This window comes from Camelina sativa, chromosome 15 (genome assembly GCF_000633955.1).
Source record: "Camelina sativa cultivar DH55 chromosome 15, Cs, whole genome shotgun sequence".
Taxonomy (NCBI): Eukaryota; Viridiplantae; Streptophyta; class Magnoliopsida; order Brassicales; family Brassicaceae; genus Camelina; species Camelina sativa.
Genome location: NC_025699.1, coordinates 15,145,404 through 15,206,596, shown reverse-complemented (window position 1 = coordinate 15,206,596; position 61,193 = coordinate 15,145,404). Strand labels below are relative to the sequence as shown.

General features: G+C 32.6%; 6 protein-coding genes and 1 pseudogene across 9 annotated transcripts; 2 read left to right on the top strand and 5 right to left on the bottom strand.

Annotated features, from left to right (window-relative positions):
• On the top strand, positions 8,177 to 15,614 carry LOC104746841 (phosphate transporter PHO1). The gene is made up of 15 exons (XM_010468376.1): positions 8,177 to 8,570; positions 9,662 to 9,754; positions 10,121 to 10,340; positions 10,946 to 11,303; positions 11,397 to 11,445; positions 11,544 to 11,615; positions 11,702 to 11,831; positions 11,952 to 12,072; positions 12,218 to 12,467; positions 12,572 to 12,676; positions 14,313 to 14,357; positions 14,441 to 14,593; positions 14,685 to 14,963; positions 15,033 to 15,169; positions 15,263 to 15,614. The coding sequence occupies exons 1-15, from the start codon at positions 8,322 to 8,324 to the stop codon at positions 15,351 to 15,353; spliced, it is 2,352 nt and encodes a 783-aa protein (XP_010466678.1). The 5' UTR covers positions 8,177 to 8,321; the 3' UTR covers positions 15,354 to 15,614.
• LOC104746840 (long-chain-alcohol oxidase FAO3) lies at positions 15,753 to 19,189 on the bottom strand. 2 transcript variants are annotated; one of them, XM_010468375.2, is made up of 3 exons: positions 18,863 to 19,189; positions 18,355 to 18,627; positions 15,753 to 17,618 (listed from the first exon to the last, which is right to left on the bottom strand). In XM_010468375.2, the coding sequence occupies exons 1-3, from the start codon at positions 19,070 to 19,072 to the stop codon at positions 15,861 to 15,863; spliced, it is 2,241 nt and encodes a 746-aa protein (XP_010466677.1). In that variant the 5' UTR covers positions 19,073 to 19,189; the 3' UTR covers positions 15,753 to 15,860. The 2 variants fall into 2 exon arrangements, with proteins under 2 accessions (XP_010466677.1, XP_019092651.1); XM_019237106.1 differs by having other exon boundaries at positions 18,355 to 18,642; positions 18,985 to 19,116.
• Positions 24,409 to 25,494, bottom strand: LOC104748482. The gene has a single exon (XM_010470118.1). The coding sequence runs from the start codon at positions 25,492 to 25,494 to the stop codon at positions 24,409 to 24,411; it is 1,086 nt and encodes a 361-aa protein (XP_010468420.1).
• LOC104746839 (probable plastid-lipid-associated protein 6, chloroplastic) lies at positions 27,315 to 29,092 on the top strand. The gene is made up of 4 exons (XM_010468374.2): positions 27,315 to 27,733; positions 27,828 to 28,064; positions 28,481 to 28,607; positions 28,705 to 29,092. Exons 1-4 carry the CDS (start codon positions 27,470 to 27,472, stop codon positions 28,917 to 28,919), a joined length of 843 nt encoding a protein of 280 aa, XP_010466676.1. The 5' UTR covers positions 27,315 to 27,469; the 3' UTR covers positions 28,920 to 29,092.
• LOC104746838 (60S ribosomal protein L36a) lies at positions 29,211 to 30,230 on the bottom strand. Its single transcript, XM_010468373.1, has 4 exons — positions 30,139 to 30,230; positions 29,754 to 29,933; positions 29,509 to 29,583; positions 29,211 to 29,414 (listed from the first exon to the last, which is right to left on the bottom strand). The coding sequence occupies exons 1-4, from the start codon at positions 30,139 to 30,141 to the stop codon at positions 29,355 to 29,357; spliced, it is 318 nt and encodes a 105-aa protein (XP_010466675.1). The 5' UTR covers positions 30,142 to 30,230; the 3' UTR covers positions 29,211 to 29,354.
• LOC104746837 (CRIB domain-containing protein RIC5-like) lies at positions 30,567 to 47,146 on the bottom strand. 3 transcript variants are annotated; one of them, XM_010468370.1, is made up of 5 exons: positions 32,008 to 32,140; positions 31,833 to 31,912; positions 31,611 to 31,689; positions 31,424 to 31,524; positions 30,567 to 31,324 (listed from the first exon to the last, which is right to left on the bottom strand). In XM_010468370.1, the coding sequence occupies exons 3-5, from the start codon at positions 31,666 to 31,668 to the stop codon at positions 30,866 to 30,868; spliced, it is 618 nt and encodes a 205-aa protein (XP_010466672.1). In that variant the 5' UTR covers positions 31,669 to 31,689; positions 31,833 to 31,912; positions 32,008 to 32,140; the 3' UTR covers positions 30,567 to 30,865. The 3 variants fall into 3 exon arrangements, with proteins under 3 accessions (XP_010466672.1, XP_010466673.1, XP_019092500.1); XM_010468371.1 differs by having other exon boundaries at positions 31,833 to 31,905; XM_019236955.1 differs by lacking the exons at positions 31,833 to 31,912; positions 32,008 to 32,140 and adding an exon at positions 47,088 to 47,146.
• LOC104748481 lies at positions 36,919 to 46,829 on the bottom strand (annotated as a pseudogene).

Genomic DNA, 61,193 nt, shown 5'->3' with positions numbered 1-61,193 from the left:
TTTTTTTTTTTTTTTTTTTTTTTTTTGCGCACCAATGCATCAGTGTTAACAATACAAAATATACATATTGTTAGAATATGTTAGCATGTATATATTTTTTTCAAAAGATTTTCATATTATATGGATATATTACATTTTCATCAAATACTAATAATGAATAGATACTGTATAAACAAAGATGTAAATAGTAAATACATACGTAGACGGGATGAAAAGCTCGTTAATAGCCACCCAGTCGTTGACATGATCTTTGTTTTTCTTTTCTTTGACCTCCTAGAATTAGTGCCTATATAATTGTATATTATTGTTTTAGATATCCCTTAATATAGTATATTAATAAATCTCGTACGGAATTGAAACTGCTAAATCTATATGTAGCCCACTTGTACAAAATTGTAGACGACTAAAATTGTAGGCATCTGATTTATTAATATAAGCTAGGAAGTGCAACGAATCGTGTCAGCTCTTCGTGGAAGTTTGGTTGTCTGCCAGAGTTCAAAAAAAGGGGAAAAGATAGGTTGAGAATTATTATTATTTTTTCAATTTTTTCATCCATTTTTGAATGTTAAATATATTATTCAACAGAAAGATTATCAACATTAAAAAGGAAAAAAAAAAACTCAAGCATAAACTGAAACAAAGTTTTTTTCTTTTTCTTTTATATCTGATATATTTGATAAATATATCAATAGGTTGGAGTATAGAACCTCATTATAATTGATCATCACATGTTTATACCTATTATATATTAATTTTTTGGAATATTTTGAGCAGTAAAATATATAGTGGGACAAGGATAGTGGTGGGATATGCAAATACTGATGAGTTTTAATACCAAATAAATACACTTTGGCATCAGAACAGAGAGACGAGAAATAGTTGGAAACTTGGAATACTTGTCTGCTACTTTTGAGTCTGACAATAGTAATAGTATGTATGCCTTTTTCTTTCGTATCTTTCTCGAGAGTACAACTTAGAAGAATATATTGCAAGTGTATGTATGAACGAACACATTTGGTGGCCAAGTATGTGGTTTACCGTTACTCATTTTGTTTTCTTCTGGGAAATCACATCCTATATATATTTCATAAGATTGATGTTGTTTTAACTTATTTTCTCCTGTTATTATTAATATTTTGTAAAAGGTGTTGCAAGTAGATAAATTTCGATCATTCGAAGATGAAAAACAATGTGTTGAATTGGTGTATTATGATAAATGCTATAAATATATAACGTTTCTGAACTTGTTGAACTTTTACGGTTGTAAATTAGCTTCAATATATTATACTCTACGTATTTGAATCGAAGCTAAGATGCAAGATTCTCAACAGTACCTACAAATCCACTAGGAATATTGGTGATTCAGAGTTAGGATAAAAAAACATCAAGTGGACGAAAATCAAACAACAAATATATATAAATGAAAAATTAATTAAAAAAAAAAAATTATGGAGTGGACTGTTCCAACGTCATTTTAATCACATTAATGCGATTTTGATATTATAAGAAGAATAAAGGGAAAGAGCACAAAAACCCTTTTTTCTTTATGTTTTCCCCAAAAGGGATTATTAATTTTCTATCACCAAATTCTCACTAGATGCATTATTTCACAGTGTCACTCGTTCGATACTGTGGAGTACAACTAAACCACAATACCTCAATTTCTTTAATTTCTTTATTAGTACTTGGCCATGGTTTTGCCTAAATTATATTATATGTGAACGTACCCTTTAGTTATACGATATCTCTCTATATATATAACGCACATCAGCAATATGATATGTGTTTACTGATTATAAATTTATAAATACTGGGGGATTCGAGATTCCAAAAGCACAGTGGATCTGATCGTAAACAAAGAGAGAAGCTCATATTCTAAGAGCATCAAAAGGAATCACCACTTTTGTAATATATCCAAATCATATGTTGAGATTCAAAGTTAATATACAATTCATGTAGTTCATCACATGCAAGCGCATCGATCCAGAATAAAAGTCAGTACAAGCAGTACCTAGTGTAAAGGTCAACGAGTGAGTTAACTGGTATTAGAATTTCTAGGAACGTACGTGGTTAAATTCCATGTTTTAGATACAATTACTAGTTACCTAACTAGACGGTAGTGAATATCACAGTTGGGACGATAAAAACTTAATTTATATCATTCATTAAATGTGATATATGGAATATTTAAGAAATACAAAGAGTACTTTTTAAGTGGATATATGTAGAGACAAAAATAGTACTCCCTCCGTTTTAAAATATAAGATGTTTTAGCCAAAGCACGCATAATAAGACATGTTTACTTTTAAAAAGTTTAACTAATCATAAACAAGACCGCATAAAATAAATAATAGAAAATATAAAATTAGTCTAAAATTGCCTAGAAAATTGAAAACATCTTATATTATGAAACAAACAAAAACCTCTAAAACATCCTATATTATAAAACGGAGGGAGTAATGTCTAACTAAATTCCTTGGATGTTTAAAATATGATCTTCCAGTGTTTTCAGAACTGATCATGTAGAGAGCACAAAAAGTAGAGGAGATATATGAATCATGTGGCACAGCATTAACGGCCCTTGAGAACATAATTAATTTAAAAACTTATCAATACGCCTAATTAATCTACTAATTATGTCATTAATTATTTAATCCACGTTGATCCCAAATTTTCATATAACGATATGATCATAATGCTTCCGTGGCTGCTTTGTTCCTAAGTGATTGAGTGGATTTCATACTTTGTTTTGATCACACGACTTCTCTTTCATTCTTTTAAAAGCTATTTGCAATAATATAAGTTTTAGACCCTAATTAGTGATTCTAAATCAGTAGTATTAAGATATTACGTAAATATCTTTTATACGATGTGGCTGTTGTTTGCATATCTTCTGTCAAGTTTCCACATGATCTTTACCCAAAAATAATGCGACACGTACGAGAATTTTTTACGTGAAATAAAGTATAGTAGTGCGGTTTAGTTGAATTCGTGGTTAGTTGAATCAATAGGTAGGAACTTCCATTGGCAAATCTTGTGACATTTATATGCGTTAAAGTTACCAGTCCCATCACACAGGTTGGACTGAAGTATATAATTCGGGTGCTTCAACAAAAATTCCAACTTAGTTTCAAAAAGAGAAAAATAGAGAAAAACAAATATTCCCAATTAAAAGTAGAAAATTGCGTATATCAGACAGGAAAATAGTATTTAATCATCTACCTAAATCTTACTTTGAGAAATCATAACATACACTTGAACCTTTTTCCATCTAAGAACAATAAAAAACTTCAATAGTTTAAAGGAAAACTGCATTAGGTAATTCATAATTGAAAACATAACCCTTAAGAGGAAACATACTAGTAGTTTTGTAGTTACGTGCATGAGCCAAACCAGAGAGATTTTTTGTCCTCCAAGTACTTCAAATCTGGTTTATCAATAGTCCGAATAAGGCTTGAAGTCAAACTAAAATTTCTTTTCATACATAAACTACCAAGTACGAACATTAAAAGAATATTTACGACTAAAACCTACAAAAATATACTATGTACAAAGAGTGGTTACAAGTTAAAAAACAAAAAAAAAAAACTTTAATTGAGACGGAAAGCAATAACTCATAAGTCATAACTATGCTTACTCTATGTCTCTATGATATGTTTGAAAGAAGAGACATAGTGATGAGCATAGACTTTCTCATATCTATCATATTTCTTTGGTATTACTTATAAATTTATGATTTTTCATTAGTGAAATTCGAGGTGAAAATTTTAGTAATTCAAAATACATGCATAAAAATGAAAACTTATCTTTTAAGCAAAAAAAAACAATAGTTTATAATTAAAACCAGAAACTAAACAAATTAGCATTCATTTTTTGAGAGAACTAAAATCTACAGCAAAAGTTTAAAGAAAAAAAAAACACTCTAAAAACTTTAAACATGTATAGCCTATGTTAGTGATGGATTAATTTTCACAAATTTCCATACATTTGGTATGTGAGCATGAATTTGAGTATTATGCATAATAGTAATTTTAGTGACAAAAATGTCGTTGTTTGTATTATAACTAGGACCACTACCTTAAATAAAAAAAACTTAAGTTTACACATGTTTTTATTTTTTGTTGTTAATTAAGTTCTTTAAAATTGTTGAAATATATATTAGTGTTCAGAAGAATGGAAATAAATTCTCACACAGTAATAAATTATTAGCTAAACAAATCATATAATTTGATCATCAGTTGATGTAATGGTTAAACTGCTGGTTACCGAAAACGTAAAAATAAATCACAGCATTAGAAGAGATATATATATTTGGTTTGGACATATATATGAACTTATTAAAAAAATCTTTTAAATTTATCCATATATATAATGTATATACTTTTATCATCCTTATATTTCTAGTTCCTTTATTTGTAAATGATGGGAAACCGTAGAAATTGGGCAAGCTGTGGCTCATGGAAGATGAGCAACCAATTTACACTACTTGGATATGCAATAATGAGAGGAGAATTTATGCGCCTCTGACGCTATGTATATATTTCAGATTATGAATATACCATCTCATTCATATATCAAAAGCGAAAATATGTACATATATATATATATAATTGTTCTATTAAAATTATGTTCGAATCATATGAATATGATCCATAGTGGGAATAATATCATTTCATAATTGTCACAATACTTTACAGTTTACACTATTATCTCCCAACAATCAGTTTTATTAATTATATAAATAAATTAATGTTCAAACTTATAAAATGAGTTATCAACTCATACCGCTGTTTCAAGAAATCAATGTAACCTGTGGTTTGGCGCTAGTCGCTATTTCTTCGTCACAAATGTCTTTCCTAAAAACAAGATTTAGTGTATATTATTAGAAAAAGACTGCCAATATGGTACGATTAAAGAAAGAAAACACAGAAAACAAAGTAGAAATTTGATCGACATAACTAGAAAACAATTCTTTAATTTTACTTTTCAAAAATTAGAAGAGGATAAGACTTATGAGTTTGATAGTGGGTTGGAAGATGTGAGAAAATAGATATAGAATTGATCAAAAACCTTACGAAGTGGTATCAAAACCAAACACAAATGATGGGAGAATAAAGTAGTGTAGGATGGATCACATCCTCAAGATTACAATCTTGGTTTGTAGTAAGAACATTGCATTCTGTAAACGGATCATCGTATAATAACCCAAACATTATACAGTGAAATGGTGGATGTTGAATGAATTACAATAATTGATTTCACAATTTGTATAACTAAAATGTATTTACCATGCGAAAACGTATTATTTGTATTACCAAATAATTAGAAAAGCAAATTTAATATGATTTGTGTGACAAAATAAGCGGGAAAAACAAAACATGTGATACCATACAAAACTGATCCAAAATTCTCGACTATCACAAATGAATAGGAGGGCATCTAATTGCTTGATTTTATAAACATTTTCATTAACATTGGGGTTTTGGATCAACGGGTCAAGGCCATTTGATGCCATCTATGGAATATTCTCTTCAGTTGATACCATATACAAAGTAAGATGCCGTGTGTTTTTGGGAAAAGAAAACAAAAGAAACTCTCTTTTTTTCGTAATTTATATTTGGCATTAGCACTAAAGTGGTGATGTACGCATGATCGGAAACAATTGCCATCGTAAGCGAAACTCCAAAGGCCATCATTAATTTCTTTTGTAATCGCTTCTTGTAATTATAACCTTTTTGTTCTCATTTAAATCGGAGTATGCTAATAGTACTGTGTGTTAGTAGTAGTTATATTTATTAATCCACTCAACTATTATGATGTTCTCTGGTTTCAACTTTCATAGGATCACCTAATGATGAATCTTTGTGGTTGAATACGTTTAGCTTTATTATGACATTAGTTATAGTTTATTATGACATTAGTTATAGTTTCATTCTCATAAATTACTTACGAAACTAACAATTTTTCTATATCTCACTGCATACCAGTTGATTAAAAATTTTCTACTTGTGTTTTTACTTTGAAAATTAGATAAAGTTTACTAAGTAAAGAGAAAAAGAATGCAAACTTTCAAAATGGGTTGTTTTCAACTTGCATCTTTAGTCGTTTAGAAACAAACCAACTAGAGTTAGCTTTCAAATGCACCATTTGCAGCAAACAAATAAGCCAGTCACAACCCTCTTAATCTACTGTTCTATACTTACTGTTCTGTTAAATGGGCTTTTAAGAGCTGGCCATCCATGAACCAAATTCAATCAAAATTAACTAGATTATAACCATATGTAACATCCATATATAGTACCAAAAAGTTTGAGGGACTCTAGTCTAACACCAAAAAAGAACCACAGTTCATATAAAGATAAATCTTCGAAAACGCCGCATATGCTTCTCATTACTCACATATTTTATCCATGCATGATATCAAATACTAACAAGACTTTTGTGCGTGGTTTTCTAATCAAAAAAAAAAAAAAGTACACATGATAAGTTAGGATATTTTCCTAAACATCTTTGTTTTGTTTTCCCAATTCTTATTAACTTTTTTTTCATTTTCATTTTTTTCTTCTTCTAAAATTTTGATAAATTTTATGTCCAAGTAAACTTCGTTTTCTTTGTCCAAGATGTCCTTTGCACTAAACTTTTTTCTCTTTTGACGTGGTTGTTTACAAAATCATGTTTAACCAACTTTACCACTTAATTCTTTCTTAATTAACTCGTAGGTCCATGACCGTACCCTTCTTATTTCCGACTCCAACATTATTCTTGTCTTTAAAATTCATATGCATCAAAATGCTCATGAAATTCTCAGCATTATGTTTAACGTAGATAATTATTGGGAAACAAAAATGATTTGCTAAACATTTGAAAATAAAAATCAGTCACCAGTTTGATACATCTGATGATGACTATGGTCTCGATAGTTTTTTTGGTGTCGATATTTTTATTTTTGTGTTTCTTTTTGTGTTTGCATATATTTTTGTATGTTCTAATAATGTTTAAGTACAAAGAAATCCACAACTTTTAGTACTTTAATCAATATAAGAAAAATAAAATACAACAGCCAATACAAACATAAACTTTTGGTATTTAATCCATTTGTGTGTTGCTTTTGTGTTTAAAAACTTAAAGAATATTTGATAAGAAGTGAAGATAATTTTTTTTAGTAAATGGGAAAAATTATTCAATATTGAAACGCAGACCAAAGTGCTAAAATTTACGTTTAAATAAGAGAAATTTCTTTATGGTTTAGAATTTGGGATTGAATGCACTCAGAAAAATTATTAACAGTTATTTAATCGAAACTTATAGTATTACTCTTGAAACATATATACTGTACTGTATGTAAGTTTCGATAGTGATAAAATGTACATCATCTTTCTTTTTTTTTTTTTTTTGAACGAAATAAAATGTACATCATCTAAGTGATATATTAAAAATTTTTGGCATAGGAATTAATAAAAAACATAAATTTTGTAATCTTATGTTGTCTTTTCTATATGAAGTTAAAATTTTAGAACAAAAATGTTGAATTAATAACAAAAGAAACTTTACGAAATACAAATACTTAGAAAATAACTTAATTTAAAATTTCCATAATATCATTTAAAATGATATGGAGGAAGTATGCCTTAATATGAATCTGGTCTCTCGATTAGCATAACAAAGCTATCAAGAAGTTGTTTATTGTATCACGATTCATATTATTAAAATAAGTATACATAATACACGTAATATTACATCATGGATCATAATTATACGTATAATGGATAAAGTACTACTATTTTTGGAAAAAGAATGTATGCAAGATAAATTAAAATATTATCCTTGTTGAATGCAATAGAAGTGTGTTTGTGTGTGGGATTCGTGACGAGTTGCACTACTCACACCAATACTAACGAGTGCGTTATATTCAAATCTATATATGTGAGTGTAATTAAGCTTCGCATAATGGCCAAGCAAATTTAATATAAAAAAACAAAAGTTTCCATTTCCCATTTTTATTAACTTTACTTTTACAAATCGCATCAAAAAGTTAAATCTCCTCGTAGCTGCAAACCATGTGTGTTAAAAATATTTTATTTCCATTAAATTAAATAGTCAGTGACCATAAAAAAAAAATATATAGAAACTAAAAATTCACCTTCTCTACACGTCTTTCTCTCTATATATACAAACTTTCTTCTTTCCCTCTTAATGCCTCTCTTAACATTAAACACCTCTCTCTCTTTCTCTCCTCCTTCTCCTTCCTCACATTATAATTTCTTCCCAAGTCAATATTAACATTTATCTAATCAAAACGGAAGAAACTATATGCGAAGAAGATGGTGAAGTTCTCCAAGGAGCTAGAGGCACAACTCATACCAGAGTGGAAAGAGGCCTTTGTTAACTATTGTTTACTAAAGAAACAAATCAAGAAAATCAAAATCTCTCGTAAACCAAAACCGGCTTCTCATTACCCCATTGCTCATCACTCCGATTTTGGTCGATCAATTTTGGACCCGGTTCGTAAATTGGCCCGGACGTTATCGGATAAACTTTTTTCCAACTCAGAAAAACCAGAGATCCTCCAGGTAATTCAATCAGTTAGCTACTTTTATTTTTATCTTAATTAAGACAACATGCTTGATTCTTTTGTCGGTTTGAATGATTAGTTTTTTAAGTTCCGTGTAAACTTTTTGTAACCTTTGCTAATCAAACTAGATTACAAGTCTAAACGCATTTACCCGCAGTTTGAACATTGATACCATTAGGGACTAAAATATTATAATTGGTGAGACCGTATGTTTTGAGTTTGTCGGATAAACTGTGTGTGTTTACTCTCAACTATTTAGCTTTGAAAAATTTGGAATATAAATTTTAAGGAGAACGTTTATGTAATGATTTAGTTATTATCTTGTTTGGTCCTATGATTGTTTCGATGGAGTTTCGTGTCTGCTTACGTCTTTGTAATTGCTTACGCGTCAGAATTACCGGTTATTTCTGCTTTGTCTACATGAGAAATTTGCCTTTTTAATTTTTTTTTCTATTTTATTTGATTTTCACATTTTTATTATAGAGATATGTAAATATTACATATTTGGTAGAGTTTTGATATGTTAAGTCTTGTGGACCAAGTTAGAAATTTTTTAGTGTGTATCGAATATGTAATATTTACATATCTTCGTATCTCTGTTCAGGAAAACAATCATTTATGCATATGATTTAGACCTTATAACTTTAGCTTACCTAAGTAACCTACCGGTTTCCTAATTTAAGAAAAATCCTATAACTTCACTATCCCTAAAATCTGCAATATTTTTAATTTTTCAGAAAACAAATTAATGCTTACTTATTAGACTGTATTTCTCTCATGTTAGAGGTTGATATCGCTAATTCCAAAAAAAAAGGTTTGTATTTCTTCATAGTCTCACGAAAGCCAAAGATGCGGAAACGGTTGTGAAGATTGTGATATCTCACGAAACCATCGTGACGGGGGAAAATATATATAAAGACATAACAAACTCACAAGTCACCACCCCTAATTCAATGACACGTCTGAGAAAATATCAAAATAAAATAAATATGATGTTTACATGGTTTGTTGAATTAAATGAATTTTGTTGACAAAATAAAAAATCAAACTAAAATTAATATCATGTTTTTGTTTTCGTGAAATTAACAGGTAAGGAGAAGACGAAATAGCTCAGAAACTGGAGATGATGTTGAGGAGATTTACCAAACTGAACTTGTTCAGCTGTTCTCTGAAGAAGACGAGGTATAAAGCTTAACCTTAAATATTTGATCTATTATTCTGATTCTATATTTAGCCATAATGCCATATTAATACACTTTTTCCTATTAAAAAAACTTGAATAAGAATTATGGTGCATTTATCTTTGCGACTTTATTTAATGTATATCATCATCAGTATTAATACTACGGATTTGTTTTTTTCTTACTATTGAAAAGCAGACAATTAAATAAGATATAGTAGTGTTTTTATTGCTAGCCTAAATTGCACACAACACCCACTTCCTAAATCCTAATGAAGATGGTCAAATTAAAACTACTTTTTCTCTTCCACTAGAGGCATAAACGTTTGAACTAAGTATTTGGATGCTTTTGTTATTGTTTCTTTCAGGTTAAAGTGTTTTTCGCAAGACTAGATGAAGAACTAAACAAAGTGAATCAGTTCCACAAGGCCAAAGAAACAGAGTTTTTGGGAAGAGGAGAGATTCTCAAGAAACAGTTGGAGATTCTTGCAGAACTCAAACAGATCTTAAGTGATCGGAAGAAGAGAAACTTGTCTGGATCACATCGCTCCTTCTCATCTTCTGCTCGAAACTCTGATTTCTCAGCAGGTCAGTCTCCTTTCTTATTAATGCTTTTAATACAAGTTAGGTCTGATTGAGGGTAGTTTAATAAATTCCACAAGTTGACATAGACTCTTTAAAAAGCTAGCCATTAATATATCTGAGATATGACGTGGTCTGCACCCATTAGAAAACCACAAAAGTGCATGTCCTAAAGGCCGTTTACGTAGTGCGGCTAGTAAAAAGGAAAGTAGGTTATTTAATCTTTTATAACTCTATTTACAATTAATAATTCAAGTAATTCACAATAGAATTATAGAAATTTTACTACTGAAATGACAATTTGTTAAGCTTACGAATCTATTGCACGTGGATGCAAAACTCGAAGCTGCAAATATTTGAAAGAGAGAATTTTAGAGTTTAGAGATTTTATATGTCGACATATATATTCAATGGCCGACAAGAACATGAGAACACAAATCGAATTCTACTAACAAACAAAAAAAATGTTTGTGAGTAAGAAAATAAAAATGGGCCGACAATAGATGACAAGGTCGACACATTTTTTTTTATTTTTTCTCTTAGATCTTGTGTCTTTTGTTATTAGTAACAAAATATATAATTTTGTTTTGATTTATTTTCTTATTGTTTAGGGTCTCCTGGAGAACTAAGTGAGACACAAAGTGAAGCGTCAAGAACTGATGAAATAATAGATGCACTTGAGAGGAACGGTGTGAGTTTCATAAACTCTGCAACGAGGAGCAAAACAAAAGGAGGCAAACCAAAAATGTCTCTTCGAGTCGACATCCCCGACGCCGTGGCTGGAGCCGAAGGTGGCGGTGCAAGATCCATAGCCACTGCCACTTCTGTCCTGTGGGAAGAGCTCGTCAACAACCCAAGAAGCGGCGGAGGAGATTTCATCAACCGGAAAAAGATTCAATGCGCCGAGAAGATGATACGAAGTGCCTTTGTTGAGCTCTACAGAGGTCTTGGCTTGTTAAAGACTTACAGGTAGATTCATTGACCGACTCAATATCATAATATTTTTATTTGGTAATGATTTCGATGTTTTATAATTCTTGGTTTTGCTTTTTATTTTGGCAGCTCGTTGAATATGATAGCTTTTACAAAAATAATGAAGAAATTTGATAAGGTAAAGGGGCTTGTAGATGTTACTTTCGGTTATAAACCAATGACAAAAAGATAATTTATAGTGGTTAAATGATGAATCTTTTAAATATGGACCAACAGGTTTCTGGTCAGCAAGCATCATCAACTTATCTCAAAGTCGTAAAGAGATCGCAATTTATCAGCTCTGATAAGGTAATACTTAAATCTTATAATTAGTTAAATAAAAGGAGGTCTAATGCTATGTATTGAAAGACTAATTGATTTATTAAAAAACGAAGGTGGTAAGACTGATGGACGAAGTGGAGTCCGTATTCACAAAGCACTTCGCCAACAATGACAGGAAAAAGGCCATGAAATTCTTGAAACCCCACCAGACTAAAGATTCTCACATGGTCACTTTCTTTGTTGGTACTTACTTTTTTATTTTCTCTATCTCTACTACTACTTTACTTCTTTTATTTTCAAGAAAAAAAAAAACAATTCACCAAGAGTTTAAACAAATTAAAATTGTTTTTTTTTGTTCGGCAGGATTGTTTACGGGTTGCTTCATCTCATTGTTTAGTATTTACATAATACTTGCACATCTTTCTGGAATCTTCACCTCTGGTGCCCAAGTCTCTTATATGGAGACTGTCTATCCTGTTTTCAGGTAATTAACGAATATATTCATTATTTGCAACATAAATATAAAAAAAACCAATGAGTAATCAATTCAACACAAAGAGAACATATTCTTTTTTTTTGTTATTTATTCTGATAATTTGTATATATTTTCGTTGTTTTACAAAATGCAGTGTTTTTGCGTTGCTGAGTCTACACATGTTCATGTACGGATGCAATCTGTTCATGTGGAAGAATACGAGGATAAACTATACGTTCATCTTCGAGTTTGCACCAAACACAGCGTTGCGTTACCGGGACGCGTTTCTGATGGGAACCACATTCATGACCTCGGTCGTGGCCGCTATGGTCATCCACCTCATACTCCGCGCCGCCGGTTTCTCAGCCAGTCAAGTTGATACCATCCCTGGCATACTTCTCCTGGTAAATCTTAATTACTTATAAGTTTGATTAGTCATATGGAACGTTTTAACGGCAATCGCAGTTTCAAAACGCTAATTTCTCTTTTTTTGGTGTGCATGCGACAGATCTTCATTTGTGTCTTGATTTGCCCTTTTGACACATTTTATCGTCCAACAAGATTCTGCTTCATTCGCATCTTGCGGAACATTGTTTGCTCACCTTTCTACAAGGTAAACCAATATGTTTATATATTTNTATTTTCTCTATCTCTACTACTACTTTACTTCTTTTATTTTCAAGAAAAAAAAAAACAATTCACCAAGAGTTTAAACAAATTAAAATTGTTTTTTTTTGTTCGGCAGGATTGTTTACGGGTTGCTTCATCTCATTGTTTAGTATTTACATAATACTTGCACATCTTTCTGGAATCTTCACCTCTGGTGCCCAAGTCTCTTATATGGAGACTGTCTATCCTGTTTTCAGGTAATTAACGAATATATTCATTATTTGCAACATAAATATAAAAAAAACCAATGAGTAATCAATTCAACACAAAGAGAACATATTCTTTTTTTTTGTTATTTATTCTGATAATTTGTATATATTTTCGTTGTTTTACAAAATGCAGTGTTTTTGCGTTGCTGAGTCTACACATGTTCATGTACGGATGCAATCTGTTCATGTGGAAGAATACGAGGATAAACTATACGTTCATCTTCGAGTTTGCACCAAACACAGCGTTGCGTTACCGGGACGCGTTTCTGATGGGAACCACATTCATGACCTCGGTCGTGGCCGCTATGGTCATCCACCTCATACTCCGCGCCGCCGGTTTCTCAGCCAGTCAAGTTGATACCATCCCTGGCATACTTCTCCTGGTAAATCTTAATTACTTATAAGTTTGATTAGTCATATGGAACGTTTTAACGGCAATCGCAGTTTCAAAACGCTAATTTCTCTTTTTTTGGTGTGCATGCGACAGATCTTCATTTGTGTCTTGATTTGCCCTTTTGACACATTTTATCGTCCAACAAGATTCTGCTTCATTCGCATCTTGCGGAACATTGTTTGCTCACCTTTCTACAAGGTAAACCAATATGTTTATATATTTTAGTTACTTTCAGCACAAGCAATCTGCAGAAACGTGGTTTTAAGTTTTATTGGTTTTGTACGGAATAGGTTTTGATGGTTGATTTCTTCATGGCCGATCAACNAAACCAATGAGTAATCAATTCAACACAAAGAGAACATATTCTTTTTTTTTGTTATTTATTCTGATAATTTGTATATATTTTCGTTGTTTTACAAAATGCAGTGTTTTTGCGTTGCTGAGTCTACACATGTTCATGTACGGATGCAATCTGTTCATGTGGAAGAATACGAGGATAAACTATACGTTCATCTTCGAGTTTGCACCAAACACAGCGTTGCGTTACCGGGACGCGTTTCTGATGGGAACCACATTCATGACCTCGGTCGTGGCCGCTATGGTCATCCACCTCATACTCCGCGCCGCCGGTTTCTCAGCCAGTCAAGTTGATACCATCCCTGGCATACTTCTCCTGGTAAATCTTAATTACTTATAAGTTTGATTAGTCATATGGAACGTTTTAACGGCAATCGCAGTTTCAAAACGCTAATTTCTCTTTTTTTGGTGTGCATGCGACAGATCTTCATTTGTGTCTTGATTTGCCCTTTTGACACATTTTATCGTCCAACAAGATTCTGCTTCATTCGCATCTTGCGGAACATTGTTTGCTCACCTTTCTACAAGGTAAACCAATATGTTTATATATTTTAGTTACTTTCAGCACAAGCAATCTGCAGAAACGTGGTTTTAAGTTTTATTGGTTTTGTACGGAATAGGTTTTGATGGTTGATTTCTTCATGGCCGATCAACTTACTAGCCAGGTAAATTGACTGATTCAACATCCATAGATTTTTACGACATCGAATTTAGTCGATAACTAAATTATTAATCGTGTTCTATTCAGATTCCATTGCTGAGACATCTTGAGTCAACTGGGTGCTACTTCATGGCTCAAAGCTTCAAAACACACGAATACAATACCTGCAAAAACGGAAGAATCTACAGAGAACTTGCTTACTTAATTTCTTTCTCACCTTACTTCTGGCGTGCCATGCAAGTAAGTTTGCTTAGGACTTTTTGCGCTCTGTTTTTTTTAATCAAGTCCCTTAAAACCTCTTAACTAACATACTATGAGCATTAATTTACAGTGTATAAGGAGATGGTGGGACGAATCAAACAGTGATCATCTAATAAACATGGGAAAATACGTGTCAGCGATGGTTGCAGCCGGAGTTCGCATAACCTACGCGAGAGAAAGCACAACCTTGTGGTTAACCATGGTGCTTGCGAGCTCTGTTGTGGCCACCATTTATCAGTTATACTGGGACTTTGTCAAGGATTGGGGTCTTCTAAACCCTAAATCCAAAAATCCATGGCTAAGGGACAATTTGGTTCTCCGGAACAAGAACTTCTACTACCTCTCCATTGTAAGTCTATCACATAGTCATAACGTGTTTCGCATGTTAAGATCTTCTACTAAATGCTGAGTTGTTCAGGCGTTGAATTTGGTGTTGCGAGTTGCTTGGATCGAGACTATAATGAGATTCAGGGTCAGCCCTGTCCAGTCTCATTTGCTAGATTTCTTATTGGCTTCCCTTGAAGTCATTCGTCGAGGACACTGGAACTTTTACAGGTAAAAAAAGTTCACCTATGTCTAGAGATTACTCTGTTAAACTTGATTATGGATGCTAATTAAATATGAATCTTTTCTTTTTTGTAATTACAGAGTGGAGAATGAGCATTTGAACAATGTTGGCCAGTTTAGGGCAGTGAAGACCGTACCATTACCGTTCCGTGACATGGACTCAGACGGTTAAACAAAGATAAGGGTTTTATACTTTGGAGGGTTTAAGTCTTGAACCAAGTTCCAAGGATATGAAGGAAGCATTTCGGATTTTGCATCGATGTAACCATATCGAGGAATAACCTTTGGGAAACTCTCGAAATTGCCTAACCAATTTATCCTTTAAAATATGAAACATGGGGCTAATGAATTCTAGAACTGTTAAACCCTCCAAAGTGTAAAACGAACATCACAATTTAACTTCCTAGTTTATATATTGATTTCTGTAAATTTTGATTTGAGTTTTATTTTCAATAAGTCTTCTTTTTCTAATAAAGAATGTCACTATCTGCTCAAATTATATATTTAACTTTCTTCTCGTTTATTTCTTAGTCTAATTAGCCCGGTTTTATTTATAGGACGAGTCTTTAACTATGAAATATCATATTGGTCACACATAATTTGATTTTGATTAATAGGAATAACTTTACAACTTAGATAAACACGAAATTTTATGCAAGGATATAGAAACCACTAAGCTTTAGTGAGATATGCCAGTGGTCATAGACTTAGCGATTCGTGTGGAGATACAATAAGCGGTAGACATGACTGTGATCATAGGATTAACACCAACAGCACTAGGCAACGCACTTGCATCGCACACAAACAACCTCTCAGCTTCCCAACTCTCTCCATTCAAATCTATTGCACCTTCTTTTTCATTTTCTCCGATCCTACAGCTTCCCATCTGATGAGCTGAGCAATAAATGTTCCATTTCTCAGTCATCCCCTTTGGCCCTTCCTCTGAACTCACCGAGTCCAAGAACTCTTCGATCGAATTCTCATCAACACCTTTGCATTTTAGTATCTTCCCATCGCTTCTGTGAGTTCCCACTTCCTCTGCTCCAGCTGCAATTAGTATCCTCAACGACTGTCTAAGCCCGGCTATGATATTACCTTTATCGGTTTTGTCGACGACGTACCTTATCCTTCCTTCGGTTTTCACTTCCCCTGATCCGCGATCTCTAACTATGGTTATGAGACTCGCGGTTCTTGAGTATCTAGCCATTCTCGTCTTCATGTCAAGCCCTGAGGTCCAAGGAAATAGCACCGAGAATGAACCTGGTCCTAATGACGCTGTCTCTATGATGGCTCTAACTTCTGAATCTTCTGAAAACACTTTGCTCACTGATGTTATGATCCCGCCTTCGTAGGACTTGCCCTTGAAACTGAGACTAGAAGATTTCTTCTCCGGGAAGTAACCCCACGACATTAGAGTAGGGTGTAGGTGAAGGTTTCTACCGATGTTTCGGTTTCTCAACCCGCTCGAGATCATCAAAGGAGGTGTTAAAAGAGAACCCCCTGCCGAAACCGTAACTTTAGCTTCGATTATAAGCTTCTTTGCTATGTTTCCGTTTAAAGACTTCGCCATAACTCCCAAACACTTCATTTGCTTGCCTCCTACGTTACTACCCTTCTTTTCGAGTATGAATCTCTCCGCTTTACATCCCGTTAGAACCACTGCGCCGTGACTCACCGCGTCAACAAGCCAAGTCTGGTCGCTTCCTTTCTTGTCTCCTTGTCTACATCCATACCCGCAAGATCCGCAATAATGACCCTCTGAGGAGTTACGCGGCACGTTTTCGACATTAACCCCAATATTTTCGCAACCTTTTCTCAAAATCTGATTCTGAAAACTCTCCATTTCACATTTCTCCGTGACACCCATCCTTTTCCACACGACGTCCATAGCCGAAACATATTCTTTAGTACCGTAAAAAGGTATCTTTTGATCCTCTGACCATTCTTGAAGAACCGACTTCGGCGTTTTGATACACGCAGACCAGTTCACAGCAGACCCACCACCTACCGTAGCTCCAGCCAAAACCATAAGGTTCCCATCAACAGTTGGGAGAATCCCTCCATTTTCGTATAGTTTGTCCATGCCAGGACCTTCGTAAGGACGATAATCGGACGGCGTATAGTAACTTCCTTTTTCAAGAACAACCACTTTCAAACCAGATTTTGCTAGAACAGAAGCAGCCACGCCTCCTCCTGAACCAGATCCGATCACCACAGCGTCACATTTGATTCTGATGGTATCCTGGTCCATATCGTGGTCAGCTTCAAGGCCTTTTCGAGCAAGTGATTCGAGGAGAGTCTGCTCTGTTTCATTCATAGTCTCCACTATACCTTTCTCAAGAGGTCTTGCTTTATAGGTTTCAGATGGTTTGTTTTCGTCAAGATTCACGTGGTAGCCTATTGCTTCCCATGCCGGGTTTTCACCTTTTGGACTCACCTACAATAAAAATAAGCAACAGATAAATCAAGAAATTCTTGAAGATTTATATTAGTAGCTCTGTTTTTACGTAAAATCATACTGAAATATAAAGGCTTTTAATCCGAATTTTTTGTTTTGGTATAAGATTTTCATTTTTTTTTTTGTTATGCCTTTAGTATACGATATTAAGTAGCTTTGATACACTTAAGATCTAGGTTTTTTCATATTTGTGGGACCAATTGTTTATGTAAAGTAAATTAGTAACTTTTGTAACCAAAATAACAGTGAAATTAGTAGTTACATACGCTAAAGTAAATATCGTATATATAAATTAATAATTGTTTGGTACGGTTTTAGGTTTAAGCTTTTCTAATTTGTGGATATTTGGAATATTAATAATAACCTAAATAAAACAAATTATATAGTATGAGTGTTGGTTTAAAACGATTTAAACTTGGATGATTTTACTTAAAACATATCATTAATTTTAACAGAAAATACGTGTTTCAGTTCTTTTGGCTCTATTTGATTTCACTTTTTGTATTTTGTATTTTTGTTAAACTTTGGATGTATAGTAAATATTTAAATCTTAACCATAAGATTCAGTTTCCGATTACTTGGATATATTTTAGACTAGTTTATCCGGATTGAACAACATAATCTATCTATGTGGTTGAGACAAAGTCTTGGACTTGGTGTAACAAAAAAAACAAAAAACAAAAAACAGAAAACAGAGAGGATTTGAGATATATACCCGAGAGAAGAAACAGAAGAGGAAGATAACTTTGATGTAGACAAAACCAGCTCTAATAGGAGTTAAAATCCAATTTCTGAATTGTTTCTGAATTACTCTTTCCCTCTTCTCCAATGACAGCTCACTGAACTTCTCAACAAAAGGCCATCTCGTGACCAAACACTCGGTTCCACAAATGAGCAAGGTCCCAAGCCGAGAAGCAAGCAAGAACAATATAAGCCTAGTAACAAGACAAGCTTCCATCGTCGCTCGTTTTGTGAGCAGCTCCATACTCTGCATCCATTAATAACAACAACAAGTCTTTCACTTTTTTACTCAAAACCTAGGGTTCTATTTTTAATAACTCAATATTTTTTGACATTTTAGGGTTTATGGAGAACCACAAACAAATCATTAGGTCACACGTTCTTGATTTATGTTTAAAAAAAACAAAAAAAAAGTTGGAGCACTTGAAAAAAAAAACAGAGGATTGAGTCGGTGAACACTGAACAGAGAAAGTGTGTTGTACCTGGCAAAGGATAGGAGTTTGTGATGCAGATGTTGAGTAAAACGACCGGAGAGCCTCTTTCCGGTGGTTATTATCACCTGCGCCGGAGAGTTCTTCTTGCGGTGGCGCCACTGGAGGAAAGACAGCTTCACAAAAGCTAGCTAAGGTTTCCATCTCTGCCGCCGTGATGTCCCGGAGACTAAATTTTCCGGCGATTCTTTGCTTACCCATATCACACAATTCGCTCAAATTTGACAAAACAAAACAGAACAAAACTGGAAGGTTCTTAAAGTGTTTTCGAAGCGCAATCTTCGTTATGATACATATGGATGGACACAAGCTTACAGCTGTCTGCAATATATAGAAATAGTTAAATAAACCAAAATTGCTAAAGAACCCTCAAAACTTATTTAATTCTTTTTTGATGATTATAGTTTTTCTATTTGCCGTTTTAGAAAGTAGATGTACCTATTTGTCGTGATAGTCGTAATGATGATAATAGACAATTTTAATTGTTGTATATGAAAAGCGTTTTAGAAGTTATGATGATAATTGACAATTTAATTGTATATGTAAACAATTGGACCAAATATTGAGGATTTTTTGGAAACGATGCAAATAATCAACCCACGTTGTTGTTTCTTTCGATTTCTAACTTAAATGCCAAATTCCATTAGGTATCATACGATGTAGATAGAGTGTATATCTTTCAGGGACCGTATGTCAAATTCTCTGAAATAGTTGTTAATACACTAAACAATTGCAAAATATAGGGACTAGTATGCAATTGGTAGGCACTAGTATGGGTGAAGTCTATTTCAGTTTTTCTAGATTGGAACATGTGAAAATAACGGGCAACTATACGAAACGATTAGTAATTAATGATTAATTAATGATTGGAAAAAGTAACAAAAGTTTAGCAAAGTTCTCATAGTTAATAGAAATCACGTGCGATGCTCTTATTTGTTTATTTTTGTTTTTTTGTTTGTTTGTTTGTTTGACTACTACGATGCTCTAGAGACCACAATTTGAAACTTGTGATATCAAACTTGTGAGTTAAATGCAAGAGCCCCCATTACGGTTTTTAGCTTCCTTGTTGGTATACGTGTACTCGATTTCTTCTCACAAATTCGAATTATTATATGTAGACTTAAATACGAATCTACTGGCTTTCCTATTCGGCATACGTGTATAACTTTATAAAATACACGTAACCCTAAAAACAAATAATACTTTACAACGTCGCCGATCCTTTACAAAATACATATACATTAAATAGAGTGGTAGTTTGGCGGTTTGGGCAAGAAACTAGTTTTACTTCGTTCTAAGTTTCAGATATATAATATACGATGTGTTATAGTATTATCGCCTAGGCGCGGATCCATGAATTATGATACATAATGTATCGATTATTAAAACACAATTTCGATGAATTATTTATTAAAAAGGCGTACTTGGATGAGTTGTATTTTGCAGCAAATTTATGGGAATCAGTGGAAGCCAATTTGCCTTCAAGTCAGCATTTGCATGTCATGCAACAGTCAAGAGTGGTCATGCAGTTCCCATCTAACCAGGTGTCATCGAAGCATCCGATAACAAGTCAGACAAAAAAAAACTCTATCTATATTATAATTAGTTTTAGTGTAACCTAAGCTAACCTAAGCTAAGTGTTCTCTATCTACGATGAAGCCCTGCAACTCTGGTTCTCCACAAGACCTTACGCTCCTTCTTCCACTTCTACTTAAGTTATGAACACTTATAGGATATTACAAATTTTTTTAGCTATTATTTTCAAAAGATGAAGCATTCATTGTAAAAACGTTTTTTGGTTGAATACAATTTTACATTCATTCAAAAAAAAAAAAATATATGATTCTTTACTAATATAGTATGTTCTGATCCCAAATGGTTTGGTTAGAAGATTTCCTCTGCCTAGGTTATCGGTAAATATTGCATAATTGTTTGGTAATAAAGACATGTTCCGCTTTAACTTTTACAAATAAAAGTACAAAAACTGTTACCGTGGTGCATGAGCCAAGAGTGTACTAAGTTTAAATAAGGTTTTGTCTGATGAAAATATTCGACAGTTCACAAAAGTTTGATATTGATATATAAGTTAATTTTTTTGGCACTTATTTAAAACTTCTCTCAACTCATGTTTGATTTTACTTATTTAACCTTTTCAATAATTTTGTTTAATAAAATTCAACATCTTACCCTACTATTTTATATTTCCATATTTTTTTCTTTTATGATTTATAGTTACATATTTAATAATAATTATCGATTAAAACTTAGAGTAAACTAGAGCTAAATAATTGTTTATATTTTCTATAATATTTATAATTGATTTTTTTTTTGCAAGTAAAAAAAATAAGTTTAAACACACAAAAAGAATTGGTCAAGAATAATAGAAAATTATAATCAACAATGATGTTTTTTTCTATTTCCAAATGAAACGATACTAGTCTCTATTTATAGATTTTTTAAAATAATGAATTTTGTTCTTTTTTTATTTTATAAAAAATACATTAATATACAATAATTAAGATCAAATAATTAGGATGAGATAAAAATTAATAAAAGTATCATCAACCAATCAAAATAAAAGCAAGTTTTTCTACACAGAAAAAAACAATTTTCACTTGCGTACAACAGACTCACTGTCTTCTCCTCTCATAACTCGTTATATGCAATGCATGTCCCATTTTCTTCAGATTCAACCAGTACATGTGTTTTTTACAAAATTCAATAATCTCATTGCATCGATTAAACAGTTAAAATTTTTATTCAGCTACCTTATTATACATATTTAGGTGATATCGGCGCCAGGCGCAAAAATAAGATTTATTAATTGCTTAATTTTTTCGATATGGATGATGAATATAACATAAACAATATTATAGTAATAGATTTGAAAATATTTACATTATTGTAGTTTTCTGACTAAAATATTTCAAATCAAAAAAAAATTATTATTAACGGACCCCAACATTCCATAATTAATGTACACTTTCGAATTAGTTTTTTTTTCTTTTTTCAACCAAACATTAATTAAAAAGAATTCCAAAATTTGTATGTCAAACAGGAGAAAAAAAATTTACAAAAGAAATTACAAATCTGTTATTATTTATTATTCGACCAAATATTTTTAATGGGCTCTAAAAGCTTTACATTTTAGTTGTTGGCAAAATAAATCTTTAAAACACTCCCAAGTCTCAACATGACGTGTTTTGCGAAAACAACACTCCCATATTACATTTTCAAGCGGAGGCATCAGCAAAAAAAGTCTTCTTATAAAACATGCACGATGACTTGTAAAAAATGGTATTTCTCTTGTATAGGGGTCGGATTATGTGTTTTTGGGTTGTTGATTTTGCATTATTATGTGTAGTAATTACGAATTAGTATAGCTTAGTGCTTAAAAGTCAAAAATGTGGTTGGGCACAATTAAAGATGTGTTACAGGTTATTATTAATTAATTAAGTAATAATGTAAAGCAAACTAGCGTTTTATTCCAATTTCAAGATAGCCCACTTGTTATTAGACCTTTTTCCGTTAATCATGTTACTTTCACAAAAGCATTTCGTTTGGTTAAATAGACAATACGTGGATACTTAGTACTGGTAACTTAGAAAACGACTGATTTTTTTGTGTTAAGAAGATGTGTTTTTCACATGTTCTACTTGCAAAGGAATAATAAATGTGATCGTGCCAATTGATTATACTGTTTAACTATATATGTGTTCAGATTAATTGATTAAAATATATATTTTATAGTTTTTTTAAAAACTATTGCTGAAATTTTTCTTGTTCATTAGTATTCTTCCGTTTTAATATAAATGATGTTTTAGGTAAAGTTGTTTCAAAGTAATTCATGTGTTCAATATTACATGCAAAAAGTTAAATGTTAGAGCAGTTTTATCGATAAACAATGAAATTTCTTTAAATATCTATATATACTATTTAATTATATGTTTTTATAATGTTCTTCTGGTAATTAAATCATTGTATTTGTATATGTGACATTTTATCCAAAAAGTTAATAAATTATTTTATACAGTATGTGATTAGTAACAGTCTCTTTCTTTTCAATCCTTAATTTTTTATTAATATTCTTTCTGTTTTATAAAGAATGTCATTCTGAAGATTTTTTATTGTTTCACAAAAAGTGTTATTTTACAATTCCAATGTGATTTTTTCATTAAATTTTCTAATTACCATTAACCCAAAACTCATTTTTTATTGAATTTAAACCACTAATCACTTATTAAATAGAGGCAAACATATATAATTCTATGTTTTCTTTATTTGTGTGAATTGTGTCAAATGCACTCTTTGTGAAACAGAGGGAATATAATTCTGTCAGATACCGGGTGCTTTTATGAAAAAATCGATCAATTATAATTTTCATCATGTTTTTTTTTGTCAACCACATATTAATTATAATTTCCATCATGTTTTCTTATTGGTTGAATTCAATTAACTTAATAATATTTTATGTAAAAGAGATAAATCAAATAAAATGTTTTGTGTCTTTTTAATTGGTGTATCAAAAACCTTAAACATTAATAGTTTCAATTACAAGATAGCTTCAAAGTACTAAATTACGAGATAGCTTCAAATAATCGTGCCACACTAGATACAACAATTACTACATAATTAGGAAAACAATCAACATGTAATTAGAAATTGTGCACCAATATCTCTGAAAATTGTAAAAGCAAATAGAAGTTAAGTGTGTAACTCGAGTATTATTTTTAAATTGTAATCAAATGATTAAACGTTCATTCTCTACCATTTTCTCACCAAAATTTGACTTTGGAAACTCGCATTGCTTTGCGTTTGCAGCATTAATGGAGTATAAATTGTCGAGTATACTATAAATATATATATATATATAATGTGTTTTTTTGAACAACCCTATATATATATATATATATATATATATATATATATAATGTTATGCTAGAATCATACGAAAGTACATGAGTTATAAATGATGTCTTACTGTTTCCCATCTTATATTCGAATTTGAATCTCTTTCAAGTAGTATTTATTAACACTAATGTTTTTTAAAAAAATTGACCCTAATTATGTTTGTTTACCGATTAGTACGCATATAATTTCATCCAGATCCATTCACACTAAGTCACTAACGTGTCTACTTTTCTTGGTCGAACAGTTCGTCATTATTATTTACATGTTGCAAATAACCACAAATTGAGAAAAGGAAAGACTAAAAAACCTCGTAGAGCCCATGGTTTAGCACGCGGTATATCATGGACATAAATAGTAAACTGTAAACGGCAGAACCTAAACACACAAATGTCAACAAACTGAATTCAAGCTTTTAATACTACAACCCCCAATATAACTAGCTACAACATCATTTTTTTTCAACATAATTAGAACCCAACTGCCAAAAAGTTATCACAAATTGAAGTTTCAACCATTGAATTGCTGCCACCAAAAATTGGATGATATTATCTCTAAAGACAAGAACGAAAACAAAAACAGAAATTTTCTTATTTCATTTTTTTTTTTTTTTTGACAACAAAATAGAATCAGCTCAAATGAGCCAATTTTGGAGGAAACGAGTTCACAAAAAAAACATGTTGCGGAGAGAGTCTCGCTTGACGAGCCAGGGAGTCTGCATTGACGTTCGAGCTACGGGGAACAAAAGATAGAGAGAAGGAAGAAAACTCCGCTTGGTCTATCTTGATATCTTCTAGGTAGGTTGTAAAAGCCGGCCAGTCATGAGGAGAAGACACCATCTTCACCAGATCAGAACAGTCCGTATAGAAAGCCACGTCCCGGTAGACGTGTCCAATCATGCACCGCATAGCCCAAATAAAGGCTTCTACTTCAGCATGTAATGGAGATAAACTGCGTCGGAAATTGGTAGCTCCCATATCTGACCCCGAGTGACGGGTAGAACAAACCCAACCTGCACCTGCATAAGTATCCGACTCTTTCCAAGAGCCATCAACAAAACACCGATAACCTGTGAAAGAGGGGGGAAGGGAACGTATGGGCCCCCTTTGTCGAGAATTAGGGACTGGTGAAGTATGAGGTTGGTCCCCATCCTCAACCTCCACCTGAGCCTGCAACCAGACAGTTGCCTCGCCCTCCACCAATCGTACTACATCCAGGGGATTATCAATAACATTCTCAAAGACACGAGCATTTCGCGCTTTCCAAATATACCACATAATCCACGGAAAAGCGACTTTCTGTGATCCCGGCTTAGCATGACCCAAGAAATCATCCATGTTAGCGTATACAGACTCCGTCGGAAAAGAAACCGAACCTACAGGGACCTGAGCTAAAGCCCACACCTTCCTAGCCGGTGGGCACCGGAAAATAGCATGATTAATTGTTTCCTCCTCAGCCCCACATCGGACACACCTAGAATCGCACGCAATATCGCGACGCCGAAGATTAGCCGAAACCGAAATACATCCTGTCAAAACCTGCCACATAAAATGTTTTATTTTCGGTGGACATGAAACACACCAGATACCAGCCAAAAGGGGAGTAATCTCTGGACCCACACGAGAGACCGTAGTAGCCTGTGAACTTGCCGACCGTTCCGTATCATACCCAGACTTAACTGTATACTTACCAGATTTTGTAAAATGCCAACCCATGGAATCGGGTAGTCGGGTACTTCCTAAAGGAATGGCCCCAATCAGATCAACATCTTCCAGGGCAAAATGTGTGATAATCAATTAAATGAGAGATTTTAAGAGAAGGATCCTTGAAAGGACCCTTGATGTTCGCTGGTCTTGGGGATTGACCCGGTACCCAGGGGTCCGTCCAAATCGAAATGGACTCCCCCGAACCAACCCGTAAAATAAGCCCTTTATTAACCAAAGATCTAGCGGAAATAATACTTCTCCACCCATAAGAAGGAGAATAAGATCGTATCGGTTCCAAAGGATTGGAATTGCGATAGTACCTGCCTTTGAAAACCCGAGCAAACAAAGTATCCGGGGCGTCAATCAGCTGCCACAATTGCTTTGCCAACAAAGCCGAATTAAAAGCGTCAACATTCCTAAAACCCAAGCCCCCCAATTGCTTACTACAACAGAGCTTTTCCCAAGCTAACCAATGCATCCCCCCAGACTGTCCTGAAGAACTCCACCAAAAATTTGCCACCGCACTCGTGAGTTTTGACGTTATTGTTTTCGGTAAACGGAAGCACGACATTACAAATGTCGGGACCGCCGTAGCTACCGACTTGATCATCACCTCTTTTCCCCTCTTTTCCCTCTTTTACCGACAGGGTGATCCGTTGTCCCCTTATTTGTTTATTTTGTGCACGGAAGTCTTAGTGGCAAATATCCGGAGGGCAGAGCGGGATAAACTGATTACAGGGATTAAAGTTGCGAATAAGTGTCCCCTAATTACGCATTTGTTATTTGCGGATGACAGTCTATTTTTCTGCAAGGTTGATAGGGATCAATGTGGGGTAATTTTGGATATCTTAAAACAATATGAGGCAGTCTCGGGCCAGCAAATTAATTTTGCTAATTCTTCAATCCAATTTGGTCATAAGGTGGATGACGCTGTACGGACGGAGATGCAGGGGGGTTTTGGGGATTACGAATTTGGGTGGTATGGGATCATATCTAGGATTACCGGAGAGTCTGAGTGGGTCTAAGATAAAGGTTTTCTCGTTTGTTTGTGATCGTCTTCAGGGTCGAACGACGGGTTGGTCGGCAAAAGTTTCTTATTTCATTAAAAAAAAAAAAAACCCCTTTACTCAATTGATGACCTCATAAAACGTTTTTTTTTTCTCATGTAAGAATCCATTCGTACAGTACTAAAATATATATTCAAATACGAAATTGTATTATTTTCAAACTTCATCATCACTACCAAAAAGCAGAATACGTTGTTCTAAAAAAAGAAATGCATATATGAAAGGCATGCATGTCATATGACAAAAAGAGAGAAACACAACTGTACTAAGTATTGGAAGCAACATAATTTGTCCATTACAATTATGTCGATTAATTATTCGTCAATTAAATTGGTTAGGATGCAATAAATTTCTAACGCTTATGGAGAAATATGTACGGGGCAAATTAATAAAAATGAAACCAGAAACCTCTGATCATGAACGTGTGAATGTCAGAATTTGATTAGGCGGGTTAAATAACTACAAAAAATAGTTGGGGTCAAAGCTTCTGTAGATGTAAGTAACAACACTAGATCGAGCTAAATTGTAGACTTGAACAAAAGAATCATGTGAAATATTGTGGGATTGGGCATCTTCTGATATCTTATTGGGCTTTATGAGATCCTTATTTAACTCGATTTTGATTACATTATACATAGAATTGCATAAAACGACATGACTTATAGAAAATGTGAATGTAATAATGACAACATTTTTGGTTAATAAACACGTATTTAGGAAACGTGACAGCTTACGCGCTAACCCGTGGTGCTTCTCAAATCACACAAACTCAACAGAAAAAAAAAAAAAAAAAAAAAANAAAGACAAGACAAGAGAATCTTTTACTTCTGTTCTCTGTGTAGATGCTTCTTCTTCTTCTTCCCTAGAAATAAATATCTCAACTCTCTTCGTGTGTTTTTTTTCTTGATTAATCAACCATGGCGGCTTCTTCTACTATCTCATCATCACTACTACGTTCACCACCGGCGCTTCTTTCCGACCACCGCTCTTCTCCTCCGCCGTCCACCAGATGCTCTTTCTCTTCCTCTCCAGTTCCCAGATCGTCTCGTTTGCGTTTGACTCAGGCGAATTCGTCTCTCGTTGAGGTATCCATTGGCGGCGACAGAGATCCTCCACCACCTTCATCATCTGGATCGGGAGGAGACGACAAGGGAATCGCATTGCTCAAACTCAAATTACTTGTGAGTCTCTCTGATTCATAATAAAAAAGAATCAATTTTGTGATATTAGAATAAAGTTAGGGTTTTTATGTGTGTTGTGTTGTGAGAATTGTAGAGTGCAGTTTCGGGATTGAACAGAGGACTTGTGGCGAGTGTTGATGATTTACGAAAAGCTGAGGAAGCTGCTAAAGATCTTGAAACTGCTGGTGGACCTGTTGATTTAACCGATGGTCTTGATATACTCCAAGGGAAATGGAGGTTGTTGTATAGCAGCGCCTTCTCTTCTCGGTCTTTAGGTGGTAGCCGTCCTGGTTTACCCACTGGTCGTTTGATCCCTGTTACTCTTGGTCAGGTATATCTTGTCATGTGAATTCTTGAATCATTTCCTCTGTTTTCTTTTTTATCAGTCAAGATTTGGTTTTTTCGGGTATGTGGTCGAGTAGTGTGTATGTGTACCGTATGGTCTATTGAGTTTGAATGGTGATGAGATAAGAATCTAGCTTTCTAAGGTTTCAATTTTGCAATGTCAGCTATGTCCAAATCACTCGAAAGCAAACCTTTTTCTATGTTGCCAAGTATATGTGTATGTGTATGTGTATGGTCTGGTCTATCATTGGTAGTCTTGGTTGAACTTAACGATGATGAGCTAAGACTCTTGCTTTCTTTTGTTTAAATTTGGTAACGCACCTAACCTGAGTTAGTCTGTAGAAAGCAAACTTCTTTTATATTGTCTCTTGTTTCTGATTCATAAAAACTGTGTGGAACCAGGTGTTTCAACGGATTGATGTGTTTAGCAAAGACTTTGACAACATAGCAGAGGTGGAACTAGGTGCTCCTTGGCCATTTCCGCCATTAGAAGCCACTGCTACATTGGCTCACAAATTTGAACTCTTAGGTTTGTGTCTCTCTTTGTCTCGTGTTTTACGCTTATTGAATTGTGTAAGAGCAAAATGCTAATCCGCAGCATTTTTTGATATTGATGGGAAAAACAGGCACTTGCAAGATCAAGATAACATTTGAGAAAACAACAGTGAAGACATCAGGAAACTTATCGCAGATTCCTCCGTTTGATATCCCGAGGCTTCCCGATAGTTTCAGGCCATCATCAAACCCGGGAACTGGAGATTTTGAAGTCACCTATGTTGATGATAGCATGCGCATAACTCGCGGGGACAGAGGTGAACTTAGGGTATTTGTCATAGCTTAATTCTCAAGCATTGACATGTAAAAAGACGAACAAAAACAAACTTTCTGCTTGTAGCAGCCTCATGAGTTTTGTACAAATCATGTGAACAGTCTGTTCAGAACAGATAAAGTCATAACGATAAATGAGTGTCCTGTTAAATTAGCTATATAAATGAACTGCATGACTTGAGCTAATTGCACAACGATATAGAACTTTCAGATTCTGCATCATAATGCGGTCTCTATTGAGTTAGATTCTTGAATTTTTTCATAGAGAGAGAACAGATTTGCAAAAAGTTATATAGAAGGTCGATGATTAACAGCAAAACCATATCTTGATGAATCAAAATATAAGAGTCAACAAGCAAAAGACGAGACAATCTTATACGAGAGCTAAAACAAAAGGATTCCAAATCCAGCAAAGTACAAAAATTGTAGAACATAAGACGAAACCAACTTAGAAAAGTGATGTTCCCTTCCCCTTTTTGTCTCCACCGATCTCAAAATGCTTGCACCTCTGTTAAACAAACAACAACAATACAATGTAAGCAAATCACAAAGTAACACATCCAATAATAACAACTCAAGAATGTAAAGATGCTTCTTCTCACCTTGATTGGGCGCTGAGAGAAGTGCTTGCAGCTCTGACACTGAAGCCTCAACACAATCTTCTTCGTGGTCTTAGCCTGTTCAATACAACATGTATCTAAGTCAAAAACTGATCCTGTAGTACTATGTTCTCACTGCTCAGATTCAAGATTCTACTACACAATTTAGATACAGAATCAATGGTTCCCTAAAACTAAGTTCAAAAAGCAAAAACTATCAATACAAGATAAGATAGTTCAATCTTTACCTTCTTGTGGAAGACAGGCTTAGTCTGACCACCATAACCAGATTGTTTACGGTCATAACGACGCTTTCCTTGAGCAGCAAGACTGTCTTTACCCTTCTTGTATTGGGTAACCTTGTGCAAAGTATGCTTCTTGCACTCTTTATTTTTACAGTAAGTGTTCTTTGTCTTTGGAATGTTCACCTTTCATATTCATAAACCCAAAGAAATGAATCAGTTACACACACATACATATATAATCAAAAAGAGACTCTTTAAAGATTAGATCTGGAAAGAAAAAAAAAAACAATACATCAATCCACACATCAAGTATTGTTGATCCTCAAAGATCTCAATCCCAAAACCCGAAACGAACAATTAAGAATTCGAAAGTGAAGAAAGAATTTACCATTTTCGCGTCTTCTCTGCTCTCCGGTGAAGCTTCTTGTTGTGTGCCGTCGTCGTCCACTAAACTAGACGAAGATATTTATAGAAAAAGCATTTATAGTACAGTTTCTGAAAACCCTAATCTGACTTTGGGCCTTAGTAAAACTATTAGGCCCATATTTCATTATTTGTAGTATGTGGGTTGGACATAAACTATAGGCCCATTTGTTTTTTTTTTTTTTGGTGTGGTGGGGGATTGTGTCATTTGATGGGTTGCTTTGTGTATAAAATAAAAACATTGATTACATCAAAGACCTCTAGAACTTGAAGTGATCAAATAAATCATCGAAATCAAAAATTTACAATTTAAACAAATGGGGTTTCGTTTGAACAATACATGTAACGCAACAAACAGTAGAAGTCTAATAGATGTGAAGACACAGTCAAGGCTAATATATACTAATCGAATCCTAAGAAAACAATAGAAGGTTTGCTTGTGGATATTTTTAGTGTTAAGCAAGCATATAATTCACATCCCTTATTCACAATCATCAAAGGGTTCTCCTTTCTCGACTTGATATGAAAAGCATTGTTCTTGTAGTCTTGTAATGCAAAAGCATTTCCAAGAAAAGGGAGAGAAAAGACAAAAAGTGTGTAGTAGATCATGAGAAGAAAAGCAAAACCACCACTCTAGTCTAAACTTGAGAACAACACTCTCTTTTTTTTTCTTTCTTTCTCCTCTTCATCTTTCATCTTCCTGTAGAACTTCCAATACCCGCACAAGGGTAAACCGCTCTCACGGATATATCTGTTTCTTTAGACTTTGCTGGTCCATTAGGTGGAAGAGGTTCTCCTCCTCCTCCCCCTCCCCCTCCTCCTCCTCCTCCTCCTCCTCCCGCTGATCCTTTTGACTTTCTTTGCCTCGAGTGTTTTGGTCCTACAGGCTGATCAGTCTGTTGAGGTAAATCTAACCCTGAACCTGACTCTGACCCCGAACCTGTGCTCTGTTCTCTCTGTTTACCCGTACTGCGTTTTGATGGCCTCATTGATCCTCCTGCCCTTGATGGAGATTCTGTAGGTGAGTTGTTTCCTGTTGATGTCTTACGTCTCCCCTTGTTTCTATGCTTCTCCCCGGAACTCCCAGGTTTCTTGTTAGAGCTTCCTTTCGTCTCAGTCTTGGTGCGATCTTGAGACTTGAAATCATGCATCTGCATATTCAAAAGAAAATATTTTGACCTAATCCACAAGCAAAACATATTCATAGAGTACAAAATGTTTATATTCATTGAGAGAGAAGAAGGTTATACCCAGCTTGGTGTGGTTGCAGAGGGCCCTTCCCATCCTATATGAGCAACATGTTTGACATCGGTTGGTATCCCAATCTGCATCTCTGGTTCCTTCTCATCCTCTACAACGATAATAACATTTATTAAGATGTTTGATTATTGTATGTAGACATATCTATGAGTTTGTTTCGAGAACTAATAAACTCACCGAAGATACGAGCAATGTACCTCAACCCTTTTAATAGACCCTTCATTTGTGAGGTCATATTCAACTTGCAGCTGCATACCTAGCTTGCACACCAAGCAAATATCACAAACCTTAATTTTTTTCGTAAATTTAATGCTTTTCTTTATATAGATTCTTCTTGGTTTAACTTTTGTATTATGAAATTGTAAAATAAAATCTTAAGAAGAAGAAAAAACAACTTACATGTTTATGGAGTAAATAAAACCCGCTTAACAAAAAAATATGTTCATAGAGATATCCAAGAGCTAGAGAGTTTCTGCAAACTTTGAGTGGATCATAAATAAACAAATAAGAAGAAAAACAATACAATTTTTTTTTTTTTTTATGTTTTGGAGAAGAGGGAAAATGAACAAGATACCTGGTTATTAAAACCTTTAAAAGGTTATGTTCTTCAAACTAGTTTCTGAAAAAATCGACTTCTTGTGTTTGTTTATCCTGTTTTCTTATTTTGGTGAAGAGAGAAGAGAGGTCACGTAAGAAGAAGAAAGAAATCTCAAATGTGTTTGTCCTCTTTGTTCGATCACAAAGGCTCTCTTTTTTTTCTTGTCTATTTCTTTTTTACATATGCCTAAAGCCTACGTGGTGGATAATTATTGGATGTAGAAGTTGCAAGTCAACGGATAGCCAGAAGATTTTTTTCCCTTCTTTGGTGGTTTCAATGCAATTTCTTAAAATTCTATATTAAGATGATGTGAATCGTTTTATGTACTGGCAAACGCGGGAGATACGGTTCGTTGTTAGCTTTTTAGAGAAACAAACCCAAAAGAAATCCATCTCTCAATATATATATATATTTAGTTATCCTATCCTACTATATTATATTAATTGGGAAGTACAAATATGAAACTAACCTTAAAAGTGTAAAAAATTACATTCAATTGCTATTATAAATTTTTAATTAAGCTTAATTAATTAATTTAAATAAATATAATTAACTAAAAATAAAAAATAAAACTCACAGATCAAATATTAAAAAATCTAAAAAAAAAAAAAAAAATTCTCTCTCTAATAAATTATGGACAAAATTAGTAAATATTTTTTTTTAAAAAATATAAACCAATCAGTTTTAAAAACTAAGATTTTATATCCAAGTATACAATATAATTATATTTAATAACTAAATTTGAAGATTTCAAATTATGATTCTCCTATCATCTTTATTTTATTTTATTTACAAATTGTTTGGAATTTTCATATAATACTTATCATTAATAAAATGCAGAATTTTTTCTGCATATGTTGTGATTTGAATTTTTAAAAACGAAGATATATCACTCAATCTATGAAAAATGTGTGTTTTAATTTCCACATTGGCGGGTTGGTAAAACTAAATTTATATAGATGATAAATTATAATTTTTAGTTTCTCACAATTATAATAATAAAATTACTATTTTATATTTCACAAAATAATGCTGTAAATACAACAAACAAACAATTGAAAACTGAAATAATACGTCAAAAAATAAAATACTATAATATTCTAAAATAATAAGTATTCAAATAGACTAATAGATTTACAGAATAATTAATAATAAATATTATTTCAAACAAAATAATATTTTTAAAAAAATATAACAACAACTTTTATTATTATATTATAAATTTTTTTGAAAATGTTGACCCGTGCTTTAAGCACGGGATATCTCCTAGTATCTATAGAATTTTGCAATACTAGTTTTTATGATAGTTAACAACTTCCCAACAAGGCAAATCCATTAATATTTAGCAAAACTATATTAAAACACACATGTCAGTAATTAAAAATTAGAAGCATAAAATTTTATTATTTGCAGAATGAGATGTTTTGTCTTTCACGCATTAGTTTTTTTAGTTGTCGTCGTCGTTATCCGGTTTCTTGGTGAATTTAACGCCGAGCAACTTAAGGAAACTGAACACAACCCCTATGACGCACAGTGCAATGGCGACGCCTATCAAGATATTAATCCACAACTCCATTGTTAAAAGAGATCACGTTCCTGGTTAGAAATGGGAGTTTGAAATTCATTTATATATAGTTGGGGGCTTGACTTCTACATGCATGGTTGGATTCGCAATATGATATTGTGTCTAACAGTAATTGGGTGTGCATGATGTGTGTATCAATAAAACACAAAAGCACATTAAAACATTAATTTGACTTAATTTTATAAAAAAGATTCTTTCAAGGAGTAATAAGAGTTTCTTCAAAAAATTATTATAAAAGCTATACTTTAGTATTTCGTTTATCTTTTAAATAAATATTAAAAATACAGATTTCCTTTCCATAAATATATTTTTATTATTTTTAAAAATAATAATATATCAATAAATTGGATTTTTATTGTATATATAAATTAAATTAATTAAAAAATCTCTGAAAAATTAAATTTAACTTTGTTTTAAGCTATATAACTGTATAAAAATCATAAATAAAATAATCTAGTGTTCATCATATCATCCCACATACTCAAATTTGTATCCCTAAAGCTATAAAAGCTAATTTTTAGTAATTTGTTCAAAAAATTACTAATAAAAGCTAATTTCGAGTATTAGTTTTTATCTTTTAAATAACTTTACAAATACAAATTTCTTTTCAATACATATTTTCTAAATTTTAAAAGTATTCTTTTTTTAATGTTATCTCATGATTTTAACTGGATACATAAATGAAATTAACTAACAATCTCTTAATTTAATCCTATAGTTGAGATATTTGTATAACAATAATAATCTTAATGTTCATCGTATCATCTGACATGTGAAAGTTTTTATCCCTAACTTAAGTATAATATCCCCTATATAATAAAACAGAAGTAGACTATATAATATGGGTTATAAAATTAATTATTTGATTATTTGATAAGTTATAGGTTATATGAGTTGTAACCATTAGTTAAATCTCGATTTGAGATCCTCTTATAAAGTATATTCAAAAAAAATAAAATAAAATCTCCACTGAATATTTAAGTAACCATATATAGGCAACAAAATCTCAAAAATTAATATTATTCACAACAACTTTTAAAAACAATCATTTTTAACCGGCGTCCTAAATTTCAACCCAGTTCTTAAATTTTATTCACAACATCTAAAAACAATCACATCAATTATATTATAAATAAAAACTATAATATAGATAAAAGAAATTTCAACCCGTGCTCTAGCACGGGTCCTAATCTAGTATATATATATGGGTGAATTTGCCAGATAACCAAAACAATAAAAACAAACGAAGAATATAGCACCTTAATTAAAAAAATTAAGTGAATAACTATTGACTAATGTAAAAAGACAAAAAGGGGTAACGTGAATGACACGCGAAGCCAACAACGCTGTTGGAATACAAAGGTCAATTTTTATTTATTTTTTGTCTTTATTTTTTTCTTTATTTATTTGGATAAATAGTTCTTACCCCATTACAGTTTAATGTAATATAGGTTTTCAACAAAAATAATTAAAACTTTGAAATTTATCTTAAAAAATAGAATTTTTTTCTGTATTTGATATAACTTGAATTTTTAAAATCGGTGGTCGAAAACTTTAAGTGATGAATAGTGTTTATAATGAAATAGTATAGGAAAAAATAGTATGGAACATAAATAACTCAAATCTATTTTTTATTTTATTTTTTGTGATCAAAAATAACTCAAATCCAATTAAACACTAAAAAAGTGTTATACCTTAAGGGATACAACATAAACAACCTAAGCAACCATGTAAACACTAATTTTAAGAGATAAAATATAAACAATCAAATTAAATGCAAAACACAGAAAAAACATTATACCCTAAGTGATACAACATAGACAACCCAAGTAACCGTGTTAAACAATGGTGATAGCGAAAAGTGATAGCAATGACTATGGTAGTAGCGGTGATAGTGATGGTGACAGTAATATACAGAATAGTGTTTGTTTACAACACTTAAATGAAATAGTATAGAACAAAACTAAATAGTATGGAATGAAACATTTTTACTAAAAATGAAATAAAATAAAATGAAAGTATGAAACAAGTCATATAAAATCTAATATGTCGAGTTGAATATTTGCCTAATTAAAAGTACTATATATCCTAAAGGATACAACATAGAGAATCCACAGATTCGACTTAAACGCATATCGAATATAAACGATATACCCTAAAGGATATAATATTGTCAACCCCAACAACCAAATTAAATGCTAAAAAATAATATATAAATCGTTTGCATACTTCTAATTATAATTTAAATTTTGTAATTATGCAATATATATAACTCAAAATTTGAGAATGATATTTTAAAAATAAAACATGAAATAGAATGCTTTTGTGTTCTATATATTACAAATGATTTTATTATATAGCTATATAGTGAGTTAAAATTGTTTGTTTTAAAAAATGAAATAATTAGATAAACTAAAAAAAAATTGTTTTTAGAATAAGATTGTGAAATCCAAAAATGAATAAATTTTATTGAACTATAAACGGATAAATAAAAATATATGAATAAGAAAATTAAATGAGAAAGAAAAAGAAGAGAAAAAATAAAATATGTGTACATAATAGAAATGAGGGTGCACGTGAATAGAATGTGAGATGGAGAATGTGTACTAGGGATAGGATTGTCATTATTATAGAAAATATAGAGAATATGAATAGGTTATGGTTAGAATAGTTAGCCAGTTAATTAAAGTTTTTTTTTGGGTTATATCTGCCAGTTCTCCTATATATATCCCACGGGTCGTCTTTTTTCCCACAACTATAACAATAGATTACCTAGTGTTCCTTTTATTTTTAATTAGGATAGTACCCGTGCTATGCCGCAGGATTGTTTTTTATTTTGTTTTTATTTTAGTTAGTTTTTGGATAAATTTTGGATAGTGTTTATAATTTAAAAATAATTATTATTATAGTTTTTGACAATGTTTATTAGTAATATTTTTATTTTAAACTTTTTTGCTGTAAATGAGGAAATGGCCAGAACAAGTCTTATCGTTATGAGTTACGACTGAAGATGACTTTGGCTATACTCTTTTAACTTCGTCTCCATATGCGGGGTTGTTTTGGTTTTTTTATTTTTTGTAGTTTTTAGATAATCTTTTTTTTTATGTTGTTTAGAATCAAATATTATAGTTAATAATATATGATTTTGTTTAATAGAACTTTTTTTTTGAATTTTTTTCGGCCTTATTGTGTTTGCCGATCTAAGGTCTAAGCCATGTAAACTTCCTGAATCAATACATACAATATAGTGACTTGTGGCATGTATAAGACAGAGATTTAGGTAGAAAAAATGAGAAATCAATTCAATTAAAGTAGGAGAGATTCAAAGGTACAGATGTCAACAGAATGCAATTGTCAAGCTCCAAAACCTGCAATAGATTTATGTGGATGTGGTCAACTCAACTGAAATTATGGTATTCGTTTAAAGATTGTAGAACAATATGCTTTTGGGTGTGGTCCACACCGTGTGGAAAACAAAAGAAAATAGTTAAAGGTTGTAGAACGATCATTGACCTCTAGCAATCCAAGTCATAGACGCAGATGTTATATCAACAATGGAAAATGTGCTGACTTCAAAGAACAAAAGGGCAATCAAGTCAAGAAAAAAATAGAGAATGAGACAACAAAAAGGAAGGGAGCGAAGAAAATACAGGACCAACCTAAAGAGATATATATTCGGCAGTATGAACTATGAAGCATTAAAACTATGCAGATTTGCACAAGCCTGGGCTATATGGCGCAAAGTTTCATCACTGACACAGGAACAGTTAGAAACGTCTAATGACTCTAACTGAGGACACGAAATGACCGTTGAACGAATAGCAGCATCCAAAAGCTTATGGCATGAGGCTCTATATCAAGAAGTTGGAGGAGTGGACAGTTAATCATCGCCTGTGACATATTACTTCTTTTTAATGATAAAGACATGAGTTGTGGACACCTGAAAGAAAGAAAAATAATATTTATTATGAATGAAATACACACATAAACAATTAAGAATGAAAATTATTTACTAAAAACAAATTCACCTGGTAGACAAGCGCAAAACGCGGTATTTCGTAATTTTAAGTTCACGTAGCCTATCATGATTCAGGTGTATTTCCTGAGCACCATTTCCAGAATAGCCTCATTTACAGTCACACTCCTCAACATATTAGACTCCCCCAATGCCTGGAAAAAGTTTTCACTGATATGACCCTTTCCTATAGTTTAGACTTTAGACCTCAAGATACCTGAAACAAATCAAAATCATTACGATATATGAAGGCTTAAAGATACCTCAAAGTGGTAGCACCTTTCATAGCCAGAGCGTTAACAGCAGGAGCACCATAAACATTCACTTCGTAGCATTTGGATAGAAACTACACATGTTTTCAACTGCAGATAAAGCAACAAGAATATTTTTAATCCAATGTATATTAATGTCTTTCAAATATGGATTAGTAAAAACAAAAGAAATAGAACATAGCATCTTTAAATAGATAAAATAGAACAAATCAGGGGGATCTTTGGGTGCTTAGATTTGCTATTGAAGACCAACCTTATCAAAAAAATGCAGGATGAATGCCTTCAAAATGGTCGGTTCCTATTACACTCATTTAATGGCAAATCAAATGTACAAGAATTCCAGACTCAATTACCCGCAGTCAATTTCAAATTATTTTAAGGTTTCCACAATCACCAGCTGTTTAACATGTTTTACAAGCATTTCTTAAACACCTAGTTTATTTTCTTCAAATGTCAAAAAACAAAAAGAAAGCTTTAACATATGTATGCAGAACAACTTACACTGTTCAATAGAAAACCTAATATTTTCAAAGTTCAAGACCTTCCAGAAATCTTCATGAGCACGAGCTACTCTCCATTGCCGGCATACCATAGCTGAGCGACAGAGGTCAACATGGTTCAAGAACGAGAAGAAGAAATTACAAAACTTTAAAACGAAAGAAGAGGAAAATTACGTAGTTTATATAAAAAAAATGCAAACAAAAACGTATACCATATGCAAGAGGTTATCAGTCATATCAATATGAACTTCACAATCTTCTGCGATTGAGGAATCGTTATCATCTCTATCGATCATATTTTTCCCCATCTTTTCGACTATAATTCAAGATGCAATTCTGGCAGAACATATGAGTATCCAACCGGGAAGAAGAGGCAATGCCAAAACTAATAGTTCTCCACTGACGAACCAGTCCCAGCATCTTAAGATATCATGGGAACCGACCTGCACTCATTGACAAGCGTCATTGATAAGTTTTAAAACAAAAATACCAATAAATCGATGCTAAATTGATAGGTTGAGAGTACCATTGATCTTTATGAAGAAGAAGAAGAGAACCAATGGAAGGAAGGGAAGAGTTTGGCTTAAGAAGGAGTCAACAGGAAGTGGCTGAGAGTCAAGATAGAGCTTGGGAGACTCTTTCTTAAGGAGAGGGTTAAATAATTATAAGTGTTAAGGTGTTGTCGTTTTGGTTATGTTGCCCTAAACTTAGTTGTATTTAAAGAGTGATTCATTTTAGGGTATCTCTTATCTTATGAATGAACAGTAAACATTTCTATTTTTCTCTTACTCTTAAGGCCGCCTATATCAACTTTCCTTATCTCAACATTTCTATTCTTGCTCACTCTTTTCTCTATCTCGGTTCTAACAATTTGGTGCTTTCATTGAGAGCAATGGCGTCTACTCCAAAGCCACGAACGGTTAACTCCAAACTCGAGTCAAGGATTGCTGAGACCCCTCGGCAACCAGAATCGCAAGACCAGATCAACGCTCGTCATGACAAAGACATTCAGTGGATAAAGGAGTCGCTCAAAGATCTTGTCTTGACGGTTTGAGCTTTTGCTCCGCCGCCGCTCGAGAGCCGCTCCACCACTCCGGTGGGTTTCTCTACACCGGTTGCGGGACAGCATCCTCACACGTCTGGTAAGGCTCCTACAAGCGATGAGCCGAGCCGACAGGAGAGACCTTTCGCATACTCGACCCAGCGAATGTCGGAAGGGATCCTACCACCACCGATAGCTCCGCCAAGGGTAGACTCTCCTCGCCAGAGGGTTGATTTGCCTCTTCAACGGGTCGATCCATCTCACAAACGGGTCGATCTACCGACGTGCGACGGTACTAACCCAGATGACTGGTTGTTCCGGATCGAGAAATGTTTTGTCACCAACCAGACGTACGAACATGAGAGGTTGGATGAGGTGATTCCGTGTTTGTTTGGACAGGCTATTACTTGGTGGCATTGCTACTACGAAAGGGAAGGAATCGTTAACTGGAAAATTTTTAAGGAGAAGTTCCGGGAACGTTTTAAAGCAAGCAGGGGTAGCTCAACGGTGAACCATCTGCTACAGCTTCATCAAACAGGGAGCGTAGATGAGTACAGGGAGCGATTTGAGCACCTAACGGTGGAGTTGCCGCATGTCACTGATGATGTTTTAGAGTCGGCGTTCCTCAGAGGGCTCAGGAAGAGCATCCGTGACCAAGTGGTGAGATGCAGACCAGTAAACCTCATCGAGTTGGTTGACTATGCGCGCATCATTGAATCCCAGGAGAGTGAGTATGGGGGTTCGACGGTCAGAACTCAACCCAAGGTAACACCAACGCCATCATTCTCACAACCACATCGACCACCAACTCAGTCTTACACTCGCAACAATGACTACAACAAGAAACCGGCAGTTGGAGGAGATAACCAGGGTTTCAACCCTTGTAGACATTGCGGAGATAAATGGTTTCCCGGTCTTAAGCAGAGGCTGAAGTGTATGGAGGTTGCTGATGGAGAGGAAATTCCCGAGGGCTGTGAAGAGGAAGTGGTGATACAGCCAGAGGAAGAAGAACAAGTGGAAACCATGCATTCCATGGGTAGTACATCAGGAGAGCAATCTCTAATGCTACGGGGAAACATTGGTACAAGGGGTGTGGTGATTATGATTGATTCGGGAGCTACCACCAACTTCATCTCAGAGAAGCTAGTCGCAGAAATGGGTTGGACAGTCACACCAACACACAAGGTGGGTGTGAAGGTAGCAAATGGCCAGATTTGCAAGAGTATTGGCAGATGCTCTGGCATTCTCCTAGTGATTCAAGGCATCGAGATGATGGAGGAGTATGTGCTGTTTGCTCTCGAAAATGATGTGGATGTGGTGTTGGGATATCCTTGGTTAGCATCATTGGGAGATACTAAAACAAATTGGGCGATGCTGAAGATAAGCTAGAAGATCCAAAATTCATGGGTTACGATAGTAGGCGACCCCAGCCTGTCTCGAGGCCAAATCTCTTTCCAAGCGATGCGTAGGGTCATTAAGAAGAAGGGAATGTCTATCTGTTGGAACTGAAGGCTCTTTTTGAAGGAAAAGAGCAAGACAACCCGGGGAGAGGAAATGCTGCGGTCATGGAGATAGTGTCTCAATTTGCTAAGGTATTTGAGGCTCCTACAGGATTGCCACCTGTACGAAACCGAGAACATGCCATCACTCTCCAAGAGGGCACATCTCCAATCAATATCAGGCCTTACCGGTACTCCTTTGTGCAGAAGAATGAGATTGAAAAGTTGGTCAAGGAGATGTTGGGAGCAGGTGTCATCCGACCAAGTATCAGTCCGTATTCGAGTCCAGTCCTCCTGGTTAAGAAAAAGGATGGTGGATGGAGGTTCTGCGTAGACTACCGAGCACTAAACAGAGCCACCATACCTGATCGCTTTCCCATACCAATCATCGAAGAACTGCTAGATGAGCTCAAGGGAGCTACTATATTTTCGAAGATCGACTTGAAGTCTGGTTATCATCAGATTAGAGTCAAGAGCAGTGATGTGGAAAAGACAGCTTTCAAGACTCACCAAGGCCATTACGAGTTCATGGTAATGCCTTTCGGATTATCCAATGCACCCTCCACATTTCAGTATATTATGAATGATCTTTTCAGGCCACACTTAAGACGGTTCGTTTTAGTGTTCTTTGACGACATACTGGTGTATAGCCCCGATTTGGAGATTCACTTACAGCACTTGAAGACTGTGTTGGAGCTCTTGTTGAAGAACAACTCCTACGCCAACAAAAAGAAGTGTTCATTTGGGAGTTCAGAGATTTCTTATCTGGGTCATATCATCTCGGGTGAGGGTGTAGCTGCGGATCCAGAGAAGATTGCAGCCATGACTAACTGGCCAACTCCTAAGAATGTGACGGAACTAAGAGGATTCCTAGGACTAACGGGCTACTACAGAAAGTTTGTCAGGAATTATGGGCAGATAAGCAGGCCTCTAACTGAACTCTTGAAGAAAAATGGGTTCGCTTGGTCACCCGCTGCGGAGGAAGCTTTCATCGACCTTAAGAGGGCTGTCACGAATCTACCAGTTCTGAACCTACCTGATTTTAACAAAGAGTTTACGGTGGAAACAAATGCATCAGGAGTAGGGATTGGAGCGGTCTTATCCCAAGAGAAGCGACCAATAGCCTACATGAGCCAAGCCTTCTCATCAACAGGCCGCATCAAGTCAGTTTATGAACGAGAACTTCTGGCCATTGTGAAGGCAGTAACGAAATGGAAGCATTATCTCGCAGGAAGAGAGTTTGTGATCAAGACTGACCAGAGTAGCTTGAAACACCTGTTGGATCAGAAGGCAGTGTCAACGGTACAACAAAGGTGGGCAGCTAAGCTCATTGGACTCTCTTACCGGATAGAGTACAAACCTGGAGTGGAGAACCGGGTAGCAGATGCCTTATTGAGGAGACCACCAGATGAGAAATTCATACAAATGGCGTTAGTGGCACCCCTGAATTTGGACAAGGAGGAGTTAGTGGCTCAACTTAAGCAAGACTCGGACTTGGTGGCAATAATGGAAGCCTTGGAAACAGGAAATCCTTCTAAGCTTGGTTATAAGGTGAAGAGTGGGTTGTTGTACAAGGATGAGTGTTTGGTCATTCCCCGGAAATCTCAGCTCATTCCCAAGCTGATAGAACAGTTCCACTCCAGTGCGATTGGGGGTCACGAAGGAGCTCTTAAGACCTACAAGCGGTTAACTCAGGAAGTTTATTTGTGGGGAATGAGGAAGGATGTAGCGAAGTTCATTATCGACTGCCAAACGTGTCAGGAAAACAAGAGTTCCACGCTGTCTCCTGCTGGTTTATTAGCACCACTGCCAATACCGCAACAAATTTGGTCGCATATCAGCATGGATTTTATCGAAGGGCTACCAGCGTCAAAAGGGTTTTCAGTCATACTGGTTGTGGTCGACCGCCTAAGCAAGTATGGACATTTCATGGCCTTGAAGCATCCCTTCAATGCGAAATCAGTGGCTGACATGTTTATCAAGGAGGTGGTCAAGCTCCATGGGTTCCCTGATAATATCGTGTCTGACAGGGACATGGTTTTCCTTTGTAACTTCTGGTGTGAGCTGTTCAAAACCCAGGGGACCACCCTTCACCGAAGCACTGCCTACCACCCGCAGACAGACGGGCAAACTGAAGTAGTTAACCGTTGCTTAGAAACGTATCGGAGATGTTTTGCGAGTAAGAAACCATCAACATGGGTGCAATGGCTACCTTGGGCTGAATACTGGTACAACACCTCGTACCACTCCACCATTAAAACTTCACCTTTCTTTGCGGTTTATGGGAGAGACACCTTCTGCTAATGCTGAAGTAGAGGACTTGCTGAAAGATAGAGACGCATTGCTGGTGTAATTGAGGGAAAATATGGAAGTGGCTCAATCCAGAATGCAGAAGGAAGCAAACAAACATCGAAGAGAGGTATCTTTTGCAGTGGGAGATTGGGTTTACCTGAAGCTGCGACCTTACCGTCAGAATTCAGTAGTTGGTCGAAGGAACCAGAAACTGGCTCAACGTTACTTTGGTCCCTATGAAATCACGGAACGTATAGGTCTGGTCGCGTACAAGTTGAAGCTTCCCAGTCACAGTCAGATACATCTTGTGTTCCACGTCTCGCAGTTGAAAATAGTTGTACCACCAGATCATGTTGCTCAAGATATTCCAGCGTGCTTATCTCCAGATTTCGAATGGCTAGCTGAACCAGAGAAGGTAGTTGATGTGAGGCGGCCAGAAAAGGGGAATGAAACTGAAGTCAAAATACAGTGGAAGAGGCTTCCTGAATTCGAGTCGACTTGGGAACCGGTAACAGTGATGATGGAACAGTTTCCTGAGTTCGACCTTGAGGACAAGGTCAGTTCATTACCGGGGGGTATTGGTAGGTTGAGAGTACCATTGATCTTTATGATGAAGAAGAAGAGAACCAATGGAAGGAAGGGAAGAGTTTGGCTTAAGAAGGAGTCAACAGGAAGTGGCTGAGAGTCAAGATAGAGCTTGGGAGACTCTTTCTTAAGGAAAGGGTTAAATAATTATAAGTGTTAAGGTGTTGTCATTTTGGTTATGTTGCCCTAAACTTAGTTGTATTTAAAGAGTGATCCATTTTAGGGTATCTCTTATCTTATGAATGAACAGTAAACATTTCTATTCTCCTCTTACTCTTAAGGCCGCCTAGGTCAACTTTCCTTATCTCAACATTTATATTCTTGCTTACTCTCTTCTCTATCTCGGTTCTAACATAAATCATTGTAAAAATGAACAAAACAGAGTTAGTCTACAATCAAGATAAAATCAGAGGCAGCTGCAAATTCGCTACAAGGATGTTGGAGTAGAGCTTTACGAACTTGGTTTCAAAATTCTAAAGATGATAAGGTCACACCTCTGCACACTTTCAATGAAAAAGTCAGAACTTTATTTTCAACCAGTTTATATCAAGTTCCACTTTTTAAAAGGTTTTCTTTCGAAGGAAAAAGGAGTTAAAGAGAGAAGTCACGGAAGCCCAGAGTACACTTTGGCACGCTTGTGATGCGAATCATGATCCTCCATCGTACTATCCTTAGCAGCAGCAGCCGCGACATTGCTACTTTCTCTTTGAACTAACTGATGCAACCCAATCTCAGAGGTCCATAAGCATTCCAATTCAGCCCCAACGGCTTCACCTTCCTCCTCCCTTGCCAGCATCTTCGCACACAGCCTCCAACGTGGGACTCTGGGTTCCCTCTCATTTTCACCAAAATTCAGAAAATCGCCATCGCCGTGATTGTTCTCCATGGCTGTTGTTAAAGAAGATTGTTTTCCACTTTCACGATTAATAAGAATCAAAATCGAAGACGAGCCATGTTTACTGAGATAGAAAGAAAGAAAAAAGGATACAGAGTCTCATAATGCTTATCCCTAAAATTAACAGCTTACGAATTAGAGCTAATTATGGATTGAAATTCGACGGATTATCCTAATCCAGTCCCTTCTCCGTTTCTGTATTTCCATAGTGATGATGGCTGAGTCTCGAGATTTGGTGGAGCAAGAAGCACTTAGGAGAATGAGAAGGTAAAATAGAATGATGACATGTAAAGATTAGAGCTGATCTGTATTATTGTTATAGTTTAATTGGTTGTTTATTTTTACTGATGTATCAGCCTCTGGTTCAATACAGAAGCTGAGGTGTCAACTTGAGAGAAACACCCTAGTACTTTTATAGTATTGATTGATCCTTCTATTTAGTTATAAGGAACGTCAATAAACAAGAATTGAAATTTTTGAGAACTTATGTTTGTCATTCGATATTACATTGGCCATGTTTGTTTGTTAGTCGCTCGACTAGCGACGGCGACAGAAAATTAGACTATTTTAATGGCAGAAAAACGACTTCAGCGACACACAGCGACACACAGCGACCAACATGACGGTAAATACTGTTATGAGATATGACGCTAAAATTTCCAGCGACCGTGAGAGATCCTTTTTCTGTCGCGCATCTCTGAAATTTTAGAAAAAGCTTCAGTATAACAACGACGATGGAGAAGGAAGTATATGAGCTTTTCATGGGCCTTTTATTTTTTTCCTGTCGCTGTTGTTAGTCGAGCGACTAACAAACGAACGGGGCCATTGTAGGTACGCATTTTTGGACATCGATTCTATATTCGGGATATAATATTTATTTTTTTCTAAATAGATTTTTATTTTGGGGCTTTAAATAAAATAGATTTTTATTTAATCGAATTAAATAGATTTTAAATAGATTTTTTAAACAGTCATCGATTTTAAACAGTCATCGATTCTAAATAGATTTTTTAAAGCCTCAAAACCAGGCTTTAAAATAAAAGAAGTATAAAATATTTATTTTGTTCTTTCCCAATTCTATTTAAAAGTTCTCCACAAGTTTACATATATATTTTAACTATTTTATTTTTCTAAATTAATTATTTTTCTTTTTTTCTTTTTTTTTTTAAGATCCATTACAGTAATTTTTATTTTTATTTTCATTATCATCATTAATGATAATGATAAAGAGTAAATGAAAAAAATTGTTCATAATCACTATAATAATTGTTTTAAATTTCAAAACATATGGGATTTTCCCTAAAGACTTGCATACTTTTCATATTTTTTTTATTCGTAAATAATATTTATTTTGTCATTAAATTTCTACATGATTTCATTTCTAACATAAATTATATTTATTATTAATAGATATATTTCAATGATAAAAATAACAGCTTGAGCTTTAAATTTTCTATGTTAAAATTTATTTTTGTCATTAAATTGATATATGAATTAGTTTTTGACATAATTATACTTATTATTAATATAATAATAATAATAAAAAATAACAGTTACAACTTTAAAAGTTATTGGTAAACAATCAGATTTTAACAGTTAAAGTTTTTACTGTTAAAGCATCTACAGCCAAATTCTCTGCAGCTAAAATTTAAAAGTCAAAATCTCTACAGCCAAAAGTAACAGCCGTTACCAATCAGGGCCTATATAAAGATTAATGGGAAGCTAGTTTTAGGCTTATTTATTAAATTAATAATAAAATTAAAATATATATTATTAAATATATATTATCATGCATCTGCATATTCCCATGAAAACATTTTGACTTATCCACAAGCAAAACCTATTCATAGAGTAATATTCATTGAGAGAGAAGAAGGTTATACCCAGCTTGGTGGGGTTGCAGAGGGCCCTTCCCATCCTATATGAGCAACATGTTTGACATCGGTTGGTATCCCAATCTGCATCTCGGGTTCCTTCTCATCCTCTACAACGATAACATTTATTAAGATGTTTGATTATTGTATGTAGACATATCTATGAGTTTGTTTCGAGAACGAATAAACTCACCGAAGATACGAGCACTGTACCTCAACCCTTTTAATAGACCCTTCATTTGCGAGGTCATATTCAACTTGCAGCTGCATTGCTAGCTTGCACACCAAGCAAATATCACAAACCTGTTCCAGTAAGGTCGTAAAAAAAAAAAAAAAAAAAAAAAAAAAAAAAAAAAAAAAAAAAAAAAAGAAGAANCACAAACCTTAATTTTTTTTCGTAAATTAATGCTTTTCTTTATATAGATTCTTCTTGTTTTAACTTTTATATTTATACAATTGTGAAATAAAAATCTTAAGAAGAAGAAAAAACAACTTACATGTTTATGGAGTAGATAAAACCCGATTAACAAACAAATAGGTTCATATAGATTTCCAAGAGCTATAGAGTTTCTGCAAATTTTGAGTGGATCATAAATAAACAAATAAGAAGAAAAATAATACAATTTATTTTTTATGTTTTGGAGAAGAGAGAAAATGAACAAGATACCTGGTTAAAACTTTTAAAGGTTATGTTCTTCAAACTAATTTCTGAAAAATATCGACTTCTTGTGTTTGTTTATCTTGTTTTCTTGTTTTATTGAAGAGAGAAGAGAGGTCACGTAAGAAGAAAGAAATCTCAAATGTTTTTGTCCTCTTTGTACGATCACAAAGGCTCTCCTTTTACCCGTATATCCAAACTATACAAATAATGTTGTTTTTTTGTATGAATATAGTGGATGGAGATGTCAATGATTTATACTAAAAGTTTGGATAGGTGTTAGGTAAAATTTTATTTTGGTTGCATAATCAGAAATCACGCTTAAGAGTAATTAATTTATAAGATTTTTTTTTGCCTTATGTAAATATATTCTTTGGAGATTTTATTATATTCTTTTGAATATCTTTTTTAATAATATCTTAAATATAGGTATAACTAATGGTTACAACCTATATAACATATTTTGTAACCAACTAATAAACCAAATAATAATATAACTTTATAACCTATAACTATTATATGGTCTACCAAAAAGAAATTATGTACTTCTGTAATTTTATATAGGGGATCGACCGCTTATCTTATTATATAAAGTTGGGGTTTTGGGGTTCTCCTACTTTCTCCTTTTTTCAGTTTGGAATAGGTTAGATTAATATGTTGACCAAAAAAAAAATGTAAGATTAATATATGCATCTTCTTTTTATAATACTGTATTTTAAATTTTGTTGTAGTATTTTTTTGTTAACCATTGGGCCACAACTAGCCGGCCCATTAGCCAAATTCCTATATTCATAGGAAGCGGGACTCGATTCCTGGTGTGATGGTGCCTTCTACAATTGGACTTACATCCTGCCACTAAACTAAGGTCACTTCACTTGTTGTAGTATTTTTAAATTGTTTTATCTAATTTATGTTTTTATCTTTTATTTGAGATTCATATATTACCGTGCTTCTAATTTTCTATTATATATTTAATTATGTCAAATTAATTTTCTTCTAATTTATCAACTTTGATTGGTTGGTCATAGACCTTTTTTTATGAAAATATAATTGTTACCATTCATTCAATCCTAAAGAGAGATAAAGAGTGGAACCTTATCAACCTAATGGTTGGATAAAATAGGCTAATCAAACACAAGCTTACAACAAACATAGATATATAGATTGGAAAAATATAAACCATTTTTGATAGATCCATAGGAGCTCGGAGACAGAAGCTACATCATGATGTGTCAAAGACATTTCCACGAATACATTAGAAAATTTAACATTAGTTACTATCAAAAGATTTTGTGAAGTTGAAAAAGGGCTTTTAGTTTCATTGGTTGTTGGAGTATGCCACTTTGAGATAGCTAAAAGACGTGAACATGTTCTCTCTACACTTGAGGAGGGCAGAACCAAGGTTCTCTCCATGGTGGAGGAGGTTGGACAGATGCAAGTTTATCTCCCAAGAGAGGAAGGCAGAGCCAAGGTTCTCTTCATGGTAGATTAGGTTGGATGCAAGATTCTCTCTATAAGGGAAGAGAGCGGAGCCAAGGTTCTCTCTATGGTTGGTCATACACTATTGTGATGATATATCATTGATTAGTATACTATGTAATATATTTTTTTTCTTGAAGTTTCTTGAACCAACAATTTTAATGATTAAAGAAACTATGCTAAAGTGAAAATAAATAGACATACAATAGTTGGCTTAATGTGTTTATATAGATATTTTCCTAGGTGGTAGTAAAAAATATATTTGTAAGATACAATATAGTTAGGTGTAAAAAAAATACACTTTTAATGGTACCATACATCAAAAATTTGTAAATGGATATAAATCAATGTATTATAGCAAAATTTTTTTTTTATAAATAACGTACAACAAATTTCAATATATTTTTGTTAAATTTAATTTTATTTACAAATTTTAAAATCCGCACATCGGATGGATCCTTATCTAGTTATCTAATAATGTATGGACTAAAAAAAAATGGTAATCTTGTTACGGATCAAATATGAACTGTTTTTGCTTACAAATAAACTTGATACGTTACGGATAGTTATTTGTTCCAAAAATCTCCTATATAATAAAACGGAAGTAAACAACCTTTTTTGTAGACTATATAATTTTTATAAGTTGGTTACAAAATGGGTTATAGATTAAATATAGTTTGGTTACAAAAAAAATTATAGATTAATTGGTCAATCTGTAGGCTATATAAATACACTTAACAATATCTTAAATAATCTTCTTAAAGAGAATATTCCAATGATTTATACAATTTACAAAATAAAATCTTTTGTATTCCATGTATTGTTACAAAATATATATTGTTAGACATAAAAAGGAATAAAATCTTGGCAGTTTATCACACTTTATCTGATTTATGAGATCTTATTGTGCAGTTAAAACTAAAATCTTACCTAAGCACGGATCATATTAAAACACGAACAATACTTGGGTTCACCCCTAGAGGTGAACCTCTCCATTCACCCCTTTATAAAATAAGGAAATAAAATCGGTATACATTATTATAAAATTAAAAACTTAAACCGTTTTTTAATAAACCCAAACCGACATATATGAAATCTAAACCCTAACCATCTCATTTGTGAACCCAAACCAACTTATAATTTCGTTCTACTTGTAAAATCTAAATCCTAACCATCTCATTTGTGAACCAAACCGACAAATAATTTCGTTCTAATTGTGAAATCTAAACCCTAACATCTCATTTGTGAACCCAAACCGACATATAATTTTGTTCTACTTGTAAAATCTAAACCCTAACCATCTCATTTGTGACCCCAAACCGACATATAATTTTGTTCTAATTGTAAAATTTAAATCCTAACCACCTCATTTGTAAACTCAAACCGACATATAATTTCGTTTTAATTGTAAAATCTAAACCCTAACCACTTTATTTGTAAACCCAAACCAACATATAATTTTATTTTAGTTTTAAAAATCTAAACCAAGCCAAATATTTAACTTTCCTTAATTAAAAGTATACAGAATTTGTTTCCTTAATTTGGATTGCTTTTTAATTTAATTTTGATTTATTTTTTAAATGAAATATTAGATGGAAGATTCTGATTGGTTGAGAGAAGAAGGGGTGAATGGAGAGGTTCACCCCTAGGGGTGAACCTAAGTATTTTTCTTAAAACACTTTCACCAAACATGTTCAAAAATTAAAATAAAAACAAACAACAAACACCATTTCTCATACATAAAATTACAAAATTAAGAATATAAAACTTACAAAATAGATGTTTTTTCAAGCCAATATATTTAGCATATGATTTTATTGCATAATTTTGTATCAAAAAAACTTTTAAAAACAATCATATAAATTACATTTTATTCTAAATTTATAATATAATTAAAATAAATTTTAACTCGTGCTCTAGCATGGATCCAAATCTAATAAAGTAGACTAAACTGTTAACGGATTAGTCTATTTTACCTACAATATCCATTCAAACCCCTAGTTTGATAATTAATTTATTATACTTTTTAGTTATATTAAGTTATATCTATAGAATTTTGCAATACTAGTTTTTATTATAGTCAACAACTTCGAAACAAGGCAAATCCATTAATATTTAGCAAAAGTAACACATGTCAGTAATTAAAAATTAGAAGAATAAAATTTTATTATTTGCAGAATGAGATATTTTGTCTTTCACGCATCAGTTTTTTCAGTTGTCGTCGTCGTCGTTATCCGGTTTCTTGGTGAATTTAACGCCGAGCAACTTAAGGAAACCGAACACAATCGCTATGACGCACAATGCAAGGACGACGCCTATCAAGATTTCAATCCACAACTCCATTGTTTAAAGAGATCTCGTTTCTGATTAGAAATGGGAGTTTGAAGTCTATTATATTTATGTGCCCAGCGTTTCCTTCTTATCTTATATATAAATTAAATTAATTAGAAAAATTAAATTTAACTTTGGTTTAAGCTATCTAATTGTATAAAAATCATAAATAAAATAATCTAGTGTTCATCATATCATCCCACATACTCAAATTTGTATCCCTAAAGCTATAAAAGCTAATTTTTAGTAATTTGTTCAAAATATTACTAATAAAAGCTAATTTCGAGTATTACTTTTTATCTTTTAAATAACTTTACGAATACAATTTTCTTTTCAATACATATTTTCTAAATTTTAAAAGTAAATGTTTTTTATGTTATCTCATGATTTTTAACTGGATACATAAATGAAATTAACTAACAATCTCTTAATTTAGTCTTATATATAGTTGAGATATTTGTATTACAATAATAATCTTAATGTTCATCGTATCATCTGACATGTGAAATTTTTTATCCCTAACTTAAGTGTAATCTATATATGTTACCTATCATTTCCTCTTTTCTTCCACAACTAAAACAATAGACTCTCTAGTGTTCCTCTATTTTATCTTTTTAAAAACTACTAAGTACACAAAACTTGAGAGCCCGAGAAATAACTCTCCCAGACACGAATTTCGAGACAACCCCTCCAATTCCACTCTCCGGCGTCGGCGTACTTCCGGCTTGTTGGCGTCGGAGGGCGCTTAAAGCTGCTTCCCTCTGTTTCAGTTTCTCTTCTTTTAGATATCCTTTTGTAATTTTTTCCCTCTTTTTCTAATCTTTTGTTACTTCTCTCAATCTCCTTTGGAAACCCCAAACCTGGGCAATTCATCAATCAAAGGTTGGATTTGGCTTCTAACGAACCCATCCACCCTTCTTCTGTACTAGTCTCCATAACCACGGATCTGAAATCCACTGAACAAATCAAATCACAAATCAAAATTCCGTTTTCACCTGGAAACTTCACCTCGGCTTCGTTGATGGCGGGAGAGCTTCTGCTTGTACCATCAGCTGCGCCTCGCCGGGGGAAGATGTCAACAGCGCACAACGGATTTTTTTTCAGGACCACGGTTTTTGCATCTCCTTGGATCTCCGCTTCAACCCCACTTCCTTGCCAAAATTTGATTGGAGCAAAACTGTTTCCTCCGGAGATGTATCGTTCATTGCATATCTTGTTAGTTCATCCGACCAGCCGCCGCGCATCGATCCGCCTGGAGACACCAAACAAAAACCCTAGTTTTTCCTTGGTGGACCTGAATTTTGAAGAAGGCCCATTAACAGTTTCCATCCTTCAGCTCATATTACAAAAATCCAGGTTCGCTCATTCACTTTGTTTGGCAAAAATTAGCTCGTATCGAGGTCAAGGCTTTGGATATATTCTCTTAGGCAGCATAACCCTTTTGAGATATACACCAACTAGACTGCTAGGTTCGCTAAACCAATCCTTTAGATCCCTGGTATATGCACTTTATGTGTTATTCTTTTTAAAGTCACTTGGTGTTTCACTCCTGAATTCCTATTGCCAACAGCCTGATTGCGGTTATGATAGTCTCTTAGCCATCAACCACCCTGTGTCAATACTAGCTAGCGACCCCAACCATCACTTAAAGATCAACAATTCTATAAGTTGTTCCATCCCTCCACCTTTGAAAACCAACACCCACCAAATGCCAGGAACACTAAACCATTCATTGTCTGTGTCATTTCGACTGCAAGCTTTGTGTGAAAGCCTTAACCTCCATAGCCAAGGCTCTTATGAGAGGGAGACTCCACCTGCTCTGCTACGGTTTGACACATATCTTTGGCACATCCGTCTGATAGCTTCATTGGAGAGTTTCTTTGCTCCCAAACACATAGAGTTCCATGTTATGGCCCTTGTACTACCTCAAGAAGCATCTATTGCACCGGCAAGTTGCTTAGCCATGACAACATTATCAACATCACCTAGTCATAGTTTGACAGGGACCATTCCGTCTACCACTGAGCTTTCCGTGGAAGATTTATCGAAAAACCATTACCTTTCATGTGACATTTGTTTCTTAGCTAGTGCCTCAAAGCTCTTTTGGATCATTTGTCGATGTTTACTATCACTCTTTGTATGGCATTGGGGATTGCCTTTGTTTTGCTTTTTTTTAAAAAAATTTGGATCCTTGTATTCTTTTCCTTGTACTTGGTTTTATGAGATTGAATCAAGTGTTTGAAAAAAAAAGACTCCCTAGTGTTCCTTTTATTTTTAATCCTTGTATTTGGTTATAAGGAACATCAATAAACAAGAAGTGAAAATTTCGAGAACTTATCTTTGTCAATCGATATTACATTGTAGGTAGGCATTTTTGGACATCGATTATATATATATATATATATATATATATATATATATATATATCAATATACAATAAAAAAAATCGGATGAAACCAAGAAAACTCGGCTAAACCAAGAAAACCAGTTGGGCAATTAGTCATTTGTTTTAACTCAAACTGTCGGGTCAACCACCGATTAGCCGAGTTTTCTTGGTTTCATCCGATTTTTTTATTGTTCGGGGTAGAAGTGTAATCTTGACCGGAATACCTTTTGATTCACAATTAAACCGGTTTGACCGGCTGATCCGATCCAGGTTTCAAAACATTGCAAACATCACATGCTATCAATTTAAATATCTAAAAAACAAAAATATATTTAATCTACATTTGTCTCTAAAAATTATCGGTAAACATAAAATTAAGCGGAGTGTAATCGGATTAGACGGGTTATAATCGAATTAAATGGAGAAAAGTCAAATAACTAATTTTTGAAAAAGATTAGTCATTAATTGAAACAGACAGGATAAGTCAGGTAATTTTACGGGATGTAATTAGTGGTAAACGAGATTTTTTTTGAAACAAGTTACATCTAAAAGATGCTCAATCTCTCTCAATAGATTAGGAATTCACACATTTACACATCCAAGAAGACGCTAACAAATAGAAATTTTATTATTTGATCAACCGGAAAATAATATATTAGCAAAAACTAAAACATATAGATATATTTGTCATAAATATATAAATAATTCCTAGAAGAGATTTCATCTGCCATATATATGTAAGTCTCCTTCACACATTAGCCTTCGCCCGGTTCCGGGGAAAAATATCCGATGCAACCACAAAAGAAAGAACACACAGTACCCAAGAGGAACACTCCAATGCAAATAGCTCCTGACACTATCATCCATGCTTCCATTGTAAAATAACCGAAAGAAGTTAGAAATGGAGTTTGAAGGTAGTACAACGTTAACGTTTCCTGTCTTTCGCTCTTCTTACAACATGCATTTCTAATTTCTAATATACAATGGATTTTAAAGGTGTTTTGGTATGGTTGAAAGAATCTCAATTATTAATGATTTTGATATTGTGTCTATAAGTACACATGATGTTTATCCATAAAACACAAATCACATTAAAATGATGTTGATATAATTTATCAAACTTTTAGTAGAAGAAATGACACATTAATTAAAACATAATAAAAATTAATAGATAACTTTTTAGTAATCTTCTTGAACAATTTTACAATTAAAACATAACAAAAATTAATAGATTACTTTTTTTTTCAATTGAATTCCATCACATCATATTTTAAACTTCTCCTTGATTACTTTTCTGTATACTTATAAAACAAAATCTAATCTTTCAATTATTAGAATTTTTTGTTGTACATATAGATGGAAAAACAAAACAAAATCTACCGAAATATAATTTAAGCTTGATGACTAATAGAGTTTTTATAAAAAGATAATAATGTGTTAAACTAATGTTTATCATATACTCCGACATAGTCAAATATTTATCATTAACTATAATCTATTTGTGAAACTGCAGTTTTTATATATAAATGTTTGACAAATGTATACATGCTCCTAACCCATTTTAATTCGAGATACTCTCATTTCGACATGTATACGTACACTAGTATAAAAAAAATCATTCCTAAAATTAAATAAGTATAATATTTTAATTAGTATTTTTTTGGTTAAAGATTGGTAATGGTATTTTTATTATTATTTACTAGATATATATTCAATTATAAATTTTAAATTATATAATTACACTTTACACAATATGTTGAAATTAGATTGGTATAAAAAGGTTTTTGCAATACTTCAAAAAATGGAGAACATCTTTTCTCTTTTTAAATAAAAAAAATAGTTTTAATATATGTTAGCGAATATAAATGCGGTAATATATATATATATATATATATATTTATATCTTATATAATAAAATAGAGATCACTCTAAAACTTGCTTTAAGAAGTTGACATGTGACATCTCTCTATTTGACATGTGTCTTCTAAATATTGTTATCTTTTTTTTTTTGACTGAATTTATTTATATCATTATACTTAAGAAAATAAATATCAAATTTCATAATAGTTAAAAAAAAGTAAGATACAAAATTTTTGGTTATTTATTCACTATTTAAAGTTTATAATAAATATCAAATTAGATAATGTTAACATAATTTAAAGATATAAAAATAATAATAATTTACCTTAGCGTCGCGATCACATTAGTTACTAACTTTGAAAACTAAGGTTTATATAACAACATAATATTAAATAAGCTATCAAATCATTTACCGATTTAACAACTTAAGAAGATTACATTAATTTCTTATTTTTTTATATTATGTTAATCACTAATTTTAACACATTAAACCTTTTAATACTTTAACCACTTTTATGTAAAAATTTATTTTTACTATATGATTATAATAAATAATAATTGTAATTAAATTTCAAATATTTTTCTTATTAATTGCACATATTTTCCTTATTAATTGCACATATTTTCCTATTGAAATTAGTAATTTAATAGATAACTTTTCTATTAGAATTAGTGATATAATATATTACTTTTCGTTTTATATACAAGATGGAAACTCCGTTTTTGTTTTGGAAACACAATGGAAACTCCGTTTTCGTTTTGAAAACACGACAGAAATTTTTTTTAGCTTAGACTTTAATAAAACAAATAATTTGAAAAATATATATTCATAATACATATAAAGATATAATATTATTAGTGTTTTAATTCAACTATTTAATATTTATGTTTTGAATTTGTGTTGTTTTAAATCTTTCTTTTGATATAGGGTTTTGTTTGGTGTTTTATTATATATATATCCATATATATATACATATGTTTCCAAAACGTTTCCATTTCTTAATTTTAGAAAAAAATTATTCTCTATTTCCGAAACGTTTCGCTTCCGCGTATACGTTTCCGTTTCTATGCAACCTAGTTTATATGAAATTGTATACATGGTTGATTGGTTGGTACCTTGGCTTAGTCGTAAACCGCTTCTGAAGAGAAGAATGAGACTCATCGTGGCAAAGAATGACACTGTACTGCTAATAACCATCCCAAGATAGGCTACACGCTTGCAAGTCTCGTATTCCAATACAGCAGTTTCCACTTTCCCTTTACAAACCCAAACTCCGGTTTGATTTTCAGAAGAATGACTGTTGTCACTTTTCCATACGCCACCGGCCATAGCTTGAAAACTCATACCAGTTATAACTGTCGCAGTAACCATCAGATTCCCTCTCATTTTTTTCTAACCAATCACTTTTAGGGGTAAAGTACTTTGCGAACCACTTTGATGATTCTGTGTATGGATGATCTTCTCGACCATTGACTTCCATGATTCGTAGCGATAAATGTTTTACAAGGAGTTATAAAACTTTCTATATGTAACTTCTTTGTTCGTGTGAGATTATATAGGAAAGAAATAATGAGACTTGTTTGTTTTAACTTTTAAGGAAGGTGAGACGGAAATTTCTGGGTTCATCAGTCTATTTTGAAACTATTCATTAGTTGGATTACGTAAAGTCACGAATGGTTGTTGTGAAATTTTGAAGAGAAGTTGTGAATATTTTTTGGTTACATCATTTTTAAATGAACAGTGTTTAAAATATTATGTTTTTGTTCATTCAAGTATGAGTAGTCTTAATATTATAAATATACTAGGTTCGGACCCGCACGTATGTGCGGAGTTATGTTTATAAACCAATTTATGTTAGTATTTATAATCATACTCATATTAATTGAGATTCTAGTTTGATTTTTTGGTTTAGTTTATTAATATTTGAAAATTTGAAATAATAATGGTTTCACCAAAATTTTAAAATTCGGAACAACATAATGGTTGGACTGATAACAAATGAAATCAATTGGTTAGATTCTATTAAATTTGTGAACTATCAAATCAAATATATAACCATTAACAATGATGAAAACCTGTTTGAGACACATACAAATATTTAAGGATTAACGTAATTCTCTTTTTATTTTGTCATGTTCTTTCATGTCCTACACTTGTTCTCAAATTTCCGTTGCATAAAAGAATACATTTCCAATATGGAACATTTTGAATATAAGACAAATTAGTATTTTTGTTCGAAAACAGGACGGGAACGGACGAAAACATACATTCTCAAACTCCCGTATGGAATAAATATAAATATAATTCATAGTATATTTATATATCATATGTTATAATAAAATATTACAAAGTTAATCGACTTCTTTATTCTTATTATTTTATATATGGTTCACGTATATTAGATTATGTTTTTTTTTGTTTTAATATTTTTAAATGTTATAGAACATATTTTATGTATTTTTTATTTTTATTTTATTTTGAACTTATGCTAGTTCAATTGAAAATAGTAAGATTTATTTGAGAACATTAAATGTAATTTATCATGTAATATAACATGTCAAGAATTAGAATTATTTATTTAGTATATGTAAACATATTTATTTAGTATAACATCCGTAACCCAAATTTTTGTCATTTTTTGTTTTTGGTTCAGTTTCATTTTGGTTTATGAATATTTGGGTGTTTGAGTGTTAATCAGTACTCTAAGACTTGGATCAGACCAATGGTTGGCCTGGAAACGATTAAAAATAAGTTATAAATGAGAGAACATAGGCATGTATATTTTGGACATACCGTATCCACCAAAAGTAAATTTATGTTATATAATAATTTTTTAAATTATTATTCATTTGACAATATTTATATTAGTCCAGCGGATAAGAAACTGGGCAAAGAATATCCGTATTTGGTTGTCAAAAAAAAAAAAAGGGAAACCTTCTAACAGGACATCCATATTTTTCGTTTGAGTATTTAATTTATACAAAATTATCACAAAATTAATGGAAATTATCCAAACTTTCTTTATATTTTTTTAAAAATTATTTCTTTTTTTAATCCAAAATAGCTGAATTCTACAAAATAAATGTTCTTAAATTAACTCTGACCAAAATTATTAAGAATTTGAAAATTGAATGTTGTTATCTAAATTTTCTAATCTCATGTGGTATTTTGCAGAGTAATCTTTTTTAAAAAAAAATTATAGACTTTTTAAAGATAATGATGACTTAAAAACAAATTTCAAGGTACTCATGTTATAAAGTTTTACTGCCATCCATGTGTGTTGTTTGTTTTCTTTTCCATATACATCCCAAATTATAGTACCATTTTTAAAAAGATTGTTCACATCATATATTTGAAAAAAAAATAACAAAAATATTATTATTTAATACATACAGCTGATTACAAATTTACAATATAGTCATGGAAGATTAAATTGTACTTTTATGTGCTGGTTTCTAATGTTAATTGATAATATTAACTCAAGGCTCAACTACATACACCCTAATAAGAATTTTCTATACAATTTTCTTAAATAAATCTATATAAAAACTGAAGAAAACAAACACTAATATAGTATTTTGTGACTTACCCGGGTTCATATAAAAAATGTCAACATCTTTTAAGCAATCAAATGTAATTTTTTTGTTTTGCAGATGCTATGTCAATTAGATGAACACCTGTTCATACCACAATCCTCACTTATATACAATCTCTAGGTAAAAAATATATACTTTCAAAAAAATCTTGATTTATATATGCTTATGTACACGACATAAAATTATAATTTTAAAATTCATAAGAATAATAAATAATAAACAGGACATAGAACATAATATTGGTTAACTAAAAAAAGAATATAGTAGATGTAAGCAATATGCATATGCAAACTTAAATACTAAGACACATATATTTTTTTTTTTTGCAGAAACAAAGAGATACAAAAATAGTGTAGAGTGCTGCATATGATATGTGAATGTTAAATCGATTATTTTATTTATAGGCTGGAAAGAGTCAGGCTACACATTTTTTACTTTTACGTATAAAACAACAAAAATCTATATAAAATCTTTTAAAATCTTATTTATTTTTTAGTTAATGCATATACAATATATTTGAATCTATATGGATGATTCGATTTGAATAATGAATTAATTGTCTAGATTTTGCAATTCCTATTAAACCGATAAGAGTAAATATATAAGGTTAGTTTTAGAAATAATCTCTAAATTTTAGATATTTGGTAAACTAATTACTGATTTATTTCAAAATTTCTTAAAATAAATCATCTGTTTAAATTAAAGTTAAATTATTTTCATAGATACTATTCGAATTTAATTAAATACAGTTGTTATGGAAATCTTAAATGATAAGTTCTATTAATTGCGAAAATCTCTTATTATTTTATAAAATATTGATTACTATATAAAATTCAAGGAATTGTTAATATAAATAATTTTGTTTTTATTATAATATTTAAAATTTTTATTTTGTAATCTTATGGGCTGTTTTTTTTATAAAGTGACCGTATGTCAAATACTTGAATTTATTATTTGTAATTAATATAGTTTCATAAAATATAGGAATGTATCATTTATAGTTAATATAGTTTCCTAAAATACTGGAATATTTTGAATTATAAAAATAGTTAATTATTTGGTTCTTTAATAACTGTTACCATTGTTTTAGAGAAGTTTATTTATTTTTAAAATTATGTAAGTAAGTTGGTCTGTTTGGCAACATGATATATGTTATGTTTTTTTTTATCCCTAAGTGTGCTCCCCGATTAATAGTATAGATTTTTGGTAAATTTTATTCAGTTAGCATGATAATTTTAAAAAATATTGTAAGTCTAGTGTAAACGTTTCTTTAAACAAAAGTATTAAATGTTGAGGTTTATCAAGTCTGTACCATAGAACACTTAATGAATAAATATAATCATACTATATTAATTGGGAAGTACAAATATGAAACTAACCTTAAAATGTGTAAAAAATTACATTCAATTACCATTAGAAAAAATTAATTTAAAATCATTAATTAATTAAATAAATATAACTAATTAAAAAGAAAAATTGGAGACACATAAAATAAAATAAATTGTAGAAAAGAAAAAAAAATCTATTGGAATCAGAACTAATTCGTACTTAAAAAAAATTAACAACTAAGATTTTAAAAATCTAATCGAATAAAATCTATATAACCACAAATTTTATCAAAAAATATCAACATGGTTAAATTTTTATTAAAAATCTGCTCGAATAAAATATATAACAGTTCCGCTTAACGGATTAAATTTTAAATATTAATAAATAAAAAAGTAAAAGATATAGAAATAATATCTTATCTATTTTTTAAAGTTATGTTTTTCTTTTAGTCACATCGTTCTTTAGGAAAATAAAATTAAGTTGAAATTTAAATATATTCAATGCTTGAAAGTTCTTATTCAAAGAGGTTTTTCAGAACCTTCACTAGCTATATTTAGTTGCTTTTTTTACATGTTAATTATATCTTTTTTACTTACTTCACAACTATAGCAAAAATTGCTTTTAATTGACAAAGGTTTAAACAATTTTATTCATTACATGCAAATGTTTTATTGACAGGTTTCAATAAACATTTTTAAAATACAAAAATTTTAATATAAGCAAACTGAATTTTTTTAATCACAAACCATTATAAATAACATAATAACAAAATAAATTATTAGTTGTTCAAAAAAAAAACAAAAAAATTATTACATATTTTCATCAAAAAAAGTTCAGCCTGCGGTTTTCCGCGGGTTAGTACCTAGTTATCAATTAATTACTTTTACCGATTACCTTATAAACATCTTTTGTTTCTTGTCACCAATCTTACATTCAAAACTTGATTACAACAACGAAAATCTT

Excerpts from the sequence above, each read along its gene's own strand:
- LOC104746841 (XM_010468376.1), top strand. The coding sequence starts at position 8,322 with ATGGTGAAGTTCTCCAAGGAGCTAGAGGCACAACTCATACCAGAGTGG. Across the intron at positions 9,755-10,120 it reads TGTTCTCTGAAGAAGACGAG|GTTAAAGTGTTTTTCGCAAG; the intron begins GTATAAAGCTTA and ends TGTTTCTTTCAG. Across the intron at positions 11,304-11,396 it reads GGCTTGTTAAAGACTTACAG|CTCGTTGAATATGATAGCTT; the intron begins GTAGATTCATTG and ends TTATTTTGGCAG.
- LOC104746840 (XM_010468375.2), bottom strand. The coding sequence starts at position 19,072 with ATGGGTAAGCAAAGAATCGCCGGAAAATTTAGTCTCCGGGACATCACG. Across the intron at positions 18,628-18,862 it reads AAACTCCTATCCTTTGCCAG|AGTATGGAGCTGCTCACAAA; the intron begins GTACAACACACT and ends TAATGGATGCAG. Across the intron at positions 17,619-18,354 it reads TCTTCTGTTTCTTCTCTCGG|GTGAGTCCAAAAGGTGAAAA; the intron begins GTATATATCTCA and ends TTTTTATTGTAG.
- LOC104748482 (XM_010470118.1), bottom strand. The coding sequence starts at position 25,494 with ATGGGTTGGCATTTTACAAAATCTGGTAAGTATACAGTTAAGTCTGGG.
- LOC104746839 (XM_010468374.2), top strand. The coding sequence starts at position 27,470 with ATGGCGGCTTCTTCTACTATCTCATCATCACTACTACGTTCACCACCG. Across the intron at positions 28,065-28,480 it reads TCCCTGTTACTCTTGGTCAG|GTGTTTCAACGGATTGATGT; the intron begins GTATATCTTGTC and ends GTGTGGAACCAG. Across the intron at positions 28,608-28,704 it reads TCACAAATTTGAACTCTTAG|GCACTTGCAAGATCAAGATA; the intron begins GTTTGTGTCTCT and ends TGGGAAAAACAG.
- LOC104746838 (XM_010468373.1), bottom strand. Across the intron at positions 29,584-29,753 it reads AGCCTGTCTTCCACAAGAAG|GCTAAGACCACGAAGAAGAT; the intron begins GTAAAGATTGAA and ends TGTATTGAACAG. Across the intron at positions 29,415-29,508 it reads TCTCTCAGCGCCCAATCAAG|AGGTGCAAGCATTTTGAGAT; the intron begins GTGAGAAGAAGC and ends TTTGTTTAACAG.
- LOC104746837 (XM_019236955.1), bottom strand. The coding sequence starts at position 31,668 with ATGACCTCACAAATGAAGGGTCTATTAAAAGGGTTGAGGTACATTGCT. Across the intron at positions 31,525-31,610 it reads GTACATTGCTCGTATCTTCG|AGGATGAGAAGGAACCAGAG; the intron begins GTGAGTTTATTA and ends TTATCGTTGTAG. Across the intron at positions 31,325-31,423 it reads CTGCAACCACACCAAGCTGG|ATGCATGATTTCAAGTCTCA; the intron begins GTATAACCTTCT and ends TTGAATATGCAG.